This window comes from Patella vulgata, chromosome 1 (assembly GCF_932274485.2).
Source record: "Patella vulgata chromosome 1, xgPatVulg1.2, whole genome shotgun sequence".
NCBI classification, from domain to species: domain Eukaryota; kingdom Metazoa; phylum Mollusca; class Gastropoda; family Patellidae; genus Patella; species Patella vulgata.
The window spans coordinates 80,325,761-80,386,708 of record NC_065879.2 but is presented as its reverse complement, the minus strand read 5'-3'; the positions used below and the strand labels follow the sequence as shown (position 1 = coordinate 80,386,708).

Genomic DNA, 60,948 nt, shown 5'->3' with positions numbered 1-60,948 from the left:
AAATTAAAATGCGGGCAGACAGACAGGCAGTGCTTCAACATGATCTGCTTCCCCATAAGTGATATCGCATCACAGACGGACGGACCCATTTTAATAATCCCCCATGCTTTCTTCGAAAGGCGGGGGACAAAAATTGCCTTCATAGATAACAACCAGTGCAATCCAATCAGATTGTGAAGTGGATGTACAAATACGAGTTGTCGATGTCTTTTTTTCATGGTCAACACGACACTCCCAACTGGATGTAACCAAGAAAATGTTGAATTAATATGAAGCATGTCATGTTACTCATAATAATGCTAGCAAATTATTCCTCGGGAATGAAGGAAATGTTGAAAGGTGACACAGACTTTTTCATAGACACAGTGCTGTCCGTTTTAGTGATCTTGCCGGGACATTTAAAAACTAAATAGGCCCTCCAGCAACTGCCGCCTCAGGCCTTGGTGGAGCTTAATCCGCCACTGCGGGCAGATTCTTATGAAAGGGTGTCGCTGCCAATATTTAATGCTCTGCGACAATGTCGGTAAAAAGTACAATGTACAAAGTTCTAATACCGATAATGATACATTGTAGCAGAGCATTTAATATTGGCAGCGATACCCTTCCAATTCAATTCAGTATGTCTGATTGGAACTTTCTCAGAACGCTTTTAACCACTAGCACGCTTAAAATTGGTAATGTAAAAAATTTAACTCCCAACTTTTATTCATCTAAATGCTCACTTCTTTTTTTACTTTCAAATAACGTTTTATTTTATACCTTAGCTTGTAGTAGAATGATGAAATCTGAGTCAAAAATAGCTAAAATAAGATGTATGATATGCAAATTTAACATGCAATATGATTATTAGCTAGAATTCCTCTCATTTATATGCACAGTTATTCAGCAATCTGATTAAAAAACAGATCCTATTTCGTTTCGATGTTTTATAGTTCAAAATTTCGTTTTACTTGTCTTCACAACTATAGCATCTAGAAGAGTTTTTACCCTCGTTCTGGTTGATCTGAGGCATTAGCCAATGAAACGGTCTGTTACGGCGAGTTTTGGCGTGTGGTACACGGAACTGTGGGTAAACAACTGGAAACTTCAACGCTGATTGATTAGTAAATGTCGGACGTCATATAGGGCCAAAAGCTGCTTATATGGCCCCTGACACGTTTATGTAGTGTTCTGATTTATAATCAGATTGAGTGATTCAGTAAAATAATGACTCAAAAAGGCTAAAATTATGTGCATACTATGCAAATTAGATCTGTCAACCTATGCCAAAATTGATACATGATTAAAATTCAAAAGAAATTTTAAGCTAATTAAACACCCATTATGCTAATTAATATCAATAATTTAAATTAGTTTTGTCGATCTGTTTACGATCTCCGTCACAACATTATTCAGTTGTTAATGGTTATAGCTGAAATAAAATTAAAATATTGTAATATTTAGATCTCATTGTCCAGTTAGCCTTAATGTTAAATCCCAATTGGTTTAAGCCTCAACTGTCTCCGAAATGTGACATTTTTTACACGCCCACGTGGGCGTATTTTGTCGTCGTTCCTGTTAGTGGACACTCTACAAATTTTATCCGATTTTGACCAAACGTGAAATGTAGGGTTATATGTTAGCATATATTGAAAGATAACTTCATGGATTATGGCCCCTGGTTGTTAAAAAATCGCGGTTTTAGCTTGTGGACACTCGAGAGGTCACAATTTTTAGCCGATTTTGATGAAACGCAAATATGTGTTTATAACACAACGATCTCGGCTCCTTCCCTTTCGTTTTTAGGTTTTGGTTTCCCTAGCCGTCCAAATTTTTATCCGATTTTAAAAACCGTTCAAAAATATCACCATAACGCTCCAATGTTGGTTTTGTTTGATTTTATTTTGAAAATTGGACCGAGACTTTCCGACAAACTGAAATCTCCCTGTATGTAACAGCCATCGTCTTGCGCACCGATCCATCATCCACCGCCTTATTCGCTGAGCTACCATGGCACTGCTGCCTTAGAGTGAAGAGAAAAAAACAATTTCACGTCACAAATCAATTGATCAATACCTAAAATCAGTTTAACTCCATTGGCACTATAAATTATAATAGTTTCAAAACCTTCTACGTATTGTGTCTTGTCCGTAGATTTGTTTTGTGTAAATTGTGTGGCGCAGTCCCCCCGCACTTACTATTAGAGCCTGAGGTTTCAGATACTATTACTTTTAATCCATATTGCTTTGAGTCCTTCATCCTCCATATGTTACAGTTCAAGAATATAATTATAGATTACTGTCAGGCCTTACCCGTAAGCTTCCCTGACTGCTGTTATTATCGAGGTGTTGAATTTTGGTTGATTTTTTGTGTTTTGCCCCGTCACAGTGAATGACCCCTTTACGTTTAGTTGTTTCCCTTTTAACTGTTCTAACTGCAGGCTTATTATGTGTACCTTAGACTCTAAATGCCGAAACACAGTGTGTTCGGTGGCGAATATTGTGCTGGTTACATATATATTTCTGTAAATCGTGCACTGTCTGGCCCCGTACTGAAGATGAAATTTTATTGCTGTGTTTGGTACCGGTTTTGCACCATACTTCAATTACTGTTTCGGTTCCTTGGTTGTTTGACGATTTGTACCCGATAACGTCGCCCGTGTTTCAGTTTAAAAAGTTTTAAGGTGGACGGGTGGTATGATGATTCATGGAAAGTACAGTGGAATAACAATAAGAATTCGTCTGCTAAATGCAGCCATTTTGCCGCGAACAAAGGGACCCGTAGCGGCGAGGTGAGATGAGATAACGCTAGTAATATTATAGCGTGATGTTGATATTTACGGCCCAATTGTTCATCGCGAGGTTCTATATTATCAATTGGCAAACCGAAGAACTCCGAATGCATGAGCCGCTTACATCAACGTAGTGTCATAAAATGACGCCATGTTGTCGACCGTTTTCAAAGTAACGTTTTCGTCGATAACAAGAAGGAACATTGAACAAACCATGAAGATTCAATTCAATGAGTTGATTATTTTTTGATGGGTCTCAGATTCGAATGGAGCGCTAATATTAACCCACCTGACACGAAATATAGGTGCGCGATGGAGGGCGCTCCTAAAAAAGCAAGGCCTGTAACACCAAGGTTGTGGATCCTCCAGAGGTCGCAATTTTTGTCCGGTTCCTTATAATCTTGGTAATTTCATGGATTATGGGCCATGAGTGTACGTAAATCACGCTATTAAACTTAAATTCTGAACTCTCTATTGGTTACAATTTTTATCTGATTCTAAAAACCGTTTAAATATATCGACGTAATCGGACCGAAAATATCAAATAATGTACGCAAATAGTGGGGAAAAAATATGGTATATCAAGGTTGTGGACCCTCTAGAGGCGACAGTTTTGATCCGTTTTTGAGGAAATTTTAAATTTATGTTTATATCACAAAGATCTTGGTTCCTGAATTATGGCCCCCGATTGTTCCAAAAATCGCAATTTTAGCTTGTGGACCCGCTAGACATCACAATTGGTATTCAATTTAAAAAACATTTAAATATATCACCGTTACACATCAATGGTGGTAAAGTTTTAATTTCGTAAAAAACCGAACGAAACTGCTTGACAAAATGGCTGCTCCTTGTACGCAAATAGTGTAAAAGTATGTAATACAAAGGTTGTGAACACTCTAGAAGTCACAATTTTTATCCGATTTTGATGAAACTTGAAATGTAAGTTTATCATCCAAAGATCTTGGTTCCTTTCGGACCGTAACGTCCTGGATTATGGGCCCCTGATTGTACGATAAATCACGTTTTTAGCTTGTGGTAGTGCTATCAACTAATTGATTTAACGCATTCTTTTTGTGAAACCACAGATCACTGAACATAGACATGAAGAAGGCACACCGAGGGCGTCTGGAATCGGAGGGGCTGCTTGATGGGTTTATCCATTATTTTAACAATAAAAGAAAATAAAGTCAGGGCACAATCTCCAGATCTGTGACCATTTTTCGGGGTGATGTTCCCCAAGAAATGGTCACTTATCTGGAGTAGTAGTTATAGTGGCGGTGTCCTACTGGTCTCCATACTTGGACAACTTTTAATTTTTGGGAGCCATGGTGGTAGGACGTAGTCTCGCTAACCCGTAGACCCCGTGTTTCATCCTAGCGTTCGCAGAGAAAGTTCATTGGAATTGGTGCAGGACGGAGGGCCTGGCGATTGATAACGTATAATCGTTCGGATGGGACGAAAACCGAGGTCCCGTGTATACATTGGCGTACATGTAAAAGATCCTTTAGCCGGTACAGAACAGTAAGAGGTTAAATACGAAAGGTCAGTCATCCATCAAGGGGCAATATATCAAATCAACATGAGTTTGTGACACCTCTCATATTTCTAACGTTATCTTCAAGAAAACATTTATTTTCGAATTCCTTTATTCCGTCGACAAATTGAACCCCGAACTATAAAAGTCCAATCCCTTCTCATCAATTGGGACCACATTACTGTAATATTGGTGATAGAACAAAATCGGATAATCCATAGAAAATTGAGATTAGGTGACAACGATATAAATGGCCCTTCAGTTTCTAAAACGTCCACTCAACACAAACGATGTCATTTCAGGACTTAACATATGGTTCAATTTTATTTCAAGAATTCGCTTCCGCGTAGGGGTGTTTAACAGTGTAAGGAAAACGGGTGACTCAGAAAAAAAGCCAGGAGAGGTTGGACAGGCGACCCCTGTATAAGCGGGCAATCGAAACCGTGCCACTTACGCAATGACCGGTCTAATGATTTCACGCGCACGGTAGAAACCACTAGACCACCCAGCCCTCCTATACGTGACAGTGTAAGGTGTATGTTTGCAATTTAGCAGTTGGCGAAAACCGGATTAACCAGAGAAAACCCACGATATTGGGTCAATGCCAGACCAGACACCACAAGGCCATCTAAACTCCCGATTCGGTTAGAACAAGATTTTAATCAGCAAATTTCTTATCTCTACTCTAACTGTATTCCGACGGACGTACACGACTTGCCTATCCCAAATATTAATGACATTTCAGTATCAACACCCGAGATAGGGTAACAAATTACCTATATCGATCTTAATTCTGTGCTATCTTATCTTCTTATCCTAAGAACGTATTCTTAAGTTACTAAGGTATTAACTTTTAAAACATTATGTTATAAGGCAGCTATGGACAACAGGTCTTTGTTTTACGTTTTGACAATATGTGTGGCAGGTTTGTACTTGAAAAAATTCATTCACTTTTATGCTGATATTGGGTACAGGCATTCCTTTTTCGATAGCTGGATGTTTTTAAAATTTTTATCAACTATTCACAGGATCACGATAAGCTGCTCGAATTCATTATAAAAAAATCTTCGACATCCGAATTCACAAGGAGGGGTTGACAAGGGCAGCTGTCTAGTCGTTCGGATTGGACGACACACCCTGGTCTCGTGTACACATTGGCAGCACTTAAAAGATCGCTTTGCAGTTGGAATCCGGTGTAAGTAGGTCGTAGCGCCGCTGTCCGGACAAAATTTACCTCATAGCACACTGTATGACCGTCTTCGGAGGAGAACAGTAGGATGTTAAACCCCATTTTATTTCATATCCAAATTCACATACTAATTTTGACGGCCGCGGTAGCCTCTATGAGTATGCCGCTTGTTTACTAAAAGGTCTAAGATTCAATCTAGGTATTTATGCTTAAAAATCTTAATAAATTGAAGAGAATTTTGTGAAATAATACCGAATAAGCACAATGTAATGTGGAATACATGAAATGAAATAGGGTTTAACGTCCCACTGTTTGGCTCCGGACATACGCCATACAGTTTGTTAGGAGATAAACTTTAACAGAAGCGGCAATCGTTAAGGGTGTTTTATTTTAAGCGCACGTCAATGTATATACTGGGCCCCGGGTTTTTGTCACTTTCAAACGATTATACGTTGTCCCTTGTCAGGCCTGAACCACTGAAAAGGGGAACCACGTCAGAAGATCCCGATGAACACCTTCCTCACTAATCCTCGGCAACTCCCTAATAGCTTATAACTTATTATTCTGGTACCTGTATAATATTATTTCAATTGCAGGTGTTTGGTGTATACCACCTCCTTTACCAGGTGACTTCGATTTACAAAAGTAAGAATATCGATAATTATAACAAACTTCGATCATACATGTAATGTCAAGTATTGTCGTAGGAAACTTACGTTGTCTGTATACAATTTGTCCCGCTAGTTGACCGGCATACTCATTCCTAAATCGATTATTTTAGTCGAAAACACTAAGTACAGTTCGGGAAATTATAGAAGTATTTATTCTTCTTCTATTCAATAAAATTGAAAATGTTTATTTGTTCTTTGTGTGTATAAAACATTTAAAACGGATAAGAACCGCATTACAAAATAGTATACCATTCTTTTAACATGACTATTAAGCGCAGATATCTATTCTCAAGGTAGAGACTGTAGAGCTATGTGTGCAGAAGGAAATATCGTATAGTAATAAATTAGATACTTGGCCCAAGTTATATATTACAGAGCTTCGACCACTTTGTCCTTCTCCAGTATTTCAGTGTGTTATCGGGTTGAACACAAACTAGATCATTTTGGGACTAACATATGGTACCATTTAATTTTCGGCCACCCCACTGTAAACTGGGCTATTCCTGGCAGTTTGAATGTATGTACAATCGGTGGATATGTATTTAGGATCACTACCGTCAAGAAATACTATTGTGAAATTATTTTTAATTCTATTGGTCCCAACATTATGGTTTATTGAAAGCTTACAGAGAAACTTAAATAAAAATACAAATCGAGTTTTAGGTTATTTGTGAGCGTGGTTTACCGTTGTCAGTGGATGTTGTGCAGGGCGGGATGGAAAAAAAGCGGTCACGTATACATATTGTACACCTAATGGGCCTAGTCGTTCGTTCCCATGTACACGCTCTTGCAAGCAAAGGAGCCCTGTGATGCTGCATTCGATGTGGAGAAGTCTGAGAAACCACTGTCCGGTAAATTTTTCTCTTAATGCAAAGCTTATGTTCGTTTTCCATAAACCCCATATCATTTCGTTAACTATTGTAGAAGACGATGAGTAATTTTTGTAACACACTTAATTGAAAGTAAGTGTGTTTTGTGAGCTTCAAATGTCATTACATATTATTTTAAGGAAATTACAAGAGAAACAGCTTACAACACTGCACACAAGTGCCGGATGCTGGATTGTTTTCAAATAGTATTGGTATTATTGGTTAGTTTTTATGTCTTCATTTTGATAAATTAATTTCATTTCAGCCAAACCCTGCATGCTCAACCCAGAGTTGCAACCAGTTTTAAATATCGTTATGTGGCTAATACTGGTTATATTGCTAAAAGTAAGCCTGGTTATGCTCATGTTACAGTTGCAGCAACATCAAGATGTAGCGATACCGCCCTAGAAAAGGTAATGTACGTGATTTAAATACACTGAATTGAGGAATATTTTGCGTTCTAAAATGGTTGCTGCAAGCCACCGCGGTTCAGCTAATAAGACGTTGGCTCAGTATCAAGAATCCGACGTGGTATTCCTTTGTCAAAGGTGTAGGGCAGAGGTCCATTTAAGCAGTGATGGATTATGGCGAGTACAACAAAGACAAAAAAATATTTCTTTTAATATCTTGTAGAAAAAAATAATGAATACCAATTTCCTCAAAATCGCGAAACAAAGTGTGCTTTTTTCAACAAGTTTTGAAATTATTAGGTAGGGGGATCTCCAAGAGCATCAATCAGAAACAAAATTGATATCAACGATTTCATGTTGGGTGGGTTGGCATCGGGTCGTTGATATCAGAAATGTTTTTGCATTACCTACACCCGACATGCATGATTTCTGGTTGACCGGTAGCGGTCTTGCTAATTGTCCAATATATATTTCCGTTGGACCCCGGTATCATCGGGCCAGGACTGGATAATAGAAAAGTGCAATAACTGTTTGGATCAATTCTCAGAGTATATTCCTAAAGAAAATTCTTCACTATTCGGAAACATGATCTGCAACAAATTAATTCCGATTACTAATCTAGATCGACACTAACTGCTTAGAACTAAGTATATTGCAACAAATTCATTCAGATTACTGATCTAGATCGACACTAACTGCTTAGAACTAAGTATATTGCAACAAATTCATTCCGATTACTAATCTAGATCGATACTAACTGCTTAGAACTAAGTATATTGCAACAAATTCATTCAGATTACTGATCTAGATCGACACTAACTGCTTAGAACTAAGTATATTGCAACAAATTCATTCAGATTACTAATCTAGATCGACACTAACTGCTTGAACTAAGTATCATGACTAACCGCCCGGGATGTACTCCACACGGACCATCATTTTCAAGTCGAAATTTTTATTTAAAAAAAACGGACCGCCGCTGGGATGTCATCTTATCTTGTCACTGGGGCCCGGCAGCTACGCTGCCGCCGGGCCCGCGAATCTCAGCATCCATCGTTGCATTTAAGATGGAACGTAAAACATAAGACCCCTAGGCCAAATTTCCCTCACAGCACATTGCATGTCTTATGTTTGTCATCACTCACTGGCCCGTTTGGTGCAGAACAGTAAGACATCGTTAATTAATGTCTTTATTATATTTCGCCTATTAATATATTGTTCTGATTATTTGCAGGCAGCCCTAGCTGTCAGTCTAATGGTACGCCATATGGCACCTGACGTATTCAGTGGTCTAACCCGGTCACATGGTTTGGGTATTTTTACTAAAGCTGAAAGTATGTCCGCCTATCCCGAGAATGCCCATTTAGCGGATACTGCCGCATGTCGTGGTAAGTAAATGTTGTGACTTTAATCGACAATTGTCTTCATTTTTAAGTATGATTACTATTTTAACAATTTTTGAAGACCATTTTCCTAGTCAAATCATTTACTGATGGAGGACACGTCAAATTGAATCTTGAATCATGTTGGGTAACCCTGTGTGGGTTAAACAAAAACTTTTGTGGCCACTCTAAAACATGGAAAGGAAGGGTAAGTTTTCCAAAACGCCCCTGCTATTCGTGTTAGGAGGACAATTTTGTAGTCTATACCTAGGTATTCGGTCAATAATCCATTAAAACCAATCGCTAAGATGACCGACAAATATCCACCGAATTATATAAAGTGATTAAACGTTTCACATTAGGTATGCTAGAATTGTGATTTTGGTATCTATACGTGGGTTATAGGAATAATATCCATTACCACTATTCACCATAATGTAACAGGTATTGCCTGAGTAGGCGACGTTGACTGTTGTCGCAAATATAAAACCTTCACGTTTAAGCTTGTCAAGGGATGTAAAAACTGCGAAATTCCATATTGATTTGGATATCAGTATTGGGTTAATTACCGTGTAATTTTGTTAAAAGAAAAGTGTGAGAATTAATTTCATTACGGTCATATACATGACGTCATTGAATAATTTGGTATGATACGTAATTTGCTAGAATGGAGATAACTCTCAGTTGCGGGCGCATTGCCTGTTTTGCCTAGTGTATCCGGTTCCGGTCTGATATTTTTTAGCCACCAGTCTATAACAGTTTCATTTGCACTCCTGTGTTATCGGAAAAGAGCTTTGTGAGCTGCTTTAGATGTGAAATGAAATGGGGTTAAACGTACTACTGGGATAATGAACAGGGTGCTGATTTTCGCTCTAAATTATAAATAAACAGATGTCGTCATCAGTAAATCTAGGATGTCCATACTAATAGCCGTTGTTTGCCATTGCCAATATTATACTTACTTGAGATTTCTGGTCATTGTCCAACCAGAGGGGAAACCACAGCCAGAAATAGAGGAGAAAGGATAAGTCAGTGTGAAATTATACCCCCTGGCCTCTAACTCGTTAACCCGGGGGTCCCGAGTTCGATCCCGGTGATTTTCTGGGTTGGTTTCGCCCTAGTCAGTGGTGTGGGACAAAGGGCTTTGTTACGAAAACCAGGGATCCCGTGTACACATTTCCGTGCACGTAAAAGAACCCTTGACATTTGGAATTTAGACGAATTTAAAAAATTTTGCAAAATTTAACACAATAATATATATATATATATCGTTTCTTTTAGGAACATGTTCAGGAAGTTGCTCCCACACATGTACCTTCGATGGACGTAAATTTTCATCTATAGCAGGATTGTCCAATTCAAGAAGTGTGGTACTTGACGACAACGTTCTCTGTGACAGATCTGACCCCTATGGCCACTCAGAAAACATCGCCATTCACGAGTTCGGTCATCTTGTTATGAGTTATATGCCTAGAACATGGAGCAACAAGGTTTGTGAGGAACTTCTGCATAGAAACAACCAGAACGACAGCGACTAAAGGCTCGTTTGATTAATGAGAATCCGCATTTAGATTATGTCAAATTCAGAATGCATTCTCTTTGATTCTTAAAGAGATATAAATTCGAATACAGATTGTGTGAAAAGAAGTCTCGATCGTCGGCGAAATCCATTTTAATATTGACCGATAAAATGGCACGGATAGTTTAATATTAAATTTGAATTTGAATCCAGAATAAAGTCCGACAATAGGCCGGTATAGCTCTTACATTATACGCCTTCAATCTTAACTAACTTCATTCACACGATCCTAAAATTCTTTCTTCTATATGATTAATAAACGTGATAGTAATTCAGCTAACCGTAATTCATTCTATCTCCTTGCTAGAATCTTACGACTTGGGGTATAACTTAGTTAGAATGAACACTTTAGGTGACATGAATATAACAAAATATGATGTATGTTTTCTGTTCAAGATTAAAGCCGCATATACTCACGAGAAATACAGTAACCTATGGAAACCTGGTGTTTATGGTACTGCTGATGCTCAAGAATATTGGGCTGAAGCTACCGAAGCTTTCTTTAGTGCTACAGTTAGAACAGATGTCACTGGTGGTTTAAACATGTACGTATTATTTCAAATGAATCAGCACTTCTCACAATATCACAACTGTCTTATGCATAGACGTTCACATTGGATGCCAGTTCTTCTAGATTGGGATTCATAACTACAGATTAAAGGAGGTGTCGTGTAATGGGGGAAAATTCGACTGCAACCATTTGAGACGTCTAGTCTTGTCCATGTTTTCTTGTACATTTTAATGGTTTGTCACATACGCCACTCTGTGCTCAATTATTCATTGCCAAGACATTGCGACAGACTTTAGCTTTGCGAAGATATGCATTTTTATAGGTCGAAGATAGGCCTACGAAATTGTCAACAGTCTTAGTTATCTATTACTCATCCTGTTTGGTTCATTTCAATTTCCTTCCATTTAGTTTGTCAAACACCCCATTGTTTTTCGAAATTATAGCTATTGGGTTATAGTATTTATTATTATATTGAATAACTGTTTCACTACCGATATCAAGAAACTGTGAGAGACTTTTGTATCAGGTGAAGAGGAATGCCATTTGTATACTATATCCAAGTTCGGTTGATAAAATTAGGTGATTTCTTCTTTTATCTTGTAGGTGTGGCACTTCCCATCCATGTTCTACTGAACAGCAGGCCCGGGCGTATTTGAAAAGACATGACCCACAGTTATTTGAGGTTCTGAGCTATGCTTACACTAACAACCATCCCGAAATCGCCAGTGGTGGCAAACCCTGTTTATAAGACATTATTAGCATATAAATGGCAATCAATAAAATAGACCTACATTATATTTGATGTATGAGTTTGTTACGCGACCCATATTAGACAGTCTTATCTTAAATTTTAAAAATGAAATGAAATTAGGAGATAAACACCTCCTGTTTAGAATTTATCGGACTGTTATTGTCCATTTGATACCGCTTAAATCATTAGAGGCCGAGATCGCGTTTGCGATCGAGCGCCTCTAATGAAAAATTTAAACGGTATCAAATGGACAATAACAGTCCGATAAATTCTAAACAGGAGGTGTTTATCGATATTGTAGCCTAAAATATTTAACATTTTTCTTGGAATTCTTTCTTTCGCGATAGTTGACGGTAGTTTTTTGGTTTTAATGACGTAAATACCAAGGAAAACAATTTTGACGTAATGAAAATATCCGTGACGTAATAAGATAAACACTCATTTCCATTCTATTTGGTTCACAAAGCGACTGGATAAGTGTGTCTGTTTGGAAAGGGAGGTCACTCTGCGATAATTTTAAAGATTGAAACAGAAAACGTAAGTGTATTTTATGTACTTTTTAAATGATTTTAAACTGCAGCAGTGACTAGGTTCGAAATAAATTGCATATCAAGTTTGATAAATGTCCATACACTCGTGTGACAGTGTAGATAGATGCTGTGTAGCGTACGCATGTGGTTGCTATGCTAGTTTACGTTGTCATTTCGACGCTGTGAATATGATGCTTCTTCTTCGCAAAAAGCCCTGGCCTGTGTATCTGTATGAAAATTAGTCTCTGTCCAATTCATATCAGTATCAGCCTGACTTGTATATTATTAAAAATATATTACAGTCCATACCGAGTTCAATAAATTGTAGTATTTTTATTCACTTGTTGAAAATCTTCGATTTTGACCAGTCTGATTATGATAGAGTGACCATACTGTCCATAGCAACCATTATTATTGTCAGACCAGCCTTGAAATTAAATCTACTTATTATCTTTGAAATACACTCACTAACTTTTTTTTTGTGTTTCAGGTGTGTGTTTCAATAAGCCAATGGTTGAATTTCATTGTTGATGACATACAAGAAAAAAATCATGAAGATTTCCTAGAATAAAGTATTGAGGTGTAGAATTTTTGGCCACTGCAAACAGAGTCTAGCACCCAGAAAATATTCATTCGCAGTGAGTCGCCCAGGAAATTTAGAGGACTGTTATACTCATTCGACGCCACTTTTCGACCAATCAGAATCCAAGAAATTCCCATTTTGGGCTACAATGAGGGTTAACGTCCCACTGTTCTGCTCCGAGTTAATGGGGACAATTATAAGCCATACAGTGTGCAATGAGGGACATTTTGCCCGGACAGCAGCGCTACGGCATACTCTTATATCGAATTCCTACTGTCGAAGGATCTTTTATGCGCAAGCCAATGTGTAAAATGGACCTTGGTTTTCCATCCCATCGGAACGATTATATGTTGTCCCTTGCAAGTGGGAACCATGTCGAAATATCCCGATGAACTTTCTCTGTCAACGCTGGGATCGAGCACGGAACACCCAGATTAACAAGTTACCGCCTTACTCACTGAGCCACCGTTGGCGGGGTTGTGAAGTTTGATGGGACATGTCTAGTCTTGAAATAACTTGGAAATTTGTGTTCGAGAAGTGTTAGATTCAGTGCATCAACTGTATAGAATACACGTCCAGCAAATATCCGGCAATGCGATCTTAGTTTTGAAATCCCAGTGGATTTAATATACTAAAATATCTTACACATAGAGAAGAGAAATAACCTGATTTCAGGTAAATTCATATTATTAATTTATCTATTTAAAAACAAAATACATAATATTCAAATTACAAATAATAATCCACGTTTATTAGTATTACTTTAACAGCTTTATGAACTTCTCGAATATAATCAGGACCGGGTTAACCTATGGGGGTGATCCTATGAGGATGTGCGTCATATTAGTGTGATCCTTTAATATATGCTATTAATCAGTCCTAAATGACTCTGAAAGCTGTTAGTGCCATAAAATTCCTTGCAAACTACATTGTGAAAATTGACTCTCAAACAGGAAAATCAGTCCAAACAATGATTCAATTCCATTCAGATATAACGAATTCCAACGATGTATGTTGTTCCCTATGGTATGCTGTGAACCAAATTAATGGCACTGTTTTATACCCGAATAAATTTAAGGGGTTGGTATTTTGATATTTTTGAATCTGCGTACATATTAGTGTGGATTAAAAGACAATATTGGTGTCAGCGATTATCGGGGGGGGGGGGGGTGGTTGGATGGCCGAATGGTTAGCACATGCGTGCAGTATCATAAGGCCTGTCATTGAGGCCACTAGCGTGGTTTCGAATTCCCGGTTGTCCAACGTCGTGGGTTTTCTCTGGTCCTCCGGTTTCCTCCCACTGCCAAAGACCCCTATGCGCAAGCGAATTATCGAAATAAAATCAAACCATATGTTAGTTCCGAAATGACCTAGTTTGTATGTGTGTGTGTGTCTCTCTCTCTCTCAGTCATTATCACATGTGTGATTGAACTGGTTAAACGCGTTCCAAATATAATTTTAACACAGAGATCATTGCTACGATAGATGCGTTATGAAGCTTTCAAGAAAGGGAAGTGGCGAACGCAAAAGGAAAACACGAGTTATTCTTCTATATAACAAACGGGAGTGACGAGTGATATAAGACACACGGGCGAATTTCTGCTCACTAATAATTCCTTCGAAGACCAAAATTAGTTGTTATAAGACTGTGGGAGGTTATCTGACAATCCCAAAAAATAATTGACTGTCACTCTATAAGAGAATGCGAGAAAAATAGAAAAAGGTCCGTGCTTTACTTTGTTTTTATTGAGTTTAGAATGAATAAAAACAAGGGAATGTGCGGACTATTTCTATTTTTATACGCCCACATTTCCATGTTGACGTATTGTCGCCGCCCCTGTCCGTCCGTCCACAATTGTTTGTGAACAGTCTACAGGTCACAATTTTTATCCGATTTCAATGAAACTTGAAATATAGGTTAATCACCCTAAGATCTCGGTTCCTTTCGATATTTGCATGTATCGGAATGTAACTTCATGGATTATGGCCCCTGATTGTACGAAAAACCACGTTTTTAGCTTGTGAACACTGTAGAGGTCACAATTTTTATCCGATTTGGTTTAAACTTAAAATGTATGCTTATAACCCAAAGATCGCGGTTCCTTTCGATATTCGTGCTTATCGGAACGTAACTTCCCGAATTATGGCCCCTGATTGTACGAAAAATCGCGTTTTTAGCTTGTGGACCCTATAGAGGTCATAATTTTTATCCGATTTAAAAAAAAACCGTATTCTTATATCACCGTTACACCCTAAGGACAACTGAGCTCTAATTTCGTGAAAATCGGCCCAAAACTGACAGACAAAATGGCCGCCCTTCGTTCTAAAATAGCGTAAAAATATGGTATATCAAGGTTGTGGACCCTATAGAGGTCACAATTTTTATCCGTTATTGTTGAAACTTGACATGTAGTTTATAACCCAAAAATATCGGTTCCTTTTGATATTCGCGCATATCGGACCGTAACTTCATGAATTATTACCCCTGATTGTACGAAAAATCGCGTTTTTGACGGCTGAGTTCGAATTTCGTGAAAATCTGCCCAAAACCGACAGACAAAATGGCCGCCGTTCTTTCTCAAATAGCGTAAAAATATATTATATTAAGGTTGTGGACCCTATAAAGGTCACAATTTTTATCCGATTTTGTTGAAACTTGAAATGTAAGTTTATAACACAGAGATCTCGATTCCTTACGATATTCGCGCATATCGGAACGTAACTTCCTGAATTATGGCCCCTGATTTTACGAAAAATCACGTTTTTAGCTTTTGGACCCTATAGAGGTCATATTTTTTATCCGATTTAAAAACACATTTTTATTAAACCATTACACCCTAAGGACGACTGAGTTCGAATTTCGTGAAAATCGGCCCAAAACTGACAGACAAAATGGCCGCCCCTCGTTCTCAAATAACGTAAAAATATCGTATATCAAGGTTGTGGACCCTATAGAGGTCACAATTTTTATCCGATTTTATTGAAACTTGAAATGTAAGTTTATAACCCAAAGATCTCGGTTCCTTTCGATATTTGCGCATATCGAATTGTAATTTCCTGAATTATGGCCCTTGATTGTAGGAAAAATCACTTTCGTTTTAGCTTGTTCTCTATCCATCTCTCGAAAATGTGGGCGTATCCTGCCTGGCAACCACTGGTTCTTATTTTCCCTTATCTAGCGACATCCAATTACATTTTAGAATTATCAGATACCCTCTCACCATGGCGGTATATTAGATTCAAAATTCTAACGTGCTATCGTCTAATTTCTAACTTCTGTTCATGTAATTTTTAACTTCTATTCTTGTAATTTATAACTTCTATTCTTGTAATTTCTAACTGCTTGGTGAAATTTTTAAATAATGACAATGTATAATCTAACTTCTTTATTTGCTCAGTGTAAATTTTAATTCTTTCATCTTATATCTATTATTTAGACGAAAAACATCTTCATTCATACTTTACACGTTAAGCATGAACACCAAAGAATTTAGAATATTTACTCTTATGCCTAGCAACTGTCATTATGAAGTCGTTTGTTGTCGCCACTGCGTGCTCATTTGGTAATTGCGCACCTGGTCGGGACCATTATGTTGACTTAAAATACAAATGTGAAATCATCCTTTGATGCTGGCGTACCATTATTTCCAATAATATACGGACAACTTGCCAATCGTACATTATCTATACTAGATGAAATATTGGACTCGCGTGACGTATTTCATTGAAAAGCACGTGCGGGATAGTGTCTGTATTTTAAGTTGTTTAATGGCCTCGGGCTAAAGATATTGCGTAATATATTGAAACAACACTCGTTAACGCCTCCTGCAGTATCAATATATTACTTAATGTCTTGCTCTCGACCATTAAACGACTTGCTCTTCGTCTGGTTGATGGTTGGACGGAGTGCTGAAATTTAGAGAGAGAGAGAGAGAGAGAGAGAGAGAGAGAGATGGGGTTTAAGAACCACTCGACTCGAACTAAGTCATTTAGGTACTAACATGGTTCTGTTTTATTTCAATAATTCGCGTGTGCATAGGGTATAGCCGTAGGGGGAAACCGATGAGGTTGGACAGGCGACCCTACTCCTTGTCACATACAACCGGGGAATCATGCTGAAATTGAAAACAACATCGAACGTGATGTGGTTGACAAATACTATTTCAAATATAAGCTAAACAACATTTTTTTCATATTTCCTTTTTGACAGATTTGAAAAATTTTATTTGATTTTTTTTTATTTACAGTTGAGTGTTGATCTGTATCGTATTAATACTCTAACAAAATGTCACTTTATAATGATAAACTTTTTCTTATAAGGGTTCAAAGATATAAATTTATACAAATCTCATGAAACTGCCTTTAAAGGGGGCCGGGATAATCTGTTTATGAGGATAGCGATGAAGTTTTTATTTCTGATTCCTTCATTATACCAACCTGTCTAACTTTATGGTAGTTTTTTATCCAACAATATTTTATTTAAGTTGTATAATTAAGCAATACGGAAATTAAACCGAAATGAAATGGGGTTTACCGTCCCACTTTTCTACACCTTCTAGGTTAATGAAGACGGACTCACGCCATACATTTTAATACTTTATTATGAATCACAGCTGCCGATTGATTTAATCCCATCCGAACGACTAGATAATGTCCCTGCTTACAATAACGACAGCCTCTGCAAATCACAGAGACGGAACTAATGTCAGAAATATTATAAAGCTTAGTTTTGCCAAATTGTATACTAGCTGACGATGTTATATAACCCATAGAACTATATTTATATGATAAAACCGTTATCTCTCCGGCGTGGCACGGACATTGGCTAGTCGTTTGGATGGTATCAAGAGACATTTTTTTAGAGCAGTAAAAGAATAAAGATCAACACTATATAAATATTAATTGGCTTAACTGCAAAAGAAAAATAAAAAAAATAAAATAAAATTCTCCAAATCCTGCACTTGTCTTCAAAATGATCAAATGCCCCTACGCGCAAGCAAATTATTGACATAAAATTGAACCATATGTTAGTCCCGAAATGACCTAGTTTCTGTCAAGTGGACGTTAAACTCTCTCTCTCTCTCTCTCTGTTTTCAATTTTAACACTCCGACTAACCATTCAACCTGACGAAGAGCGAGTCGTTTGTGTCAACATAATGATCCCGATAAGATGCTTAATCGCCAAATTGAGCACACGGTGGCGACACCAAACGACGTTGTAATTATAGTTGCTAGGTATAGAAATATCAAAATTCTAAATGCTCGACGTTCATGATTAACATGTGAAGTAGACATTTTTCGTATAGAAATAAAATGAAACAGAAATAAAATTTACTCTGAACAAGTAAAGAAGTTGCATTATACATTGTCTTAATTAGAAATTACATGAATAGAAGTTAGAAATTACATGAATAGAAGTTAGAATTTGCATGACTAGAAGTTAGAAATTAGACGATAACATATTAGAATTTTGAATCTAATAAACCGCCATATCTCATCCTCACATAACAAAGTTTGATCTTCGAAGGAATTATTAGTGAGCAGAAATTCGCCCGTATATCTGTTATCACTCGTCAATTCAGTCAGTTATATAGAAGGATATGTGATAATGACTGACACCGATATTGTCCTCTAAGCCGTGTGAAATTAGAATGTTGAACCGATTTCAATAAACTTCCATTATGTCGGTTGCAGCTATTTTTAACAGCCTTTTCCGTTAAATTGTAATGTATAAACAAAATACTTAGATATTGGTGCCCTGATTCCTTATTTCTATTCTGTATTGATTCTACTACAGGTACATAGGACTAATAAAACACGTTTTAAGTTTTCCATTTATTTTCTCGGCGAACACGATAACGTTTTAATCGACTTGAATAAACATATTTTTTTTTAACCTTTTTTTTCCGTTTAGAGGGGTTGGATGGCCGAATGGTTAGCACGTGCGCGCTGTATCATAAGATCTGTCACTGTGTCAACTAGTGTGGTTTCGATTCCCCAGTTGTACGTGACAAGGAATTGGGTCGCCTGTCCAACATCGTGGGGTTTTTCCGGGTCCTCCGGTTTTCTCCCACTACTAAAGACCAATACGCGCAAGCGAATTATTGAAAAAAATTGAACCATGTGTTAGTCCCGAAATGACCGAGTTTGTGTCGAGTGGACGTTAAACCTCTCTCTCTCTCTTGCTCGCTCTCTCTTTTTTTCGTTTAAGTGAAAATGGTATTGTCTCTTAAAAACTCTTACCTCATTTGAATAAACTTTCAATTTCCAGTTAAAACTAGTTTTTACCATTTTCGTTAAAGCAATGTAAAACATAATACTTCGATACTGATTTTGTAATTCCTTATCTCTTATCAGCTTTTATTCTACCGATAGTGCTCGACTTGCCGGTCCCAAACATTAATGAAATACATTACCTGACCCAAATCCGAGATAGAAAGGGTAACAAATTACCTATATTCCACCTTATTCGGGCTATCTTATCTTCTTATCTGACCAATGTAGGCTAAGTTCATTCCATTGTACGGCACATGCTATCAGGCAGCCATGGAGGGCTGGTCTTTGTTTTACGTTTTGACAATATTTGTGGCAGGTTTGTACTTAACCTTTGTCGGTGCAGTGGGGTCTCCGTGGACCCAATGCACATGTTTTATTGTGTTTTGCAATAACTACTGGGCACTGCTTTCTGAAATTTAGTGACTTTGTCTCCTATACATTTTTACACCTGCTTGCCACATGCAGAGTTATGTTTATTTGCAAATCAGGCCCAACGCTTGAAGGGAAGAAGGGGTCCAATTGGACCCCTGACTTACAACTCACAGAAGGGATTGTGCTAATGTGTTTTCTGCCTGATACCATATTGGGTATGCCAGAGTATTCTCTTTTTTAACATCTGCATGTTACAAATACCAAAAATTAAAGACACATTATGGGAGATAAGATAAAGAGATGGCAGTTCTCGCTATAATAGTTATAAACTAGATAGTGTAATACTAAAGGTAATTTGCTGAAAATTTCAGTCAAATTGATCCACCATGAACCGAGAAAGAAGCTCGTGAAATTTTGGCATAGTCTCGGTCATCATTACTAAAATCATTAATATAAACAGCAAGTCTCGATTATCCACCTTTATTGATTTAATTATCAACGGCCGTTAGCGGCATATAGGAATCTAATCCAGCCAACATCGAAGGCTAGCCTTGACATCGAGAGTTTATTACGGTCTGGATAAGTTAGGTAATGTCTTATTGATAATTTAGATAACATTTCAGGCCTAAAGAAAGACTTGTAATAAGTAGATTTTGCTCTTGCATAATGCATGTTTAAATGATGAATTTCAAATATTCAATGGTTTGTGTATCAAGCGTGAATTGCCATTTAACCTCTTTATCACATAGTACACAAAGTAGCAATTTTGTTAGAATTACTAAATCTTTTCCAAATGTCACTAAAATGTTTTTGTATAATAATTTAGTTGTTTTTCAGTTGTCAAATATGAATGCAAATAAAAACTAAACCACTGCATTTAATTCAAATATATCTGTACGTAAAAACTTATAACTGGGGTCCATATGGACCCCTTGATACCCTGCTATGTGATTCTCACAACGTGAACCCAGAAGGGTTAAATCCATTTACCGTTATGCTGATATTTATTGTTAATTTAAAGCAGCAAGCCTCCTTTAAAACGATTCCAGGACGCCCTAATTATAACACGGATGCTATAACAAAACTATTTTATTTGTTTTGGGACTTTATGCAAATATGCACCATGTACACATTGACGAGCACGTAAAAGATCCCTTGACAATAAGAGTAGCCAGAGTACCACTGTCCGGGTAAAATTTACCCCATAGCACAGTAGTATGCCGTCTTCATAAGCTCAATCCGTGCAGAACAGCAGGACGTTATATCCGATTTCATTTCATTAATATATATATAATTAACATTTTCGAGGGTCTCTTAATTCACAGGAACAAAATATCAAAAGAGTGTCCCGTCTAGAGTACGCTCTTCACGTATAGTACAAAATAACCAGGGGCTGACAGGCAGGATACGCCCACATTTTCGAGGGATGGATGTGCGCGAATATCGAAAGGAACCGAGATCTTTGGGTTATAAACTTACGTTTCAAGTTTGAACAAAATCGGATAAAACTTATGACCTCTATAGGGTCCACAACCTTGATATACATGTACCATATTTTTACGCTATTTGAGAACGAACAGCGACCATTTTGTCTGTCAGTTTTGGGCCGATTTTCTCAGCCGTTTTTAGCGTTTAACGGTGATATAATAATACGGTTTTTTAAATCGAATAAAAATTATGACCTCTATAGGGTCAACAAGCTAAAAACGCGCTTTTTCGTACAATTAGGGGCCATAATTCATGAAGTTACGGTCCGATATGCGCGAAATTCGAAAGAAACCGAGATCTGTGGGTTATAAACTTACATTTCAAGTTTCAACAAAATCGGATAAAAATTGTGACCTCTATAAGGTCCACAACCTTGATATACCATATTTTTACGCTATTTGAGAACGAACGGCGGCCATTTTGTCTGTCATTTTTGGGCTGATTTTCACGAAATTTGAACTCAGCCGTCCTTAGGGTTTAACGGTGATATAATAATACGGTTTTTTAAATGGAATGAAAATTATGACCTCTATTGGGTCCACAAGCTAAAAACGCGATTTTTTGTACAATCAGGGGCTATAATTCATGAAGTTACGGTCCGATATGCGCGAATATCTAAAGGAACCGAGATCTTTGGGTTATAAACTTACATTTCAAGTTTCATCAAAATCGAATAAAAAATTGTGACCTCTATAGGGTCCACAACCTTGATATACCATTTTTTACGCTATTTTGTCTGTCAGTATTGGGCCGATTTTCACGAAATTCGAACTCAGTCGTCCTTAGGGTGTAAAGGTGATATAATAATACGTTTTTTTTTAAACCGGATAAAAATTATGACCTCTGTAGGGTCCACAACGTAAAAACGCGATTTTTCGTACAATCAGGGGCCATCATTCAGGAAGTTACGTTACGATATGCACAAATATCGAAAGGGTCCGAGATGAATGGGTTATAAGCATACATTTGAAGTTTAACCCAAATCGGATAAAAATTGTGACCACTACATTGTTCACAAGCTAAAAACGTGGTTTTTCGTACAATCAGGGGCCATAATCCATGAAGTTACAGTCCGATACATGCCAATATCGAAAGGAATCGAGATCTTAGGGTGATAAACCTTTTTTTCAAGTTTCATTGAAATCGGATAAAAATTGTGACCTGTAGACTGTTCACAAACAAAAATTGTGGACGGACGTCCTGACGGACGGACAGGGGCGACGACAATATACGTCCACATGAAAATGTGGGCGTATAAAACTAACATATTATATGTCATCTTCCAAACAGCAAATTTACACTCGAAGTGTGAATGACAACCGTTTTATTGTAACTTGGCTAAGTGGGTAAGACGCTGGCTCGCTAGCCTGGAGGTTGGGTGTTCGATCCCTGCATTGGCCGAGAAAGTTCATCCAGATTTTCCGGCGTGGTTTCCCCTTGTCAGTGATGCAGGACGGAGGGCCTGACAAGGACAGCTGTCTAGTCTTCGGATGGGACGAAAAACCGAGGTCCCGTGTACATATTGGCGTGCACGTAAAAGATCCCTTGACAGTTGGAATTTGATATAAGAGTAGGCCGTAGCGCCGTTGCCCGGACAAAATTTCCCTCATAGCATAGGGCCTACTGTATGGCGTATGCCCGTCTCCGTAAGCCCAGTTTAGGAGCAGAACAGTAGGACGTTTAACCCCATTTCATTTCATTTCATTTCATTACTGATGCAATTTATTATTTCAATTGCAGGTGTTTGGTGTATACCACCTCCTTTACCGGGTGAATTTGATTTACAAAAGTAAGAATATGGACAATTATTAGTTTTATTGATGCGTGAACTTTTTTTAATTGTAGGATAGTATTATTATTATTATTATTTTAAGTTCCCTAGATGACACATGTAGTCAGGTCATCTGACATTATTGTACCTTATTATTCCACTGATCTGGAGAAATTAATTATAGACATAAATTATATTATAAGCCAACGATAAGCTTAAAACTTTAATTATAACAGAACGTCGACCATAGTATCGGTCTCTCTATTTCGGCGATTGCATTGGTAGCAAGTTGTCCCGTTATTGTTATGCAAGTGTACACTGTAAACTGCGCTGTTCTTCCAGTTAGTTTCCTGAGGGCCTGACAAGAGACGAGTATAGTTATTTGGGTGGGACGAATCCCATAAAAGATCCCTTGGGAGATGGAATTTGATATAAGAGTAGGTCGTAGGGCCATTTTCCAGGCAAAATTTGCCTCATAGCACACTGTGCGGCATATGCTCGTCTTAATTAGCCTAGTCGGAACAGAACAGTAGGACGTTAAACCCGATTCATTTCATTTTTAATTAAGATCGAAACTAACGGGACTAACATATGGTTTAAATAATTCCTTTCAACGCGCGGGTCTTTAGCAGTGGGAGGAAAACGGAAGAACCAGAGAAAGCCCATGAGGTTGGGCAGGCGACCCTTATATTCCTTGTCACGTACAAGTCGGGAACGGAAACCACGCCACTTGACTCAATGACAGACCTTCTTATCCAACACGCACGCGCTAACCATTGCCCCCCCTCCTCTTATCCATGTCAATTTAGATACATACATGCAAAATATATCGTCCCATATTCTAAGATACCGTAGCTCTTCTCTTTAATGTGTTGACATTACTACAATGAGTATAAGTGAAGTAAAATGATAATAATTTGAATATTTTAATGTGTTTTGGCTTTTAAGCTGGAAAGGTCATAACGTATTGTTTTAAAGAAATTACTGTAGTAACTCTTTAACCCATAAACAGGGCCCTCGCAAGCCTATGTGGCGCCCCAAGGCAAAAGTTTCAGTGACGCCGCCCAAGGACAAACGGTAGTGACGCCCCCCCCCCCCACCCCGTGCATACGGTAACTGCTTTGTTCAGTGCCTGCGCTCAGTTGATTTTGTATGTTTAAAAAAATTCTAAAATACATTTTTTACACTTTTAACACTTTATCTAAATAACTATTTGTTAAATATAATAAGATATGTTTATTTCCCCTTCAGCTCTCCATTTGATCGAAAAACACTATAATATATGTATGAAAAATATCTCTTATTTGCTGAAATATAAACCGGTTTACACAGGTTTAGGGGAAGCGAAGGCCGGCGATTTGCTATCTCACTTAGATAATTTGCCGCCTCGCAAGAAGTGTCGCCCCCAATCTGTTTCACAGAGATCTTCTAATATCTCTGTAACAGATGACTGTTTCGACACGTGACGTCACATCACGCGGCGTCAATCTTTGGCTCAATAGCGCGTGCATTGTTTACATAAGACGCTAAATGGTGAATTTTACTTATTTTAATACCCATTTACACTTAATAGAAAATGATTTTTACCTACAAATGATTCAAACGTCTTTATATATTTTTCTAATAAATGAAAAAAATGTTTTAGAATTCAATTTGACGGAAGAAAAAAGTTAATATTTGGGACTCATTAAGTCGCATCGATGTCATCCTTATCAGTGATTGTAGCGGCCTAAGGAGAATTCACTGCTGATTAATGTGATGAACCCCCTCAGTCTCCCCCTGTGTGAGGAATCTGCCCATAAAGGCATTTTAGTGCATATACAAATCTGTTTATCATGATTTTTGTATAGTAACAAAAAATGTACTGTTGGTACTTTCGATTAGTTGTTTTTAAAAAGAGTTCATTTTGATAAATTTATTCGATTTCAGCCAAACCCTGCTCATCAAACCAAGAGCTGCTACCAGTTTCAAATATCGTTATGTAGCTCATAATGGTGCTATTGATAAAAGTAGACCCGGGCATCCTTTTGTTACTGTTGCAGCAACGTCAAGGTGTAGCGATGCCGCACTCGAAAAGGTGAATGCACGTAATTGAAAATTCAGTGGCATATTGCATAATTTTGCTTTTCCGAAGTTGGTGGGGGGGGGGGGGCTTTGTGGCTAAGTGATAAGGGCGCTTGCTTACTAACCAGGCGGTTATGGGTTCGATCCGGGTCTTAGACGAGTCCTTTCCCAGTGATTGTCCCTTGTCAGTGGTGCAGTATGGAGGCCCTTGAAACGAACATCATCTAGTCGTTAGTTGTTAGGATAGGACGACAAATCGGCCCAGTTTAGACGTTAGCGAGCACTTGAAAGAATCATTTACTGTTAGAGGTGGTAAATAGAGTGGGCATTAATTTTAATCAATGGGATGGAACGTCCGATCAATTTACCTTCTTTCCTCCAATGGTTCTGAAAACCTAGACTATCAAAACCCCTATGTAGTGTTCTTTTTTATCTTACAGGCAGCTCTAGGAGTTAGTCTCATGGTACGCCATATGCCTAATGATGTATTCAGTGGGCTAACCCGATCGCACGGTTTGGGTATTTTTACTCAAGCCGAAAGTATGGCCGTATATCCCGAGAATGCCCACTTAGCGGATACTCCCGCGTGCCATGGTAAGTACATGTTGTGACATTAGTCGGCAAAATTAAATGTTTTCAATTTTAGCTATTCCGAATAATGGTTTATATTCTATTTCTAATCTGTGGATCGTCTAAAAGCAGTTTTAAAACCATTTTTCTAGTCCATTGCCCTATTTTACATAGTAAGGCTTCGGCGGCAATAAAGACAATACCAGTCTGCTACAGTAGTTCCCATTTTGGAGTTTTTTTCCTCAGTAATGATATATCATACATAACATAAATTAAAGATGGGTTCCCAGAAAAGTTTTTATCGGGTGGTTATTTCCAATAAAATATGGTAATTTTGGTATATAATGAAAGTAGAGATATCCAATCTTACTAGAAAAATACTGGATTCCCCGAAAAACACCCATGGAGCGTATACAGTACAAAAATGTAAGGGTTCCCCTAATCAACAGCCCGACGATTAGGAATTTCTGCACGCGTGATGTAAAAGGTCACACGCGAACATTGAGCGCTTGATGTACAAGTTGATAAACTTTATGAAGAGTTAGACGTACAACACTTTCTGAGATAAAAATGACGGGAAAAGACGCGGGTAGTGGATAATCCGAGAATTTTTCAGGATTCGATATTTGTAATAAATAGTAAGCGAGAGGGAAGTCACGTGACGTAAACATGACCTTGTTCGATCGATTTTTTATAGCAGGACATTCCTTCGCAATTACAATGTTTGAGAAGGATTTGAAGCTAAGTTATGATTTACATCCGAGAACACGTCTTCAATAGCCTATTTGCATATACCCTATTTGTCGTTTTACGTATGTTGCCAAATCGCAGACTGACAATCGACATTTTCCAATGTGGTTTCCCCTTGTTAGTGGGGGTGCAGGACGGAGGGCCTGACAAGGACAGCTGTCTAGTCGTTCGGATGGAACGAAAAACCGAGGTCCCGTGTACACATTGACATGCACGTAAAAGATCCCTTGACAGTTGGAATTCGATATAAGAGGTGAGCGATAGTGCCGCTGTCCGGGCAAAATATCCCTCATAGCACACTGAATGGCGTATGACCGTCTTCATTAGCCCAGTTCGGAGCAGAACAGTAGGACGTTAGACCCCATTTCATTTCATTTTATTTCAAGAAATGTCAGTTTTTAATCTAAATCTTACATACATAATGCATGTTTACTTTTAAAAAAAACCATGATTTATCATTTTTGTAAAGTGAATGACAATATTCGTATCGTTTTACATGGACATTGTATCCGGTATATAGCTGATATGAAGTACATCGTACCAAATGGGTAGCCACAGTGCGTCCACGAGTAATGCAATGGTCTACCAACTTGGTAGTCGAAATTCGATATCGGTATTGGACGGGAAAGGTTTCCCTTTGTCAGTGATGCAGGACAAAGAACCTTGCAGCAACATGGCGTCTAGTCATCCTGGTGAGCTAAAACCAGAACCCTTGGCAGGCAGGGTATATGGAAATAACAGGATTTTATAAGTATACCATATACATGTCATAATATCGTTTCTTTTAGGAAAATGTTCAGGAAGTTGTGCCCATACATGTACTTTTGATGGACGTAAATGGTCAACTATAGGAGGATTGACCAATTCAAGAAGTGTGGTAGTTGATCACAACGTTCTCTGTGACAGATATGATTCCTATCATCACCATGACAACATTGTCATTCACGAGTTCGGACATCTTGTTATGAGATATATGCCTTCCTCATGGAGAAACAAGGTTTGTGTGCATCTTCTGTGTAGGAACTATCAGTTCGACTTGGATTTAGGCTTCGTCTGAATTCAGATTTTTTCTAAACCCTGTTTATTTCCCAAAATAACGGCCAGTGCGTGAAGTTGGAAGATAATCTACATTCGGATTCTTGGTTGCGAGATGTGGCAAATGGTCTCTTGTACTGACTAATTTTATCCACTAGATCCCTTTTCACAACACAACGGACCGACAATAGTCTGGGCTCTGAAATTGTTAAGATTTGAATCTTAATTCCACTTGAACATTTCGATTTCTGTGGATAGTATTCTTTCTATATTATTCTACATATTGGAATCGTATCCCTTGGAGTATGTTGAACACTTTTAGTAACATAAATTAAAGAAAATATAATGTCAGTTTTCTTTTAAAGATTCAAGCCGCTTTCACCCATGAGAAGTACACTAACCTATGGAAACCGGGTGTATATGCTACTGCTAATTCTGCTGAATATTGGGCAGAAGCTACCGAAGCTTTCTTTATGGCTACTGTTAGAACAGATGTGACTGGAGGTTTAGATATGTACGTATTGTATCAATGAACTAATACTTCTCACAATATCTAATCTAAGTTTTTTGCTACATTTGGATTCAGGAGGTGTCGTGTATAACCATTTGACGCTTGCGGTTTGAATATTTCAATTTCAATTTGGCTTGCCCAACACTTCAGTCTATTTTCAAAAATCAGTAACATAGTGCAGAGATCTCCTGTTGCTGCTCAAATATAAATGTAAGCCTGGTCGTTGCACATAATATAGCTTCTGTTTTTTGGGGGTTTTTTTTTCTCTTTTTTCGTTTATACCGTTTTCGTCATTGCACCCACCGATTTAGAAACTTCGGGCCAATATCGACTTTTCTTTACATGAAGAAGGGAATAAATCGGGTGCGGTGCTAATTATCTCCTGAGGTAGTAACGCACATATAACCGTAGAATGTATTACTTTTTGTTCGTGGGCGTAGTTGTTTAATAGCAATGGCAACAGACAAATGGCCGTAGAATTATTATTTACCGACTGTGGAAGTAGTTGTTTAATGGTAACAGACACATGACTGTAGAATGTATTATTTTCTAGTGGTCATGGTTTTAGAATGTAATATTTTCTGGTCGTGAACGTAGTTGTTAAATTGCAAAAGACATATGACTAGAATGTATTATTTTCTGGTCGTGGACATAGTTGTTAAATGGTCTTTTATTTATCTTGAAGGTGTGGTACTTCCCATCCATGTTCCAATGAACAACAAGCCCGGGCGTATTTGAAAAGACATGACCCACAGTTATTTGACGTCCTGAGCTACGCGTACACTAACCACCATCCTGAAATTAGCAGTGGTGTCAAACTTTGTTTGTAGGACAATATAGATAATGAAGTCTAATAAAGAAGTAAAAAGTATGTGAAATTTGTCGTCATAAATGAGCTTTTAATGATACTAATTGTCGATCTACTTTGTAAGCGTTGTCGTTTTATATAAATGATTGGCGATCCATCATCAAATTCAAGTTAACAAATGATTTCAAAGAGCTAATGTGCTCCAAATAAAAAAGGTCAGACAACTTTCTTTCAAATGTATTTAGGGAGAGAGAGAAAGAGAGAGATAGAGAGAGAGAGAGAGATGGGTTTAACGTCCTACCGTCCACTCGACACAAACTAGGCCATTTCGGGACTAACATATGGTTTAATTTTCTTTCAATAATTCGCTTGCGCGTAGGGGTCTTTAGCATTGGGAGGAAACCGGAGGACCCGGAGAAAAACTCGAGGTTGGATAGGCGACCCTACTCCTTGTCACGTACAACCGGGGATTCGAAACAACGCCAATCGACTCAATGACAGACTTTATGATACAGCGCGCGCCGCTAACCATTCAGCCATCCAACCCCCCTCAAATGTATTTAGGTCATTACAAAGTCCAAATGGCATTTCGCTGAAACGGAGTTTAACGTCCTACTGTTCTGTACGAACCGGGATAATGTAGACAGGTGTACGCCATGCAGTGTGGTACGAGGGAAATATTGTCTGGAAAGTGACGTTTTCGCCTACTTTTAAGTCAATTCCTAGTGACAAGGGGCCGGTTGCTCAAAGCTCTGTTATCTTTTAACGATCCGTTAACATGGAGTTAATGGATCATTAACTTTAACGGAGAGAAAGGTTGTTGCTGAAAGCCCCGTTAACTTTAACGTGTAGTTAACTTGGCGTTATATTTAACGGACGTTTGGTCTCCGTTATCTGTTTAATGATGACATTAGTTGGCTGTAGCAAAAAGTCATAGATTACATTGTACCTATGTAATTTTCTATAGAACATTCTAGCTATAGGATGAAATTCTATACTATTTTACAGAATTTTGGTGGCCTGTAGGAAATAATGGCCCCATAATTCTGTAGTGCAAATCCCATAATTTTCCCTACAGATTTATGCTAAAATTTCTAAAGGAAAAATAAAGTATTCTATGGTGTTTTCTGTAGTAAATTCTAGTTATCGTTTTGTCTTTAATCAAGTTTTGTGAACAGACTGCACAGTTAGTTGTCTCACTGTCTTCAGTTTCTTGTTAATACTAACTTCTATGAAGTTGTTATACATGTACTTGAATTCAAAAATTTAAATTTCAGCCAATGAATAAACAGTATTCTCTTTGATTAACTTTAATGAATCCGTTAGCCAACGGATAATGAAATTGACTTTCCAGCAACAGAAATTTAACAGACCGTTAACAAACGACAAGTTACCAAGATAACGATCCGTTAAACTCAACTTAGTTTTGAGCAACCGGCCCCAGGGCTCTTTCGTGTGCACGCCATCGATTAGACATTGTTCCGTATCGGGGCCCTCTTATCCTACACCACTAGAAAAGGCTAACCGCGATGGAAATCCCGAGGTACTATAATCGGAAACGCCGGGGTCGAAAATCCTAAAGGCTGTGGTTAAAACCCGCTTCCGAAATGCAGTCGTGATTGAGTCAAGTCTCGCGTAAACAGGGATCTAGCGGGTTATGGTTAGTGGTTGGCGCGTGCTGACTGATAAGTTTGATACACATAGAGGCTCTGTGCAGATTTACCAACATTGTGATCTTAGCTCAAATACTGTAAATTCTGATCACAAAGACCATGTTCAGTTATAATAAACATAACAGACGTGTTTTAATTTCTGCATCATATCCGTCAAAGAATGAATATTAACTGTTCTGTTAGAATGATCATTCAATTGTGGCCCGTTAAATAATTGATTTTACACGCAGTGGCGGCGCCAGCCGTTGGTGATTGGAGGGGCAAAGCTAGGGCAAAGTACAAGGTTAGGGGGGCAAAGGCACGAGCTTTAACTAGGGGTAGGGGGCCTCCCCCAGAAAATTTTGAAAAACAGGTTGCCGGAAATGCAGGCTGGCAGTATTTCAGGCACTGATCGATGAGGTAAAGTGTCAAACGAACGGACTTGCGAATCACGACGAAGCCCACTCAAGAGTGTTAAAGTAGGGAGTCCTCTCCCAGAAAATTTTGAAAAATAGACTTACAGTATTCTGTCAGGCACCGATCGTTGAGATAAATAGATTGACCAGATACCGTCCGTCGCCTGATCACTAGTTTATCCGACTAAAGAACAAAATGTCAAACGAACGGACTTGCGAACCTCAACGAATTCCCCTTGTGAGCGCCAAAGTAGCGAGTCCATTGGGGACCTCGCCAAGAAAATTTTGAAAAATAGGCTGTCGGAAATGCTCTACAGCATGCAAGTTTATGACTGAGTGGGGATGTGGGATTTATTCACCGTAGAATGTATTGATTACCGAAACGTATCACAAATACTTTTTTTTATTTTCTGAAAATTATTGGGGGGGGGGGGGGCAAACAGAGGGCAGACCAGATTAATGGAGGGGCAAATGCCCCCCCCCCCCCCTTGCCCCCCCCCCCCCTGGCGCCGCCACTGTTCACACGGCCTCAGTAGTATCCTTAACTGGAGTCGATTAATATCGACATCAAGTGATTTCTATCCGGTTGATTATTTTATTTTTTATAACAAGGGAGACAAATCCTCTGAGGCACCAGACCACTAATTTTATTGTGGTTCTGTTGTTTTAACCCACTATACCTGCCACACGGGGTTGATAGTAATTGCCATTCCCCATACTAAAACTTCTCATAATTAATAACGGTTCCCAAAGATAGGGTTAACCACCCGGAAATACTCATCCCGGCTAAAGTGATTATCTTTCCTGGGGATACATTTATTTGTTGGATAGTAAGTTATCTTCATTGCAACGTTTGATACATAAAAATGAAATTAAATAGGGTTTAATTAACGTCCTAACGCTCTGCTCTGACTGGGCTATTGCAATATGCCGTGAGGTAAATCTTGCCCGGACAGCGGCGCTACGGCCTACTCATATGTGTAATTTCAACAGCCAAGAGATCTTTTACGTGCACGCCGATGTGTACACAGAACTTCGGTTTTTTTTTCATATACGTTGTCCCTTGACGAGTTCTCTGTCTTGTATCAATGACAAGGAGAAACCACGCCGAGCAAATCCCGAGGAACTTTCGGGGCCAACGCAGGGATCGAACACGGAACCTTCAGGTTAGCGAGCCAACGTCTTCCACACTGAGCTACCGGGGCTCCTTAATAAATAAAGGTTTGATTTTTAGCACAATGTAGTTATAAAAAAAAAGTTGGTACTTTCTGAAACAGTTACCGGTTCCATAAACTTGACAACCTGCTTGTTTTTCTTCGTATTATGGGTTGATGCTCTTGGTATGAATCAAAATTCTAAGATGGCTACGAACGACGTTATTGTCGGTTCATGGTTAATACCGTACATTAATCAATGCAAATATTATGAATGTAAAATAATATCCCAGGTAACTTTGGAGCAGCCGAAACCACCCGATCCAATATTATTACCGCCTATAGTCGGGGATACTAAAACGAAATACATCGGCTTAAAAGGAGGTAAACGGCAGCCGTTTTCACTGTTCGATAAATTTATGAGTAAAAATAGAATATCGATTATGTATGTAAAACTCTTAAATTATAGCAGATAGGATCGAGTCAGGTTCGGGGAGAAGCAGACAAGTCAGTTGTCTGAATTCACCAGAGATGAAAATGAAATGAAACGGGGTGAAAACGACCTACTTTTCTTTGAATCTTACAAACCGCCATATTTCTCAAATACAATGTTTGACAACTCCAATTCTTGTCTACCAAAGCATTGTTTGTTGACAGTAAATAACATTATAGAGAGATAAATAAGAACCGGAGCTAAATCTGTTTTTCCCTATTTTCAAAGAACAATAATACGAATTACATAAAAAAAAGTTCCGCTTTTTAGAATTCTTAACCGTAACGTTGTCATTTAAAATTATGGTTATGAGGTTATCTTTATTCGTCACATATTCGTAAAAACGAATAAAGATAACCTCATAACCACAATATTTACGAATAAATCATAACCGCAGTGTTTACGAATACAGATTACCTCATAGCTATATAAAGATAATCTCTTAGTAATTGTTTTCCCGAATAAAGATTATAATGCAACCAGTTGTTTACGAATAAAGATTACCTTGACACTTTTCATATTCGCATGCTATACAAGTAACAATAAAATTGAACATTTAAATGGGATACCTATCAATCTCAATTCTTTGGATCTATAAAAAGAAACCAAACACGAGAAACCTTTTTTATTCGGGGGGTTGGATGGCTGAATGGTTAGCGTGCGCGCGCTGTATCATAAAGTCTGTCATTGAGTCAACTGGCGTGGTTTCGAATCCCCGGTTGTACGTGACAAGGAGTAGGGTCGCCTGTCCAACCTCGTGGGTTTTCTCCGGGTATTCCGGTTTCCTCCCACTACTAAAGACCCCTATGCGCAAGCGAATTATTGAAATAAAATTAAACCATATGTTAGTCCCAAAATGACCTAGTTTGTGTCGAGTGGACGTTAAACCCCATTTCTCTCTCCCCTCCTTTTTATTCTCTTAATAACCAAATAAAAGGTTACCCCCCCCCCTCCCTTCTTCCATCATCATCACGTGGCTAAGTCGGTAAGACGCCGGCTCGCTAGCTTGGAGGTCGGATGTTCGATCCCTGCATTGACCGAGAATGTTCATCCAGATTTTCCGGCGTGGTTTCCCCTTGTCAGTGATGCAGGACGGAGGGCCTGACAAGGACAGCTGTCTAGTCGTTCGGATGGGACGAAAAACCGAGGTCCCGTGTACACATTGGCGTGCACGTAAAAGATCCCTTGACAGTTGGAATTCGATATAAGTGTAGGCCGTAATGCCGCTGTCCGGGCAAAATTTCCCTCATAGCACACTGTATGGCGTATGCCCGTCTTCATTAGCCCAGTTCGGAGCAGAACAGTAGGACGTTAAACCCCATTTCATTTCATTTCACCTCAGACATAATAGTGCACTGAACAACCCTCGACTGATGAAGTACTTGATTTTATGCATACGCACTTTGACTGACTAATGATACAGGAATAAGACGTTGAAGTGAAATGAGATGAACGGCCATTCGCCATACAGTGTGTTATGGGGGATATTTTGCCTAGTCAGCAACTCTACTGGCTACTCTTAATTCGCATTCAAACTGTCAAGCGTTCTTTAACGTACACGCCAACCTGGGCGATACTAGGGTCACCCCGGGAGATTGAATTCCCAAATATACGGAAGCGACATCCCCAATGTACAAATCTATGACATCGAATGATGTCCTACAATCAGTTGTTTACGAGAATCAATCAAAGGAGGGAATGATCGATTTCCGATGGCAGTCATTGTCATGGTGTACACGCGTTGCTAGGTTTGAGTTCGTGGCATCCTTCAGGATTTAAAACAACCAATATAAGCCTTATTAACAAATTGTTGATAAAGCTCCATCATACATTCCGTCTGAGAGAATTAATTACAAGATTCCTTCGCTACAAACTTATTTAAGTTATTATAGTGACGTATACCTTCGAATCAGATTTACCTTGCCCAATGCTCTTTTGCCATTAGTTAGCACCAAGGATTCTCCACCATAGACATTAACGAACCTCTAAGTTAAACTGGCATTCATCTGCAGGGAAGGGCGCAGCTATGTGCTAAGAGTAACTCCTCTGGTTTAGTGATTGTATTTGTTTAATGCATAATTTAGTCCAGCCACTATCCAGGGATGGGCACTGCCACCTACTCGAGGTTCGATGAAATTATTGCAGTTCGTGGAAAATGGAAACGGTGTTGTTTTTTTTTTTGTCAATTCCACAGCTATGTGCCAGAGTAATGTCTTTCGTGTCGTTATGGGCCACAGAACACGGGGTCCCCGGGTGGATCCCTGTATTTGCCAAGAGAGTTCCTGGTGATTTGTTCATCCTGGTTTCCCCTTGTCAGTCGTTCAGGCGGGAGAGACCTGGCACGGAACATCGTCTAGTCGTTAGGACGTGACGAAACCCCGTGTACACACTGACGTACAGGTACCGTGTACACACTGGCGCACAGGAACCGTGTACACATTGGCGTATAGGTATCGTGTACACACTGGTGCACAGATGCCGTGTATACATTGGCGTACAGGTACCGTGTACACATTGGCGTACATGTACCGTGTACGCACTAGCGTATAGGTACCGTGTATACACTGGCGTACAGGTAGCGTGTACTGTATGTTTAGTATGGTTATAAATTATATACTAGTTATTAGCTGCACAGGATGCCACTTCATGTGTAAAAGCGTGACTTTTTCTGATATCCATCAATACTGAATCTACACACCTAACAACCATTTGTGTATTACATTCAAGAGTCATAGTCTTAACAATCTGATTAATATACAGATCTATATTTCGTTTCGTTTCTTGTATACTTTCGATGGCCTAGACTACATGAAGATCTGACCGGTTGTAGTAAAGGGTCGCGTCAGAGGTCGCACGAAGGACTTTTGACCCTATGATGTCAGACGTTGATTACTCAATCAGCGTTGACGTTTCTAGTGGTTTACCCACAGTCCTGTGCATCGCGCGCCAAAAAGTCGCCATAACAGATGGTTTCATTGGCTAATCCATCACGCCATCGAGAACGCGGGTTTTATAATAGCTCTTCTAGATCCTAGTGTAGCCCAGATATATAAAACGAAATTTTGAACTATAAAAAACGAATCGATATAGGATCTGTATTTTAATCAGATTGCGGTCTTTACATCTTAGTGACATAGCACCTATTTAAAGGAGCTAAATCGCTAAAATTTGGGACCTAGAAATTGACACAAATGGTCGCAACGCATATAATAAGGTAATATGAATTATAAACTGATTTAAATTCAGTCGTTTCTGATTTTACTGTAATTTCTAATCAGTTATGTTCTGCGAAATACTCCAGAAGTCTCAATCGAATGGCAATCTCTAGCGTCTGGTTATTCCAATCTACACTGATAGTATTTATTGAGCATGCTCTCCAGATAAGAATACGTCGTCACCGTTTGACATGACTTGTGGAATATGTCTAGCCTCGTTATTCTAGTCCCTTTATACAAATGACGCTGAAAAGCAGTATGGTACACGATTCGTGTACCAATGGGAAAATGTTTATTTTGTCTTAATTATTGGATATCAGAAGCCCATCTTTTCCCAGTAAGATCACAACATCAATGTTGATTTAAATTGACAAATAATCCGTGTTTTCAATATAGAAGAATTTGGATGATATTGAGTTAGAGACTTAGCTACTTTAAAAAAGGGGTGTAATTAATAACAATTTCAAACATAGTAAACCACGAGGTCCCGGATAAGATTCTGGTGTTGACAGATAAAGTTAGTGATTTTTTCTGTAATATGAGGCGGATGACTGGGAAGTAAAATCGTCTAGCCATTCGAATAAGACGAAAAACCTTTGGTGGCTGGAATTTGAAGAGGGGTCGCGGAAACTCAAAATTTCCCTAGTAGCACACCTCAAGTATATCTGTCTACAGTAGCCCGGTGCTTGCAGAAACGTAAGTAAGCCATAAAACCCCCACTGGGAAGTAAAGACTTCAGGCATTTCGAATGGGTCCAAAAACCTTTATCCCTAGTAACACACCTCGTGTAAAGACGTAGAAAGACAGCTTGGGGGGGGGGCAATGGTTAGCACGTGCGCGCTGTATCATAAGGTCTGTCATTAAGTCAACTGGCGGGTTTTCGATTCCCCGGTTGTACGGGACAAGGAATATGATCGCCTGTCCAACCTCGCGGGTTTTCTCCGGGTCCTCCGGTTTCCTCCATAGGCTAATGGCCCGTACGCGCAAGCGAATTATTGAAATAAAATTAAACCATGTGTTAGTCCCGAAATGACCTAGTTTGTGTCGAGTGGACGTTAAACCCATTTCTATCTATTATGCTTCTAGGTGTCATTCACTAAACGATCACACGTTGTAAGGATCATGCGTATAAACCCTCCATAAACCATAAATCAATGATTGAAACAATTATAGATGTAGAATAACCAAGCAGCATGTTTTATTAATAAGATATCTTTCGCTTATCATCTTGCAAGTCATTCTTTTAGAAAGAGGTAAGAATATTATTTTTGACAATCCTCTCTATCCCAAGTTCCATAACACCATTCACATGGGGTACAGGTAAGTGATTTGTTTTGACAGAGACGGTACATAATACTGTTGGTCGTATCGTGGTTAAAAATTGATTAAGGTTTTCATTGTGTGATGGCGGATCGATCGTTGTCTTGTGGCGTGTTAGAAAACATTAACAAGCTTGATAAATATGTCAAACAGTCAATAACAGGTGTGAAGGTAATTTGTTTTAAACACGTAACATTTAAAGGCAGTGGCTTTAACATGGTATCTGAGATTATTTCGTTTAGTATTGGTGAGTAGAGCTACAATTACATACAAATAAGAACATATGTTGGATTTTTATTTCTTTCTAGCTAACCCCAACCCTAACTGTTGTGCTTGTTTATTATACAGTGTGTCCCAGAATCGTTGTCCTAACCTTAATCCTAAATACGTCGGTGACGAACAACCCTTTCGATAACTAAAATGCTGATGAAAGACGTAAAACGAAAGGAACAAACGCCGAGACAGTTTTAGGAGTAGCAGAATTTCGTCCATGTTTTTTAAAAAAAAATATACAGTATATATATTATATATATATATATATATATATATACATTATGTTGTTTGCCAAGTAGTATCGAGTATTACCAGGTGCTCTCGACACGCGCTAATTGACTCAGAAAACGCTCGTAGTTAAAATGCACGTAACATGGCTCAACTAACAAATGGGGGAGAAGGACCTTTGGATTTTTCAAGCTTGGTTACCAGAGTCAGGGCCTAAAATAAGCTTAAATTTTCGTAGCACGGATTCTGTGTCTGGGGAGCCGCGGTTAGCAAAGCGCGGTAGCGGGGGGAGGGGGGGGGGGGGGGGAGGGGGGGGGGTCTGAGAGGCCTCACCCAGAACATTTTGAAAATTCAGAGATGAAAAACGGCATCTGTGGATAATTCTGGCGCATTTTACATACCCGTTTCTTGTGGAATATGACTAGCCTCGTTTTTCGAGTCCCGTATTACAAATAACGCTGAAACGCATTATGGTACACGATTCGTGTACCAATTGTAAAATGTTTATTTTGTCTTGAATATTGGATATCAGAAGGCCATCTTTTCCCGGTAAGATCACAACATCAATGTTGATTTAAACCGACAAATAAATCGTGTTTTTAATGTCGAAGATTTTGGATGATTAGCTACTTTAAAACAGATTTATGTAGATACCGTTTATCAAATAATCTCGTCTTCAGTAGCCCCGTGGGAGATTCACGCTGGCTAAGTGGGTAGGAAGCCTGGAGATCGCGTGTTCGATCCGTGCATTGGTTGGATGGGATGAAAAACCGAGGTCCCGTGTATATATTGGCCTGCACTCAAAAGATATCTATAAGAGTAGGCCATTTCATTTCATTAGTCCGCCGGAGCAAACAAAAACATATAAGAAACAACACAAAAAAAACCAGTTTTCAAAATGGTCCAACCTCGTGGGTTTTCTCCGGGTCCTCCGGTTTCCTCCCACTGCTAAAGACCCCTACGCGGAAGCGAATTATTGAATTAAAATTAAAATCATACGTTAGTCCCGAAATGGCCTAGTTTGTGTCGAATGGACGTTAAACCCCATTTCTCTCTCTCGCTCTCGTTTCAAAATGGCGGCTTAAAGTAAATTTAAGCAAATGGCTCTAGTTTTAATTTGATGAAAGTAACGCCATTCGACCCATGTATCAGTAAGAATTCCCTTAGTTTCATTATCTTCGGTGGAAGCAGTCGTTGGCATATGATACTGGCGCTCTACAGCATGATTGATCAAATGCAATTTGGTTTAGGCTAAACGCTAAATAATAAACAACCATGTTTGTTTCGCGTTTACTGTTTAGCTAAACGGTTGTTTAGTGTTTTTATCGCCGCACATTCATACGAAAAAATCAGCTACACCATTTTGTTTTCTGTTTCATGTTTAAGTGGATGTAAGACATTTAAAGATATGCCATAAGATTTCTGTGATCATGTTTATTCAAATCAGTGTGCGCCAAAATGTAGCAAGTGTAACATAACGAAAACCTAGGAACTACTAGCAGAAATTCCTGGAAGAGACAAATAATAATGTCAGCATATTGTCGATTTTTACATATTTTTTTGGAAAGAAAAATAACTCTTTAAATAACAAACAACACACAATGACTACATAAATAAGTATGGATATCCATTTCTTAGTATTACACTGGTCCATTACTGCTATCGTTAAAAAATCAAAATGAATTAGCCAAATTGAACATCGTAAACCATTTAATTCAGATAGATCTTAGACAAATCGAATTGTTTCGATAAATAGTTTATTATTTTCGTTACGAAAAAAAAATGAATTACTAAGGATTTGCGTTAAGAAGGCAGAAGAGTAAAATTGAACACTGCAAACCACGTAACTGAGGCTGATGCAAGACAAATCGAATTTTTCGATAAATTGTCATTTTGACAAAAGATATATGTATAAAATTAATGAAATTGATTATGAATGCGTCTTTAATAACGCAAACTTTGTATTTCTGTTGAAAAAATGCATGAACCACGAATAATGTATCGAAACCCAACACCAACTACGTGACTGGCCTACAGAAACCCAGTAGATCAATAATATATTGTTATTATTTTATATGTACAGAATAATACAGAATAAGACAATACTCTATTGTTATTAATGGACTGAATTCTAAACATAAAAATATTCTTTGTTCTAAGATAATGGTAAATCTTAATGCAGTAGGTAAAATCTTCTATAAAATAGGGATTTTATTGTGTTCCACACTTGTATATGGCAAGGATTAAGGTTGCCTGCCTAATCATTTGGTTTCCTCCCATTACTAAAGATCTTAACATACTTTGGAAAATCTTATATGGAATAGGATTTTAATCTTTATTATCCCTTGGATGCCACACGCGAACGTGACAAGGAGTAGGTTCGCCTGTCTAGCCTCGTGGGTCTTCGCTGAGTCATATGGTTTTCTCCCACTGCTAAAGGCCTCTATATTAGAATTATTATAATCAAAGTAACCATGTGTTCGTACTGCGATGATCTAGTTTGTGTTGAGTGGAGGTTAAACTCTCTCTAGTAGGACCGCTGTTTTATAACAGTCATGTGTGTTCACTTTTTTTCATTGCTGTTATAAAAACACATACGTGAAGCTGGTGGGGGTGGGCGAATGGTTAGCACGTGCGTGCTATATGATAAGGCCTCTCATTGAGTCAAATGACGTAGTTTCGAATCCCCGGTTGTACGTGACAAGGAGTAGGGTCGCCTGTCGAACCTCGTGGGTTTTCTCCGGGTCCTCCGGTTTCCTCCCACTGCTAAAGACCCCTGCGCGCAAGCAAATTATTGAAATAAAATTAAACCATATGTTAGTCCCGAAATGACCTAGCTTGTGTCGAGTGTTGGGGGGTTGGATGGCTGAATGGTTAGCGTGCGCGCGCTGTATCATAAAGTCTGTCATTGAGTCGACTGGCGTGGTTTCGAATCCCCGGTTGTACGTGACAAGGAGTAGGGTCGCCTGTCGAACCTCGTAGGTTTTCTCCGGTTTCCTCCCACTGCTAAAGACCCCTGCGCGCAAGCAAATTATTGAAATAAAATTAAACCATATGTTAGTCCCGAAATGACCAAGCTTGTGTTGAGTGGACGTTAAACCCCATTCTCCCCCCCCCTCTCTCTCTCTCATAGACGTGTTCTGTAGTCCTACTCTGTGATGCTTTACGTGCTGCTGTGTAGCGATGGGTTCATCTGTGTTGTGTGCAGCTAATGTCACGATTCGTGCTACGATTAAAATCGTGGTTTTAATCGTGGAGTAATCGTGGTGATCCTACGAGGTCTTATATATTGAGGTTAGTTGTAGCAATCGCATTGACCGTATCGAAACGCATCCGAAGGTATCTGCACGTAGCAGATCGTGGACTCAATAGGGAAAATCATATCGTAATGCATCGCACAGCAGTGGGAACCTGGAATAAGGAGTTATGCTCCACTGACTGTCCATATGTTTAAACCTGTTACGAATCTAGTTTTAATCAAGTTAAGTGTCTTATAAATTTATTAAAACCCACTATTGGCCCTGAACTAACCTAGATTCTATTGACTGAACTTTACGCATCATTGTGGACTTGTTCTGCCTTTCAATGAATAACGTATAATGAGATATAGTTAGTTATGCTGCGTCATTTATGGCAATCGGAACCTCGTCATCTGCTTCGACGAAAATTTATACAATAAAAACAGTTCGTTGACACCATATCGAGAAATAATCGATACTCGAATCAGGCATTGTTTTGTGAGAGGTTTGTTGTCTAGTTAGAAGGTTTTTCTTGGTGAGAGAAGAGTTGTTTTGTAAAATGGATTTTTGTCTTTTGAGATAAGTGTTGTTTTGTGAGACGGCTGTTGTCTGGTGAGAACGGCGTTGTTTTGTAAGAGGACTGTTGTCTGATGAGAGGGGCGTTGTTTTATGAGATGGTTGTTGTCTGGTAAGAAAGGCGTTGTTTTGTGAGGGGGCTGTTGTCTGGTGAAAGGGCGTTGTTTTGAAAGAGGGCTGTTGTCTAGTGAGAAGGGTGTTGTTTTGTGAGAGGGCTGTTATCTGGTGAGAAGGGCGTTGTTTTGTGAGAGGGCTGTTGTCTGGTGAGAAATGCAGTTGTGAGAGGGGCGTTGTTTTGTGATAGGGCTGTTGTCTGGTAAGAAAGGCGTTGTTTTGTGAGAGAGTTGTTGTTTGGCGAGAAGGGCGTTTCTTGGTGAGAGAAGAGCTAAGCTCTTTTGTGAGACGGACTTTGTACTTTGAGATAAGTGTTAGGTTTTTTTATGGGGGGGGGGGTCTCTTTTTTTGTGAAGGGTTGTTGCCTGGCGAGGGATGAGTATCCCCGTGACATGACATGGGTGTTGCGTGTTGTTGTGAAGGATTGTTGTTTGAAGAGAGGTATTTCGGCAGTAACACGTTGTATTTTTTATTTTCATAATTTGCTGGTGTGAGGTTTTTATGAGTGAGGGGAAACTGGATAAAACCCCCGGGGTCGGACATACGATCATTTTACTTTAACCCACGACTTGAATAGACAGTTGACATTATCAACTACAGACCAATCGCAGTTACGTGCATAGGTTTATCGATGCTTGGGACCATCTACTTGAGAGTATGACACCAAGACTCAAGAATAGGCGCTGGTGCAGAGAAATGTAAGACAGAAAACATTAGTAGGACAGATTGTACAATGACGTTAATAGCGATAATTTCAAATTTATTTGAAACAAAAATCACTCTTTGACAGGATGCCTACATAAAAATGATACTAGGGACTATTGTTCTCTATCTGCACGCCACTGTCTCTGATGGGTCAATACTTTGTTGACTAAATGTTCCATCACAATCAGTTGAAATATAAATCAACGGTACTAGTTGATATCAATCAATAATCACCATTAATGAACGTATTTAACACAGCACTATCACAATAATCACTTGTTCCTTTAATGTATTTTTTTATTGACTACAATATAGTTCTACACAATCATTATACTTCCAATAATATCTCTAACTGTTCCTGTAATGTATTTTATTGACTAAAAGCACAACTTTAAAGGCATATCAACAAAAATATGCTGTTTCTTAGATGTGTGAAATAGCTTTAATTCACTGAGGTGAATTGCCGACAATATGTTTGTCAGTTATCCCCCGCGTCATTTAAATATGATCACATGCTATTTGCCTTGACTACAATGAATAGTCTGGAGCCACGGTGGCTAAGTGAGTATGGCGCTTGTTCGCTAGCCTGGAGGTCGCGAGTTCGCACCCGGTGTTGGCCAAGAAAGTTTTTCCGGCGTGGTTCCTCTTGTCAGTGTTGCAGGAGGGAAGGCCTAACATGGAGAGCTGTCTAGTCGTTCGGGTGGTACGAAAGATCGGGGTCCCGTGTAGGCCTACACGTTGTCGTGCACATAAAAGATCCCTTGGCAGTTAGATTTGGATATAAGGTTAGGCCGTAGCGCCGCTGTCCGGCCAAAATTTCCCTCGTAGCACACTGTATGGCGTATGCCCGTCTTCATCAGCCGAGTCGGAGCCGAACGGTAGGACGTTAAAACTCATATTCAATTAATAGTCACAACACAAAAGCATATAATTATCTACTTGTCCCTTTATTGCATTATATATAATTGACTAAAAAATACAAATATTCTGTTCTTCAAGTACTCACGCGTCAAGTAGAAAATTCCGCAAGCCCCGTTTTCATTTGAAACATAAAACAAAAGAAACTCATTAATTACTGCACTTTCAAATAGAAACCGAAAGTGTGTCATAGGCTCAGTTATCAAGTACGTAAACCTCATAAAAGTTACTGACAATAATAAATAATTATGGATAATCATGCATTCCTAAAAACATGATGGAATAAATGTAGATCCCTGACCTCATTCAGTCCTGTAATGATCCTTTGAAAAATGTAACAACAAAAAAAAAGAAGAATACAACAAAGTCTATTTTGTATTTGATTTTTTGAATGGAATGTCTGAGAAGCAGGATATTTTAATTATTTTGGCCTAGTACTACACTATAGATTTTAAGAACCAACAATATAAATCATATCCTGACTAGTTTATTTAATGCATTTTATTGTCCATTATATATTTGTTTATAATATATATCGATATAACTAGTACAGAATAGCTGTAGAGAAGCACCAGCATGAAGGTCTCATCCTGTTGTCAGGGAGATGGGGAAATGGGGTTTAACGTCCAGTCGACACAAACTAAGTCATATGGTGCAATTTCGTTTCAATAAGGGGTCTTTAACAGTGGTCTTTAGCAGATGGAGAAATGGGGTTTAACGTCCAGTCGACACAAACTAAGTCATATGGTGCAATTTTATTTCAATAAGGGGTCTTTAACAGTGGTCTTTAGCAGTGGAGGTGTGTGTGTAGGGGGGGGGGCTGGAGAAAACCAAAGAGGCTGGGCACGCGACTAACCCCTTGACACGTACAAGCTTGGGATCGAAATCACAGACCTTATAATAGTATCACTGACCATTGGCTAATTAAAATGACGGGCGCTGACTGACGGTATCATTTGCATTATCGAGACTACACTGGATAATTTGGACTAGGCTCTAGAACAGGCCCTATGGCCTATAGTAGCGCGGGATATTGGTCTATTTACACAGAACCGTCATCCGCCGATTATATATAGTTCTCAAAATTATATCGATTTGGTATCGATATACCAGTCATTTCGTTTCTAACGGCGAACGTTTATGAAATTATGAAATTGCCATAAATAAACTTTAATTTGCTATTAAACGTTAAGATGCATATGTCAATTTTTTTTAATTTTTTTTTTTTAATTTTTTTTATTTTTAATTTTTTTTTATTTTTTACATTAGGGAAAAATACAGGGAAAGTAGAACTGTTTATCTAATGATAAAGTCAATATAATATGTTAGCCTAAAACTGGCAATTTGTCTACTATCGGAACCGCCATAAATTTTAAACGGATTCTTCGTTTATGAACAAAGTATTTAACTAGGGTTATTAACTACGGAAGCGTATAGGGGTCATGCAAAATTTTATAGAAGGTCTCGAGATCCTGCGATCCTGTGATACTTTCTCGAAATCCCGTGGACACCTGGTAATTTTCTCGAGATCTCAATCTAATGTTCTCGAGATCCCCTGATAATTTTCCTGAGATATTGACATCCTGTGTAAATTTTCTCGAGAATTCAAGTTAATATTCTCGAGATATTGACATCCTGTGTAAATTTTCTCGAGATCCCGAGTTAATATGAAACCTTATATGATAGTGTCTCTACGTTGTGATGCTTGTCTGCGATATCACTTCGGTGGAAGCGGACGTTAAATAAAGCTATTTCACACTCACACACACATTGTGATGCAACCATTGGCCCAATACTTCGCACCAAATTTGATAAAAAAAAATACTCTGAAATTTGTTACAAAGGAAAACTGCTAACTAATGAAAAAATAAACGGACAATCGATAGGGTACCCATGATTTACACTAAATTTGAAATATGATTAAAATCGATAGGGTTCATCGTCTTATGGCCCAAATACTTCACACCAAATATAAAATTCAAAACCCTACCACGTTAGCTTTAATGTGTGAAGCTTTGAATTACAGACATGCATGCTTGTTAAATTATTTCAATTTAATGTTTGGGCGACATTTAATAGAATATGTCATTTTTTGCATGGTTGTCAGATCATATTTTGTTTTAGAATAAAGCTAGACACAGAGTTTATTGTCTTGTGGCACAAATGCTTCGGAGCAGATTTTAAATCCAAAATTTTGAAAAACTCTGGGCTCTAACGCGTTCACAAGGGAGCGCTGCAAATCAATAAGGTTCATTGTCCCGCCAAAAATAAATAGGGTTCCTCTGCTTATGACACTAATGATTCAAAAGAAATTTGAACGATAGTCACGCAAAGTGTGGAGATACGCCCACGCAGCATCTATGCCTCAACAGCATAGAACGGAAGGTCGCTAACCATTGAATTTCAATAAAGTTCATGACCCCAAAGCTTCACACAAAATTGTAAAAGTGAAGCCTCTATGGCGTGAACGAGGCTTTCAGGGGGCGGACGGAGAGGGGGTATATTAAGGAACAGAAAGTCACTGAATGCTGAATATCGATAGGGTTCTTACTCTCATCGTCACATATTTGAAAGAAATACGGACAAAGTTTGCGGAGTACTGAAAATCGAAAGATCCTAGTGCTTCACACCTCATTTATAAAACAAAATCAGTTAAAAGCTATAGCCTCTATTGCGTTAACAAGTTTTTCTGATAAGGGGAATAACTCCAGAACGATAAGGTGCGCTAGAAGCGACAGGGACCGTCCTCTCATGGCCCCAATGCTTTACCCTAAACTTGAAACAAATCCGTTAAAAACTGTAGGCTCTATCGTGTTATTAAGGTTTTCGGAAAAGTGTACGTGTGTGATTGTATGTGTGAGTGTGTGTGCGTGTGTGGGGGGGGGGGGGTAAACTCCGAAACGACAGGTTGTGGGGCGCTGAGAATACGTTAAAACTACGTGCACACATAAAAATACCCGAGATCTCGAGATAATTTACACAGGATGACAAGATCCCGAGAACATTAACTCGAATTCTGGAGATCGTTAACACAGGATGGGAGATTCTCGAGAAAATTATTAGGGGATTTTGAGAACATTAAATTGAGATCTCGAGAAAGTATCACAGGATCGCAGGATCTCGAGGTCTTCTACAAAATTTTGCATGACCCCTATACGCTTCCGTAATTAACAACTTAACCGTGTTTTTGAAATCACTTCCGGTTAAATAAAATCCATTGTATAATTAAATATCGCAACGAAGAAAAACGGTCTCCCTTGAAATGTTAAATGTTTGCGCTTCATCAAACATTGAGTTCATCAAAACATTGCACATGCCATGTGATGAACGAAACCTTCATAACATGCTGAAGGGGGTTTAATTAATTCAAGTTAACAAATTTTGACAACCACGTGTTTTGCGATACAAACAAAGCGCGATCTTCTGGATCGTTTGAGTTTGGGCAACTGAAATATCAACTGAAGAAATTTACATTGGAGTTAATTCTGAAACAACTGATTGTCATTCTACAAGATTTTATTCACGCTAAATATATCATCGATTACACGAATAGCCCAATATGATTAAAATACAGGGGCCTGTTTCACGAAATTTTAACTAAGATAAAATCCAAATTTTAGGAATTTGATTGGATAATATTAGATTGATTTTAGTGCTACGCCAATCAAAATTGAAGTATCTACTAAAATTTGAATTTTATCTATATTTCCTTTCGTTTCTTTATACTTTTGATGGCCTCGACTGCATGAAGATCTGACCGGTTGTAGTGGAAGGTGACGCCAGAGATCATACGAGCGGTTTTTAACCCTATGACGTCATACATTTGAGAAATCAATCAGCGTTGATGTTTCTATTGGGATACCCACAGTTACGTGCACGTCACGCCAAAAACTTGCCGTAACAGAAACCGTTTTATTGGTTAACCCCTCACATCATCCAGAACGCGGGTTATATAACAACTCTTCCAGACGCTAATGTAGTAAAGACAAGTAAAACGAAATTCTGAACTATAAAAAGCGAAACGAAATAGGATCTATGTTTTAATCAGATTGACGGATACCCGTAAATGATTTTCATAACATCATCACCCCATAATTAATTGTAAATACCCTGTATATATATTTTTTTATAAATCACTTTACATTCTTGTCAATTAGGCAACTTTGTGGCTAACATTTATAAAGAAACACTCTTTAGTTCATAATTGAAGTTCATATTTCATAATGGAGTCTAGCCCCCATGCTCTATGATTATTAATCCATTTTCAAAGTTTATGATTACCACAAAAAGTATGAAAAAAGGATACCGCTTCTCGATAATTTCCATATTTAATTCACGTACCGACTGTGAATTCATGTCAGTAATATTCTTGAATAAATTACGTTTTTGTTTATTCCACAGATACTGAAATCGAAAAATTCGTGATAAGATTTAAGAATAGTACAGGATGTCTAAACATCGTTTACTGTCTTTATAAAATGTATTTTAATAAAAAAAAAAAACATTCGTTAAAAGAGGCATCGTAGACTGTGCGTATTATCTGGTCTTGCTTGTTTTTCAGATAAAAGATGGGGAAAACACGTGCAAGTTTCGCGCCAAATTTAACCATTTTCACTACATCTGTGTAGAATACAATATCTGATATGGCATGGGACCTTACACACTTAATATAATTCAAAGCGTTGGTTGGCTGAGGCATGATGGCGATCTACGCAATGCCATTGGAAAATTCCATATTCGCCATGGATTAATAGTTAATAATTGTACAATCGTATATTGTCCCGTGGATTTCAAAATGAAGTGGGGATTTTCGTAATTCTAATTTTGTTACGGAGACGCGTTATTATATAAAATTCTAAACAAATCTTGCACAACGAAAATATACCAAGAGAAATGGAAAGAAATGAAACCATCTGTCGATAATTAAACCGCTCGGCGGTGAGAGTATAATTTTTGGTATTGATCGATGAATACGTTTATCAAAAATAAAATAGACTCTAAATAACGGTACTTTCGTATTAATTGACCTCGGCTATTTTTTTGGCCAAGGAAAATGTGAAATAAATCGGCATTTACCTTGGCTACAGCAGAATGCCGAGGGTAATTGACAGAATTGCTTTAGTTCATAAGAAATGTTCAAGTGTAAAGTTCAAGGCCCGTGAAACAAAATGTCGTTCTTTTTTTGTCCAAAGGAAAATCATCCCACCAAGCTCTGTAACTAATCAAATAATCATTCTATCGTTTTGGAGGATTTTAAATCACATAATTTTATATTATTTAGATAGGCATGTTTTAACGTTTTTGAGGTTGTGTTTATATAATCTTCAACCATAATCTACGTAGATTATCTTCTCCAATTCTATAAAATAAAAATAAAAATGAACGGGTATATCAATGAAAAGATTACATCAAACAGATCTTAAATACATGTAAACAAAACACGCAAATTGAATAATATAATTATTATAATAATAATCCTTACAATGAAAAACCCAACAAATGGGGTCTTAAATAAAGTAAGACACAAAAACTAATTTAATAATATAGACTAATCTTTATAATTTTAACTTATAAAAAACAACAAAACGGGTCTTGAAAAAAGTAGGACACAAAAAATAAATTAATAATATTGGCTAAGCTTTATTAATTTTAACAAAAACAACAAAATGTAGCTCTATAGAAGACACTGAAAATATCAGATAATTGATAATGTATTTTAGCTAAGCTTTAATTTCACCCCCCCCCCCCTCCAGTAAGAGATTGGGCAGATAACAGCGTTCCGTAGTCGCAAACAAAATACAGGATACGCCATTTTTTCGCAAATGAATACCAACACAAGTTTCAATGCAAGGGTGCATTTTTTTACTCATCAATATGAACAAATTTCTTAAAAGAATTTAAACCACTTCCGGAACTTGACGACGAAACCACCTGTACCAACTTTTTTGACAGTTCGTCCCATCTTTCTAAAAAAAACCAACATAATATGACACATAATACATACAGCAAGTTAGCAAGTTATAAAATTGAGCCAAAAAATACTTGAAGGCGACGTAATGCCTGTAAAAGGTGAAAGTCTTTTGCATGGTCAGCCAAGTTTCGGACTGAATTTGATCGGTAATCACGAAAGAAATGCGATGGTTTGGGCTTTAAATTTGTAATCCGTACGGAGATTTGAACAAGCTGACGATTTTTTGTGCTTCAGTAATATGTCAACAGAGGGGGGGGGGGGGGGGCTGGCAAGGACAGCTGTAGTCTTTCGGATGGGATGAAAAACCGAGGTCCCGTGTACACATTGGCGTGCACGTAAAAGATCCCTTGACAGTTGGAATTCGATATAAGAGTAGGCCGTAGTGCCGCTGTCCGGGCAAAATTTCCCTCATAGCACTGTATGGCGTATGCCCGTCTTCATTAGCCCAGTTCGGAGCAGAACAGTAGGACGTTAAACCCCATTTCATTTCATAAGAATAACTGAAAGGAATGTATAATATTTCCTTTTAACGCCCACGTGTCATATTTCACACATAATAAAGCTATGTCTACAAGAGCAATGACATTGTTAAACGCTATTGCTTAATCGATTTTGGCCTTACCTTCCTAGGCGATTTAAACTGATCAGAAAAATATAGAAAATACTCTGAAATTTGGACACGGATTTCTAAATAAACAATTCCTATATCTGCTTGCGGCTGTTTGCAGATTGGTTTACGCTTCTTGATGTTATTCTGAAATTAAATCAACACTATACTTTGGGTCATTTTGAGTCCAAAATATAAAATAAAATCTGTGGTTAAGGGTGCTATCCGAGGTTGGATAATTTTGCCCCGATAATTAAGAATATAACGAAGCTGGGTTTAACGTCTGTCTCACCTACACTTTACGTTTCTCATTTTGAGACAAATATGTGATAATTTTTATGGTCAAAATGAGAGTTTCCGCTTACTTTTTTTTTTAACTCAATCTATACATTTACATTGGTTCTTCCAACCATCCGAAGAAATTCAATTAGACACGATGGCCCCGTAAGTAAGACATTCGATTACTTAATAAACAGGGTTCCTGAGTTCGATCCCGGTGTTGGTCGGGCAAGTGTAGGGACATTTCACTGCGGTTTCACCTTTTCATTAGTGCAGCGATACCTAGTCGTCCAGATGGAACTAAATACCGAGCTCCTATGTACACGCCGCTGTCCTGGCAAATTTTCCATTCATGATCATTATCCCGATTGGTACAGAAAGATACGGGCCAAACCCCTTTTCATTCCATTTCTGTACTTGTGGCGGACACAATTATTTCTTCTTTCGAATGCCAATTAGTTGAGTTTCTTCCATTAAAAACTATTGAATAAATATTTGATTCTGTAGAGATCAACCAAGCTGAAAACTCTTCGAGATACTCGACGAAGTCCTTAAAGACTACTAAAATATTCTCATAAAATATATTCAGACAACAACTGAGACAATGGATGTGATAGTTTATGTTTTCCTTTGTTGATTAAACAATCGATTTTGCAATTTTAAGAGAGAAAGGTAGACAGATTGTTAAAATGTCAAGCAAAAGCGCCTTGCACGTTGAAAGCTCATTGCGCGCGACGAAGAAAAAACCGAGACTGTGAATTCCATTAGTGCATGTTCTTTCAGGACAGAGTTCTACTGGTTAAGCAGGACAGCGTTTGTTAAGCAGGGCAGAGTTATACTGGTCAAGGGTTCTTTCGTGTGCACGCTAACTAGTCCACCAGTGGAAAACAGACTGGAAATCTCTAGAAACTTTCTGGGCCAACACCCGAATTTGACCATAGTGATTGTTTTTAGATGTTCGACGCCATAATCACAACCTCTTCTAAATCACCTGTGTAGCCTTTTCATTGGACAAGACTTAACATTTGAATCATTATCGCTCAGTACATATCGCTTTATGTACTCCATGTTTCGATTACGTGAATTCTTTACTAAGAAAGTTCGTTAGATTATAGAGTAGTGTTTAAAAAAACACGATGGGAATTTGAGGAAGCATTTTCTATTTCAAATCTTAAAATACAATAAGTGTCACACTTTTAAAAAAAGAATGGGAAAGTGGGTCAGATCAAGCAATGCATCATGGAAACATAGCTGTAAAGAAGCAACACCATGGCAGTGTGATATGGGGTCACCTGTCCGGGCAGTGTCGCTTCTGTCTAATCTTATGTCAAATTACAACTGTTAAAGGTCATTTTACGTGCACGAGAACGTGTACACGGGACATTTTTTGACCCAAGCGAGTGACAAAGACGAAACACAAATTGAATTACAAGAGGAAACAAAAAATAATAAAAACCCAACAAATAAGGACTGAACATCTACGTTAAAATCCTATTTTAGATCTTTAAATGGTGACGATTTATCTTGTATTTTGGCATAATTTTTTTCCTTCAAATAGTGACGATTTATCTTGTATTCTGGCATTTTATCTCTTGAAATGGTGACGATTTATCTTGTATTCTGGCATTTTATTTCTTGAAATGGTGACGATTTATCTTGTATTCTGGCATTTTATTTCTTCAAATCGTGACGATTTATAATGTATTCTGGCATTTTATTTCTTGAAATAGTGACGATTTATCTTGTATTCTGGCATTTTATCTCTTCAAATGGCGAAGTTTTGTCATTTTATCTCTTTAAATAGTGACGATTGATCTCGTATTCTGGCATTTTATCTCTTTAGATTGTGGCGATTCTGGCATTTTAGGCCTTAAAATGGTGATGATTGCCTTGTAGTCTGGTATTTCATCTTTTATTTTGGTATGGTAGCCCTTTAAATTTTGCCGATGTATCCTTATATTCTGGACTTATTGTCTCTATACTGTTTTTCAAATGCCAGAAATGTTATTGAGTGCACGTACAAGTATTCTATTATATTTACAATGATGAATCAATAAACTGAGACACATAAAACACGTAACTTGTATTTTTTGTATTTAAAAAGCTCTCGTTCTATCGATTTAAATGTAATCGAAATCGAATTTACAGAAGCACGAAAAAAGAGTGGATCAAAACAAGTAAGGAACACAGAAAGAAAGAAGTGTAAAACCAAAATCGAGATTTTTTTTTTAATTTGTTTTTCTTTTTTTTTTTTTTGTTTTGTTTTGTTTTAATTTCTTATTTGAAAGAAATTACCACCATATCGCCATAAACCAGCCAATAAAGATTAATATTTTACCACCTTTGATTTCGTATCAATGCTTGCATAATTCTCTCACATTACTTCTCTCCAAGAGCGTACAAGTTATAGCACTTATTGTTGTAATGAAAATAGGGTTTAATGAAGACGGGCATTTATTTGTTGCGATGTAAATGAGAACTGGTCAAGTTTGCAAGGCAGAGCAATTATCATACTTCTCACAATGTTTCGTTCGATTAGACCTAATCCCACTCAAACACTGCCATACTCAGCGCACATTTCCGTCCCAAACTATGACTGGTTAACAGTCCGATCAACAACCAGTACATAACGACGCAACAAAATCAATCGGGATTAAACAGGGGTCTAAATATTTTACCGTAAAGTGTCTGGTGACGGATGTCAGCTGTTTCGTAACCTGGCTGTTTCGTACTTAGTTCATTCGTACCTCACATGAGCCGTTTCGTACTTCACTTCACGTGGCTACATTACGTAAGAAGGCGCGAAATGTATTACACTCGATTAACTAGTACATAACAGAACATTGCAGAGAAACTAATTGTGTGATAAAAGAGGCAGATCAAAGAGAAGGGCTGTCTGGTGACAAACGCAGCTACATCACGTCAGAAGGCGCAAAATGTATTACGCTCAATTAACTAGTACAAAACAGAATATTGCAGAGAAACTAATTGTGTGATAAACGATGATATTTACAATAGCTGCAATGTAAACATTATGGTAATCGCCGCACACGTGGATCTTTTTTATCATCTCTTGGACCACACAGCATATCAAAGAGAATGACTGTCATGTTAGGTATTGTGTTTCAACGAACTGGATAGAAATACGACGTGCTTTTTTTGATAAAAAAATGGATAAATATTATCGAATATTTAAAGGTAGGCAGTAATAATTGGTACACGTTTATAGAATTTATATCGGAGATTTGAGTCAAAGATTGTTCGTTCGAATATCGAGTTTTAGCCAATTTTACCTATGCGAGTATCGATGTTTGTTCCCGATTCATCCAAGGGTAATTTTTTTCTTGAAATCAGCACTAACAAACACTAGGATTTTTTAAAAAGTGATCACCACTATATTTTACTCAGAAGAGATTTGATTGGACGATGAGAATGGACACGCTCCGTGAAAAAACTCAAGTTTTCAGTCTCAATACACCAATGGCTAGAGAGGGATCTCTCGGGCCATTGCTTCAAGAATATGTGATACGTTTCTAAAGAACTAGGTTCCATCTTGACTGGCAAACACCTTGTGTCTGAATAAATCTGTGCAAAACTCAGACGCTTGCGCACAGATAACTTCCTGTTACTCTTTTGCTTGTGTAGGGATGGGTCATTTTTTTTTGTTTTTTTTTTTGTTGATTTACTGTATTGTAATTAACTCTGTCTCCGGGTCCTCCGGTTTCCGCCCACGCGCATGCGAATTGTTAAATAAAAAACGAGAACCATAAGCTAGTCCCGAAATGATCAAGTTTGCAATCGGGTGGACGTTACCCCCCCCCTCCCTCTCTCTCTATCTCTCTCTCTCTCTCTCTCTCTCTCTCTCCTGCACACGATTAAATCAGTCTGTAGAATCGCGGGGAACCTTCGAGACCAGTTAGGTGATCTAATAATAGATCTCCTGATTATAGTGAGCAATTGCCTTACTTACCGATCCAACGTGGCCCATCCTTTAGATGTATTCATTTGATTTGTTTGTGTCAATGAAAATAGTGTTTCTCAGTAACGATGAAATAATATGTGTATGTAAAACGAATGACATGCTCGTTTTTTTTAAATCGTTTAAATTTTATTCGACTTATATAAATATGAAGAAACAGTCAATATTATATCGATATCGATCGTGTAGTTACAAATTCATTATGAACGAGCGGACTGTCATTGCTATATTCGTTCAAAAGTAGATACGGGAAAATTAATATATTGAAAATTTCATTCAAAGTTATCGGTGTTTGAAGATGTTGCATAGATTGTTTATTATCGTAACAGGGGTACTTGACAAGCGAGACTATGTCTAGATTCAACATTTTTAAATTTAATTATATAAAGCGAGAATTTTATATTTTCTAAGAAAGTCAAAACATAATTATCTCTCTGTCTTGTGCTCAATAGGTTGTCAACTCACTATTATACGATCATAGGTATCATTCTCACACTTAAAAATCATTCACACCGGAAATAATAACACAATTACCTCCCTTGTTTCTTCTATTCCTCCCATGGAATAGCTATCTTCAAACGTTTGAATTTGAAGTTGAAAATGATATTGTTGCCTATTTCACAACGGGCAAAAGTGAATTATAGGATTAATAAGATAATTCTTTAACAAGGCAGGACTGTTTATATATACCATCTATTTTAAGGCTAAATTTCAATACATTTTAAAAATATAACTTAAAAATATGAAATTATCGCTTTAATGGCGATTGAGTTTCAACTCATTTAAATCTCGGTGTTATCATTTACAAAAAAAAAATATCTCTTTGTAATAAATCAATTAATTTATACCATTACTAAAGTGTCTCAAATTTTATTGTCACCAGTTTGACTCTTATAGTTATAAATATCTCCTGATTAAGACTTGGTATATGTGCCAAATAAATTCCCACACTCGGCACACAGAGATCCATCTACTTCATACCTCGAGAATAGACCGCCATATCTAAAAATTAATATACTGTTTTGTAGTGCGGTTCTACTCTGTTTCACATCTGTCACGCACACAAAGACTAAATAAACTTTTTCAATATTGTATTAAATGGAAGCAGAATAACTACTAAACAAAGTTTTCGAAGTATACTTAGTGTTTTCGACTAAAATCGTCGATTAAGAGCTTAAAATTTCGGTCAACTAGCTTTGTGTCTGTTCTCAAGCTGGGAGCCAACTGTAAGCAGACAACCTAAGTTTAGTATGAAATTCCCATATACTTTCAGGAGATCTAATTAGGAAATACTACGCCCAAATTAGGACATATAATTCAGACTGGACCCAATTAGCTATACATGTATTAGCTATATGTTAAAATCAGAATAATTTTAAATTACAACCATTAAAGATACATTATTGGGGATTAGATAAAGAGGTTTCAGTTCTCACTATTATAGTTAAAAACTAGATAATGTAAAGGGAATTTGCTGAAAATTTCAGTCCAATTGATCCACTTTGAACCGAGAATTTAGCGATTGAATTTTCGACCTAACCTGGATCATCATTACTAAAGTCGGTACTTTAAAAAAAAACATTGTCTCTATTATCCATTTTTTGATTTAATCATAAATGAGTGTTGAGCAGCAGATCTGATCATACTCCAGTAAATATCACAGGCTAACGATGACATCGATAGTTGATTATGGTCTGGATAAGTTAATTAATGTCTGATTAATAATTTAGATAACATTTCAGGCCAAAAGAAAGACCTGCAATAGGTAGATTTAGCTCTTGCGTAATGTATGTTTAAAGGGATAATAGGACAATAGTGGTGTCAGCCATTATCACATATGTTATAGAACTGGTTAAACACGTTCCAAATATAATTTTAACAAAGAGATCATTGCAACAATAGAGGCATAATGAAGATGTGAAGAATCAGAAGTGACGGAAACAATAGTAAGCAAGAGTTGTGACTGAGTAAAGAGCGATAACAGATACACGGTTGAATTTCTGCTCACTGATAATTCCTTCGAGGACCAAACGTTGTTATATGAGACAGTGAGAGGATATCTGACAATTCATAAAAGAATTGACTGTCACTAGATAAGCGAAAAGGAAAACAGTAGAAAAAGTCCATGCATTACTACGATTTTATTAATTATAGAATGAATAAAAACACGGGAATGTACGGGCTATTTCTATTTTTCTCGTGTTAAAAATTAGATTTGGAATGTGTTTAACCAGTTCTATCACGTATGTGATAATGACTAACAGTGACTGACACCAATATTGTCCTTTAATGGGGTTATCTCCTATAGGACTTACCATCTCTCCTAATTAGGACTTACTATCTCCTAATTAGGACTTAATGAGGCTAGTTGAGAACAAATGTTATATCATTGTTAAAACACACTCGTATGAATGCAGACTGTAAATCAAGAACACTTGATAGCATTTCACATTTCGTGATAACTGCCTTCTTCAATGGGATATATACTTATTTTTTAAAAATATTCTCTTTTCAGACATCATGACATGAATATGTGAGTAGTCACGTGACTTGAAGTTATTAATACAAGATGTGTGATTGGTTGATCGCCTGTCACGTGATATTCGGACTATTGATACAGTTACTGATAAACCATGGAGCCTGTAAGTATTTGATGTATGAATGCACTCGCTATTTTACGATCATGTCTAGGCTATCGGATGGGACAAACAATAGAGGTCCCGTGTGCACATTGGAGTGCACGTAAAAGATCCCTTGGCAGTTGGAATTCGATATAATAGTGCGCAGTTGTCCGGGTAAAATTCCTCTCATAGCACACTGTACTGCGTATGTCCGTCTTCATTAGCCCTTGGAGTAGAACAGTAGGACGTTAAACTCCATTTCATTTCTGTGTATATAAATGACTCGGTTTATTTCTATTAAAAGAGAGAGAGGGGGAGGACCCGGAGAAACCCCATGAGGTTGGACAGGCGACCCTACTCCTTGTCACGTACAACCGGGGAATGGAAACCACGCCATCCAACTCCCCTTATTGCTATTAAAAGAAATTGTGTTTAATTTCAGACGCTGGCTGTAGGTCACATGAAGGAATAGACTACCTAACAGCAGATAAATATGGCACAGTAGATTATTTTTACTCTCCTGGGACCACTCGGTACCCTAATTATACTTATTATGAGTGAGTAATTGTTTATAAATAAAACTATTTAGGAGACGGAAGTTGACAAATCAGATTTATTTTCAGGAGATAGACGCTGATCTCAACAATAAAATATGACAAAGGCAATTATTTGTATTCTGCATGACTCGGTAGCCTAATTATACTTATTAAGAGTTATTACAGTTTTAAAAAAAGTACTATTGTCAGGCGCTCAAAGTCAGCTACACAAATTTATTGGCTGGGCACTGAACTCGACTATCACTATTGTAGCACAATTCATGAGTTTTTCCTAATTATACTTAAAAGAGTGCGTAAATTTATATTTTAAACACAATATTCAGGAGACGGAAGTCGACATCAAAAATAAATTGTCGGGAGCACAGTGCTCTATTTTTATCCTCCCGGTGGCATACGGTGCCCTAATTATTATTTATTATAAGTAAGTAAATTTAAAATCAAAACAAGTATAGTTAAGGGGCGGAAGCCGACAAAAAAATTGGTCAGGGAGCCTCAAGACAGCAACACGAAATTACTCTAATTCTTCTGGTGGAATCAATCGGTACCCTTATTATACTTATTTCAAAAAACCTAGCTCACAGGCGGAAGTCGGCAAATATACCTATTTTCAGCAGCACAAAATTGTTGGCGGGAATATGAACTCAACTATAAATATGGCACAGTTCACATTTTTACTGTCCTGGAACCACTCAGTAAATAAATTATATTCATTATGAGTAAGTAAGTTTTTGAAATCCAAACAATTTCAATTAAGAGACCGGAGTCGAAAAATTATTGTCAGGAACCCAAAGTCATCAACACAAAATTAGTAAATTGGAAAAAAATACCAACTATAGTTAAGATAAATTGTTTCAATGACATTTAGTAATTGAACTGGAATAAACAGGTCACAATTCTATTGAATACAATGTCAGCAGTACAAACTTATAACGAAAACGCGGAACTCGACCATAAATATAGCATAGTTCATTATTTTTTCTCTCCTAAAACCACACATTGCCCTAATAATTTTTTGCGTGTTTTCATGGACCTAAAGTCAGCAACACAAAATTATAGCACAGTTCAATATACTTACTAACCTGGAACCACTCTTTGTCCTAATTATATACACTTATTATAAGAACATAAAAAAAAGTTAGTTAAGAGGCGAAAGTCAGTAAAACAAATATCGTCAGTAGTCCGAAGTCAGCAACAATAAAGGTATAGAAATGCTCCAGATCTTGACTTGGTTACCATTGTCAACAGTGTATTAAGTTACTCTCGAATATAAGAGATCTAATTCAAATTTACAATGTTTTATCTTGGGACAATATTGGTTTTAATTAACTAACAACAATGGCTTAAATCAGAATGCTGAGAGAGAAAAAAACAATGAGTAAAACCAAAATCAAAATGGTTAGGTGGTTGTTTATTGTGGACTAATATTATATATAATACTGTTTGATATAGACTAACATTACTGTTTATTGTAGACTGATATTGTACACTAACATGTATAATACTGCTTATTATAGACTAATATTATATATAATACTGTTTATTGTAGACTAGTATTATATATAATATTGTTTATTGTAGACCGATATTGTACACTAACATGTATAATACTGTTTATTGTAGACTGATATTATATATAATACTGTTTATTGTAGAATTATATATAATACTGTTTATTGTATAATACTGTTTATTGTAGACTAATATTATATATAATACTGTTTATTGTAGAATTATATATAATACTGTTTATTGTAGACTAACATTATATATAATACTGTTTATTGTTATTGTGGACTAATATTATATTATTGTGCGTAGGGGGGACCTGGAGAAAACCCACGAGGCTGGACAAGTGCCCATACTCCTTATGACAGACCTTATGATTTAAGTGCACGCGTTATACCATTCCATCATCCAACCCCCCATTATTCGAAAGAAGAACGATAAGACACGTCTCTTGTTCATCCCCTCTTAATAATTTTTTCAGCGATCAGCTCTGTGAATGGCAGATTAGATCAGAGGAGGACAATCGATTAGTTAAAATTCATTTTAATCTGATACATGTAGAAGATGATACCAACTGTGAATTGGATAATATAACTATATATGACGGTAAGTTGTACATTAGAATAATTAAACATACATTATGCAAGAGCTAAATCTACCTATTTCAGTTCTTTCTTTAGACTTGAAATGTTATATAAATTATTAATTAGACATTAATTAACTTATCCAGACCATAATCAACTCTCGATGCCATCGCTAGCCTGCGATGTTTATCGGATTAGGTTCCGATTTGTTGTTCGACTTCCATTCATGATTTAATCATGAACTGGATAATCGAAACTATGTTTTTTATCGTACCGACTTTAGTAATGACGATCGAGGCTAGGTCGAAAATTCAATCGCTAAAATTTCGGTTCAGAGTGGACCAATTTGACTGAAATGTTCAGCAAATTCCCTTTACATTATCTAGTTTTTAACTATTATAATGCAAACTGCCAGCTCTTTATCTAATCTCCCATAATGTATCTTTAAGTATCTAACATAATATGGTCAGTAGCGTGCAAAGACGGACAAAAGGGGCGACGGCACAGGGTGTCCATATTTTCAAGGGTGGACATGTAATCAAGGACGTATATATAAATTAATATTAAGGGGAGTGGTGACCGCTGATTTTGAAGAGAGGGGTAATTGGGGCGTGGTAATCGTTTGTTTTGCATAGAGGTGGCAATTGGGGCGACGGCCCGGGTAACCATTTCAAGGCAGAGCATCTAATCAAGGGCGTGATATAAAATAATATCAAGGGGTGTGGTGGCCGCTTATTTTGCATAGCTCGGTTGGTGGGTGGGAGTGGACGGCAATCCTCTACGAGACATATTTTGACAACATAGATCATGTTAGAATCGATTTGTCGCATAGTTGAGCCACAGTATATGACATATGATTGAGCAATATGATTATGAGGTAATGAACACCAGAATCTGCCAATAGCGTTGGAACCGTCTGATTACGAGAATTGCGCAAAAACTCAAGGGGGTGGAAAAGCTCTAAACCCTCTAAACCGATGACGCAAAGCATGTCATAGTGACCCCTCCACTTCGTCCCTGAACCGATACTTGTTTGTTCTACCGCATTCGCAATACGGGAAGCATCACAGGCTAGCTAATCCTACAATCCCATACCAACCTGGATGGAACAGTTCGAGAGGCATGTACAATTGAGACCAAGTAAAACTGTCTACATTTTCGTTATCAGTCGTGCCAGTCATACACAATCAACATATTACCAATGGAATTTTGAGACTACTCTGCCTTGATATTCGACAACGCACAACAGCTATGTAAGGCTTATACATGTATATATGTATGTAGAGAAAATATACTTAGGCGCGATTTCCACAAACATTGATTGGACATAGAACGACAGATTATCAATGAACACGTGACACCAAAAGACAAGTGTGCGATCATCTGAAGACGATGAAGAAGATAAATTAACGACAGACTTGACCTATTCAAAATTCCTACGCATGTTAAATGAAATAAAAATTAATGTAAAAAAAATTTGAATGTACAGAAAGGTTTATCATTTTTAAAGAGAATAACGTTCTGGGGATTCGAAACTACATTATAATAATACTTCCGGTTTTCGAAGTTACAATAATACTTCCGGTTTTGATAAAACTGAGTATTCCGACAGTCTGTGTTATCCGACATATTGTAACGATCCCATACGATATCGGATTTGAAAGAGTCCACTGTATGTAGGTAGGTTATATAAACTTAGGCGCGATTTCCACAAACATTGATTGAATAGAATCCAGTTTCGATCGACTTTGCCGTTTGATAACTCCATTTAATCAATATCCAGTCATGCATTAGTCAATTCGTTTGGTGCTCTTGGTGGAATCAAGCATGGGCGATATGCTTGACCAATATTTTGTTCGGTCGAACGTTGTTGTCCGATCTAATTGTTCTTCAATTTCATTCAATCGTAACGGCACAGCAAAGGCGCTCCAAGGCCTGTGTTAAACAACGCTATACCCTGGACACGTCATTATCTATACATCGGGGAGCCACGGTGGCTAGCTGGTTAAGACGCTGGCTCGCTAGCCTGGAGGTCGGGTGTTCGATCCCTGCATTGGCCGAGAAAGTTCATCCAGATTTTCCGACGTGGTTTCCCCTTGTCAGTGGTGCAGAACGGA

General features: G+C 37.8%; 2 protein-coding genes across 5 annotated transcripts in view; both read left to right on the top strand.

Moving 5' to 3' along the window:
* Nucleotides 1-5,171: 5,171 nt before the first annotated feature.
* On the top strand, nucleotides 5,172-28,487 carry LOC126824952 (uncharacterized). 4 transcript variants are annotated; one of them, XM_050554418.1, is made up of 7 exons: nucleotides 5,172-5,229; nucleotides 6,090-6,138; nucleotides 7,299-7,446; nucleotides 8,678-8,831; nucleotides 10,107-10,315; nucleotides 10,801-10,949; nucleotides 11,519-11,700. In XM_050554418.1, exons 1-7 carry the CDS (start codon nucleotides 5,184-5,186, stop codon nucleotides 11,661-11,663), a joined length of 900 nt encoding a protein of 299 aa, XP_050410375.1. In that variant the 5' UTR covers nucleotides 5,172-5,183; the 3' UTR covers nucleotides 11,664-11,700. The 4 variants fall into 4 exon arrangements, 1 of the variants encoding a protein (XP_050410375.1); XR_008785890.1 differs by lacking the exons at nucleotides 7,299-7,446; nucleotides 8,678-8,831; nucleotides 10,107-10,315; nucleotides 10,801-10,949; nucleotides 11,519-11,700 and adding exons at nucleotides 24,616-24,763; nucleotides 25,191-25,344; nucleotides 26,859-27,067; nucleotides 27,471-27,619; nucleotides 28,302-28,487 and having other exon boundaries at nucleotides 5,196-5,229; XR_008785889.1 differs by lacking the exons at nucleotides 5,172-5,229; nucleotides 6,090-6,138; nucleotides 7,299-7,446; ... (2 more) ...; nucleotides 10,801-10,949; nucleotides 11,519-11,700 and adding exons at nucleotides 12,881-13,454; nucleotides 22,656-22,704; nucleotides 24,616-24,763; ... (2 more) ...; nucleotides 27,471-27,619; nucleotides 28,302-28,487.
* A 27,603-nt stretch (nucleotides 28,488-56,090) lies between these two features.
* The window catches only part of LOC126824689 (uncharacterized), a 7,681-nt gene continuing 2,823 nt past the window's right edge, over nucleotides 56,091-60,948 (top strand). Inside the window, exons 1-3 of the mRNA XM_050554010.2 lie at nucleotides 56,091-56,205; nucleotides 56,627-56,741; nucleotides 58,729-58,853. Coding sequence (XP_050409967.1) covers nucleotides 56,133-56,205; nucleotides 56,627-56,741; nucleotides 58,729-58,853 — 313 coding nt within the window. The 5' untranslated portion in view covers nucleotides 56,091-56,132. The remainder of the gene's footprint in view (nucleotides 56,206-56,626; nucleotides 56,742-58,728; nucleotides 58,854-60,948) is intronic.

Coding starts and splice junctions, on each gene's coding strand:
- LOC126824952 (XM_050554418.1), top strand. CDS start 5,184: ATGGACAACAGGTCTTTGTTTTACGTTTTGACAATATGTGTGGCAG. Junction 5,230..6,089: donor TTTGACAATATGTGTGGCAG/GTTTGTACTTGA, acceptor TTTCAATTGCAG/GTGTTTGGTGTATACCACCT. Junction 10,316..10,800: donor CTAGAACATGGAGCAACAAG/GTTTGTGAGGAA, acceptor TTTCTGTTCAAG/ATTAAAGCCGCATATACTCA.